General features: G+C 45.8%; 2 protein-coding genes and 1 pseudogene across 5 annotated transcripts; 2 read left to right on the plus strand and 1 right to left on the minus strand.

The window, feature by feature from the left end:
- Positions 1 to 982: 982 nt before the first annotated feature.
- On the minus strand, positions 983 to 1,540 carry LOC118900449 (chromobox protein homolog 1-like). The gene has a single exon (XM_036862803.1). The coding sequence runs from the start codon at positions 1,538 to 1,540 to the stop codon at positions 983 to 985; it is 558 nt and encodes a 185-aa protein (XP_036718698.1).
- Positions 1,541 to 2,353: 813 nt separating this feature from the next.
- RBM28 (RNA binding motif protein 28) lies at positions 2,354 to 32,682 on the plus strand. 4 transcript variants are annotated; one of them, XM_036863744.1, is made up of 20 exons: positions 2,374 to 2,600; positions 4,772 to 4,930; positions 5,231 to 5,325; positions 5,759 to 5,834; positions 6,264 to 6,356; positions 7,437 to 7,508; positions 8,146 to 8,332; positions 8,505 to 8,647; positions 12,346 to 12,415; positions 15,115 to 15,224; positions 18,179 to 18,252; positions 19,052 to 19,187; positions 20,169 to 20,233; positions 22,556 to 22,714; positions 24,598 to 24,747; positions 25,060 to 25,134; positions 28,016 to 28,275; positions 28,857 to 28,956; positions 31,424 to 31,575; positions 32,251 to 32,682. In XM_036863744.1, exons 1-19 carry the CDS (start codon positions 2,483 to 2,485, stop codon positions 31,556 to 31,558), a joined length of 2,277 nt encoding a protein of 758 aa, XP_036719639.1. In that variant the 5' UTR covers positions 2,374 to 2,482; the 3' UTR covers positions 31,559 to 31,575; positions 32,251 to 32,682. The 4 variants fall into 4 exon arrangements, with proteins under 4 accessions (XP_036719638.1, XP_036719639.1, XP_036719640.1 ...); XM_036863745.1 differs by having other exon boundaries at positions 32,433 to 32,682; XM_036863743.1 differs by having other exon boundaries at positions 2,354 to 2,600; positions 31,424 to 32,682.
- A 6,249-nt stretch (positions 32,683 to 38,931) lies between these two features.
- Positions 38,932 to 39,814, plus strand: LOC118901219 (annotated as a pseudogene).
- The last annotated feature ends 30,777 nt before the right edge of the window (positions 39,815 to 70,591 follow it).

The raw sequence follows: 70,591 nt of genomic DNA on the forward strand, positions 1-70,591 counted from the left end.
TCTGTCGCTGGACACTTAGGTTGCTTCCATGTCCTGGCTACTGTAAATAGAGCTGCAGTGAACATTGTGGTACATGACTCTTTTTGAATTATGGTTTTCTTAGGGTATATGCCCAGTAGTGGGATTGCTGGGTTGTATGGTAGCTCTATTTTTAGTTTTTTAAGGAACCTCCTACAGTTCTCCATAGTAGCTGTATCAATTTACATTCCCACCAACAGTGCAAGAGGGTTCCCTTTTCTCTACACCCTCTCCAGCATTTATTGTTTGTAGATTTTTTGATGATGGCCATTCTGACTGGTGTGAGGTGATACCTCATTGTAGTTTTGATTTGCATTTCTCTGATGATTAGCATTCACAGCTTTTAAACAGTCTCTCACGTCCTCATTTAGGTTGCCAATGACATTTTTTGGAAGGATGAAATATTCTGGACACAGAACCAAATCATCATTAGTTGTTCTTTCCTTTGTGTCACCATTTCCCCCATCAGGCCCCAAATTTTAACAAAAATAATCCTAACCCATCTCCCTTCATTCCCACCCCATCCCTCCCACCCCAAATAATACACCACTAATAGCCAAAAACTACATATATGCTACGCTGTAAAAATGCAGAGTTAACACTATTGGGAAGAAGGCTGTGGGTTGTGGGGATGCTCTTTGAAGATCTACAGTATCCTTTGCTCTCCCACATCCCATTCTGCAAGTTTTGTCCTTCATAGAAGGCCCTTTGCTTTTCTCAGCAAAGTTCAGAATGGGTTGCCTTGAAACACTGACCCTCCTTCCCCTCCACTGGGATGGGTGTGCAAACTATACAGCACGGAGTGACTTTAAAGCACTTGGGCTGCTGTAGGGTACAGAAACTATACTGGCTCTTCAAAAGACATCTTCTCAAGCCACCTCTATGCTGTCAAGACAAGTAGAACTCCTTCTTTCCCCACTTGAAACCCACAGTCATATGTGACAGGGGCTGGTACTCAGGAGAGTTAATTCTTGTCATCTTTTTTGTCATCATCCTCTGAGGGGTAGGAATGCCACGTCAGCCTTTCTTCATAAAAGGATATGACAACCTGTGGGCACTTGACATTGGCCCTCTTGGCAGGGACCAGGTCAACCTCATCAGAGTTTTTCCATTTCATCAGGAACATGAGTTCTCCACTGGAGCCTGTAGCTCCAATAATCCGCTGCGGTTCCAAACCCCGGGCAAAGCCTCGTGGCTTTTCTGACTCTTCTTTCTTCTTCTTCGGTTTGCTCTCCTCCCCCTTATCTTCCGAATCAGAATCAGCTTTGCGCTTGCCTCCCTCTGATTTATCTGTCTCGTGTGCTGTTCTCTGTGACTGCAGGAACTCAGCAATGAGGTCGGGGCAATCCAGGTTTTCTTCTGGCTCCCATGTGTTGTCCTCATCTGAGAACCCCTTCCACTTTAGGAGGTACTCCACTTTGCCCTTTACCACTCGACGGTCGAGAACTTTTCCCACCACATATTCTTCTTTCTCTTCTTCTAGCACCTCCTCCACTTTCTTCTTGTTTTGTTTTTTCCCCATAGTGCCCCCAGCTTTCTGGTATAAAGGGTGACGGGGCTCAGAGCAGCGCCCACGAGCCCGAGAGGAATCGGTGCTGCGCTACAGGCGCGTCTTGTCGGGCCGGCCGGGGGAGTGGCGACCAGTAAAGCAACAAGACAGTTGACCGCGGTTGAGCCCCTCACTGAAGCGGCGTACTGCAGGCCCCGGGCAACGGCCCTCCTTTTTTTTTTTTTTTTTTGATTAATGTCTGTCTACCCCCACGAGACCGTATACCCCATGAGGGTAGGCGCCCCGTCTTTTTTTAGCTCACCAATTTTATCCTTAGTGCCTGGCACATAGTAGGACCTCAGTAAATATTTTTTTGAAACAGTGTATGATCTGTGCCTATTTGTACTTTAGTAGCTATAATTTGTCTGCGAAGTGTTAAAGGCACAGTTGTAGTTATCTGTTATAGTGTGACAGATGTCTCATATTCTCTGAGAACATGAGAATTGTCCGAATGATGTATGTGACGTACTTGCGTTGATGTGCATTCTGGCTGTGTTTTATCTGGGAGTCTGGGGTGGCACTTCAGAAAATATTTATTAAACATCCATTATATGTTAGATCCTGGGTTAGGGCCAGAGTAAAACCAACTTCTCCGGCCTGCCCTGCTGAGTTTGGTATCGATCTCCAGGAGGTTACATCGTAAGCAGTGTAGGAAATAGCGAAGCCAAATTTCTCTACAGCGGCGGGGGCGGTACTTGGATTAGGGGTGGAACCCCGCTCAAGAAGCTCCGCCCCCGGGCGTCATGATTTTTTTTCCTTCCGGAATGTTTTTTCTCCTTTTACCACGTTTTCCTCCGGACTCTTTTGAGTGAAGAGCACTTCCGGAGTCTCCCGGCAACTTGGCGTGGTCTCCCTTACTAAAACCTGTTACTTGACTCGCGTGCGCGACGCCGCGTGCTTCTGTTTCTCGGCCTTATGGCCGGGCTGACCCTGTTTGTGGGCCGCTTGCCGCCCTCGGCCCGCAGCGAGCAGCTGGAGGAGCTGTTCAGTCAGGTGGGGCCGGTGAAGCAGTGCTTCGTGGTGACTGAGAAAGGTAGGGGGCGGGGCGGTCGAGGACAAATTTGGGGTTCCTGGGAGCCGGGTGGGGGCGAGGACACCCAAATTGAAGCGACCCGTATAGTCCTTTACCTGCCGCATAGTGAAAGGACTTGGAAGTTGAATTTCTTTTCTAAACGGACTCTGCTTTAGATGGATCCATACGGGCCGTTTCTGAAAGTCAAATCAGTCCCTTAAATTTATGTAGCGCTTTCCGTTTATTATGCGCGCTCACATATAAGATCTTATTTGGTAGTAAATAACTAACTTTTAATAAAACACCAGTAAGGCTTATTGAGAATCAGCTGATAGCCAGGTGCGGTGCTTGAGTTCCATGTGTTATCTCATTTAATTTCCCCATCAGTCTTGTTGGGTGGAGAGTTAACTCCATTTTACAGACGAGGAATCTAGGGCTTAGGGAAATTTAGTAATTTCAGCTTAAGTTCATACAGCTAGTAAGTAGTGAATTAAGAATTTGATCACCAGACCCGGAGCTCTTAACCAGTATGTTATTCATTCACCCAGTTAATTATTCCGTAAACATTAATTGAATGCCTATTTTGTGCCAGGCAACTATTGTAGGTCCTGGGGATACAGCAGTGCACAGAACCAAACCAAAAACCTTGCTCTTGTGTTCAAGATGGGGAAGACAGCCAATAAGCAAATAAGCAAAATATGTAGTGATAATGGTGATAAATGTTGAGGAGAAAAATAAGTCAGGGAAAAAGGATAGGGAGTCTCTGTAGATGTGTGTGTGTGGTGGTGGGGAAGCTGTAGAGGAGTGAGGAGTAACCAGGGAAAGCCTTTCTGATGTGAGAGAGGGAACATGTGTTTCTCAGTGGGAGGAGCAGCCTAGGCAGAGGAAGCTAAAGGATACTGAAGAAGAGTGTGTGTAGTATATTGGAGGACTAGTGAGGAAACCAGGGTGACTGGAATGCTGTGAGTGAAGGGAAGAGAATTAGCAGATGAGATCTGGTGCTACCAGATCATGTAGGACCTTATAGGCCATTGCAAGGACTCTGGCTTTTACTCTGAGATATGAAACCACTGGTTTTGAGCAGGGAGCAGTAAATATGATCTGGCTTGCATTTTGGAAGATTCTCTCAGGCTGCCGTGTTGAGAATAGGCTGCTAAGAATAGGACAGAAGCGGGGAGACCAGTTATTAGGCTCCTGTGGTAATCCAGGTGAGAGAGAGGTCATGGTGTTGGACCAGCTGTTGTAGCAGTGAAGGTGGTAAAAAGTGATTGCAATATGGATATTTTTGAGAGTAGAGCTGAAAGAATTTGCTGATGGATCAGATGTGGGGTATGAGAAAAAAGAGAGTGTCAAGGAGTCAAGTCTGACTTCAAGGGTTTTGGCTTGAGCCGCAGGAGATATTTACTGACTTGTGGAATACTTTGGGTAGTAAGCAGACTACTTGGTCTGTCCTTTCCTTTTTTGATGCAGTAAATTACTTAAAATTTTACTACACAAAAATATTAAACTGAAAAAAAAAATACCAAAAAGGGCAAAGGTGGGTTACAGTTGATATTTGCAACTGTTTGTCTTAAATGATTCGTTTGGAGAAAAGCGATGATGATATTGGCTTTTCCCTTCTTGGTGTGTTCTGACAAAATGAGGTAAGAGGTTTACAGCCGCTTTAGAAAGGTTTAATTTGATATTGATTTCTAGGGCTTGATAATAATGGTCATAGTGTCTGCAGGCTCCTGAAGCAATGTTTATTGTTTGAGGTTCTTTTTTCAGGGCCCCTGGCATTCATTGCTGATCTGTTCTGCGGAGAGGTGGCTGAATTATTTCTTTGTAATTTTTGAAGCTACCATACTTACCTTTCCTACCTTCTCTGGTGATGTTTTGTTCTGTTTGATGTTGAGTTCTTCTTCGGAGGTGTAATGCATATCATGGGTCCTCCATATTCTTGAAATTATCAGGAAAGAGGGAAGAAAGGGAGCTAACAGCAAAGACACCACATTAGAAGAGGAAGCCTAACAATTTCTGAGCAAAGAGGGGACGGGGGCCACTCATGCTAACCTTGTCTCTTTCTGTTTTGAGAATTTTGGCAGACTGGCTGGCCTGGCTGTATATTTGCTAGTTTAGGGCTGTGAGAATACTGGTTTAGGGATCTTGGCTTACTGTTAATCCCCCCTTCCCCCTTCCCCATACTGTTCCAGGAAGTAAGGCATGTCGAGGCTTTGGCTATGTCACTTTTTCTATGCTGGAAGATGTTCAGAGGGCCCTCAAGGAGATTACCACCTTCGAAGGCTGCAAGATCACCGTGACTGTTGCCAAGAAAAAACTGAGAAATAAGTCCAAGGAAAAGGGGAAAACTGGTGAGTTTCTAGTAGCGGAAGGGAGTTTTCCCCCAGGATTGAGGGGACAGTGGATTGGCTCTGGGAGTAGTGTCTAGGCCTAAAAGCTTCCTGAATTTCCTCTTGATGTCCAAAATCATCCAATGTATTTTGTTACTCATTTTAGTCTTTTGTTTACTTCTGAGTCTGGAAAACCTGGTGTTCCTGGGCATTGCCATACTTAACCTTGTGTTAAATGCCATCTGTTGCTAGTAGCTTCTTTCCTGTGATGTTCTGGGCCGAGGGGATCACAGATTTACTTCATTGCCATTTATTTTTTAGAAAATTCAGAGTCCCCAAAGAAGGAGCTGCAGCCTAAAAAAGCCAAAGTGGCAGATAAGAAAGCCAGATTAATTATTCGGAACCTGAGCTTTAAGGTAAGAGACAGAGAAAATTAACAGTGAGTGTTCTGAAGGCTGTTGGAGCCAAGGCATGCTCATTGGTCGAACTCCTCACCAGGATGGTATAATTGGGCTTAATTCCTTCTGGCAACGAACTTTAGCCTTGTTGAATTCAGAAAATGGGCCTGTATAAACGAGAACTTATTAAGGACAGAGACTGTGAAGATGCCTTGGGGAAACTACTGCTGAGAAAGGGAGGGGAGGAAAAGCTCTCTGCTATCTGTCCTTTTTGCCTGTATAGGTACAAAGCAAGATGTCGTCTATTTTGAAATGTTTGGTGTCCTAGTCTCAAAATTTAAGAAGGAATACAAATATTCAAGCTCTTCCTGGTGAACTAATTGAATAGTTGATGTTTTGTGTTTATTTGCTGTGATAATATCTCTTTTTCTTTCTTCACTTTTGGCTTCAGTGTTCAGAAGATGACTTGAAGACAGTATTTGCTCAGTTTGGAGCTGTCCTGGAAGTAAACATCCCTAGGAAACCAGGTACTGGCAAACCTTTATTTTGTGTGGATTAGATTAAGGTTATTTTACATAATGGTCTTTTTCTGTATCACCTTTGAACTAAGGAGAAATACAAGGTTCAGGTCATACTCTGTGAGCCCCAGATGATATGATATATGTAAAGTATCAGGCACAGTGCTTGACAAATAACAGTGTTTAGTCCCCTTACGGTATTGTTAGTTAGATCAGAACTACTTTTAGAAGGCAAATTACAGTTTGAGAAAATGCATTGCTCTCCCCAAGCCTGTGTCAGGGTAACCTCAGCAGGATATAGGCGTTTGCTTTGGGCAAGGGGCTGACTGGTTGATAGGATTTGGGTCTTCTTGCCAGTCCAGGTTGCTGTAACATCTTCTTAGTGTCTGTTGGCTCCCTACCTGCTACCTCTAACTTCTTTGTTGTGTTTGCACACAGATGGGAAGATGCGTGGTTTTGCTTTTGTTCAGTTCAAAAACCTCCTAGAAGCAGGAAAGGCTCTCAAAAGCATGAACATGAAAGAGATAAAAGGTAAGTTTTCTGTGCCCGTACCATTGACTCAGATATTTCTGGTGTTTAGGCAAATTAGCATAGTAACCCACGTTCTACATTTTCAAAAGGTGTTTGCCTTGTTGAGAGTCTCATTGCTAATATAGAAGCTGTTTTGGTGAAATAGTCCTAGTACTTGATCTTAGGGTTAAACTTGAAAGGACCTATGCTGTCCTTCTCTTTTCTTTTTTTGGTGATGAGTGTCCTTTTAAATCCCTAATGAAAAACTGTCCCTGACTGATAGAGGCAGGTTGCTGTCTAGAGGATGTGGGATTAGCAGGTTCCTCCCTCTTGGTTATGATCACTATTCAGCATCTGTGGGCTTTTTTTTTTTAATTATAAATTTATTTATTTATTATTTATTTATTTGGCTGCATTGGGTCTTCGTTGCGGCGAGTGGGGGCTACTCTTTGTTGTGGTGCATGGGCTCTAAGTGTGCAAGCTTCAGTAGTTGTGGCACGCGGGCTCAGTAGTTGTGGCTCACAGGCTCTAGAGCACAGGCTCAATGCTTGTGGTGCACGGGCTTAGCTGCTCCGTGGCATGTGGAATCTTCCCAGACCAGGGATCGAACCTGTGTCCCCTGCATTAGCAGGCGGATTCTTAACCACTGCGCCACCAGGGAAGTCCACCTGTGGGCTTTTAAACTGACCTTGACGTTACTCTGGGTATTGATTTACCAGGTACAGTGCCTAAAGAAGGGATTGGCTTGGAGACTTCCTAACTTCTGAGTAACGTGCAGTTATTCCAGAATGTCTATTTTCCCTCTTGCTAGTATAACTGGAAACTTGGTCTAACTGGAAGCACTGTTCTGATTATTACTCTGTCTTGTTCCAGGTGTAGTGGCTGTGTAGAAAGGCAAAACTTCTGTTCATTGATAAAATGGTTAAGGGTTAAAAGAGTAGACACCTACCAGGAGTTTTATTTTAGGACCAACAGTCTCTGAATCTGCAGTTTTTTTGTCTCCTTTGGTTCCATTACTATCTTTGACTAATAGGAAGTCATTTATAGGAAATAGGAATGTTAAAGAGAAGGCCTTTCTGATGCTACTTTTCTGTCTGACAGGGCGGACAGTGGCTGTGGATTGGGCTGTGGCAAAGGATAAATATAAAAATACACAGTCTGCCTCTGTCGCAGGTAAGATGCAGTGGTGTTGGGTAGGAGGGGTTTTATGTCCTAACTGTTTGTCAGTCTGTATTGTACTATCTGGTGATCTGGTCCCAAAACAGGATCTTTTGAATCTAAGCCCACTCCTTGATGTGGATGTGAAGAGTGGGGCCCAAGTTCATTGTCCCTACTACTTGCTGTCCTTTCCCAGCTTTCATAATAGGGAGTTATGGAACATTAAAAATAGGGAAACTTAAAACTTGAGTTTTATTTAGAAAACAATTGGCTTTTAAGCCACCAGGAGCTCAGAGAACAGAACTCACAGAGATTAAATTTCATGGCTGGGCTCCAGAGCATGCATCGTGCTGGCCATGGTGCACGATGACAGGCTGTTTGCGGAGGCTCAGTTGCTGAGCCAGGTTAACCGTAAGGCTTCTGATGAATGGGACAGCCTCCGAGGGAATCTCAGTGATGAGGGGTTTTTGTTGTTTGCTTTTTTGCTTTTTTTTTTCTCATACTTTTTCCTATTATGTACAGTAAGAAAAATATATGAGCTTCTGTAAAACCAAAGGAACTGGGAACTTGGGGTATTAGTTACTCTTGTTTAAATAACCTTGTTTTGGATACTAAATGAATTCCTAACTTTCTTTACCAACTATGTATGTAGGTGAGGAGAAGAGGCCTGAACCTAAATGTCAGGAATTAGGTCAACAGAATGGCAGGGAAGAAGAGGATGTGGAGGAGGAGGAGAATGATGGTGATTATGATGATGAGGAAGATGATGAAGAAGAAGATGAGGAGGAGGAGGAGAATAAAGAATCAAAGCTGACCAAGCCTGTGCACATTCAGAAGAGGTAAGTGGCTCAGTGTGTTCTGAGGCAACAGAAGAAGATTCAGGGTTGTCCCTGAGAGGAAAATGATATCTTTCCCTGCCCCCATCATTGCAGAATTGATATGTGTGGTGAAGTTGGATAGGCAGGCCCCTCTCTCATCCCAGAACCTTAGTTCTGATCTGTGCCATTGCAGAGCAGTCAAGAGGGCAGCACCTGCAGAAAGCAGTGAAGAGGAGCATTCCGATGACAACAGCGACCTGGAGGAAAGCGACAGTATTGATGGTGGAGAGGACCTGGCTCAGAGTGATACCAACACTGAAGAGCAAGAGGAGGAAGGTTTGCCTTAAATTTAAAATAAGTTACTGAGAAATGTGCATCAGTTCAGCTCAGTCCTCTTTTTAAATAGGAACCTAAGGTGTCCTGTCAAATTCATGTTTAAATGCTGAAAATGAAACCTTTATATTCCTTTCTTTTTTTTAAAAAAATAAATTTATTTATTTATTTATTTTTGGCTGCGTTGGGTCTTTGTTGCTGTGGGCGGGCTTTCTCTAGTTGCCATGAGCGGGGGCTACTCTTCGTTGCAGTGCACGGGCTTCTCATTGTGGTGGCTTCTCTTGTTGTGGAGCATGGGCTCTAGGCGCACAGGCTTCAGTAGTTGTGGCACGTGGGCTCAGGAGTTGTGGCTTGTGGGCTCTAGAGCTCAGGCTCAGTAGTTGAGGCGCACGGGCTTAGTTGCTCCGCGGCAGGTGGGATCTTCCCGGGTCAGGGCTCGAACCCGTGTCCCCTGCATTGGCAGGCGGATTCTTAACCACTGCGCCACCAGGGAAGCCCCTATATTCCTTTCTTTTAAAGATTATTTTTTTTTAATGAGTTTGGAATAGTGTTTGAGGATTAAGATTCTTAGGGAATTTAAAACCTAGCTTAATGCTGAGGCACTGCCTCTGTCTCTCTCAATTACCCAAATTGAATGAATAACTGGATAAACAGGATATTGCATCCTACCACTAAAATGGGTTCTATTCAATTAATTTAATTTAAATTTATTTACTTCTGTACTAAAATTACATTTTATTAAATGTAACAAACTCAGGAAGGGAAACACTTGTATTTTTCCATCCATGCTGTTGTCTGTAAACAACAGATTGTATGGAGTGGATTTGAAAGCCCAAAGATGGTGTTTTTTCCCCTCAGTGATTAGAGGTATTATTTTAAGTATGTCTGCAGTGTTAGCAAACCCCAGAACATCAGCTTAGTATATTCTACTCAGAATCAGAGGTACTTGAATCACTGGCACCTTCCAGGATGAAGACTGACAACAACAACAAAATAATCCATTATGATAGTAACACACTACTGAACTCAGAATTTCTTATCTGGAAAAGCTCAGTTCTTTTAAGCAGTCTTTCTTGCCTTTTATCATGGGCTTAGGAGTCAAATCATGTGGGTTCAAGTCCTGGCTTTTCCATTTCTAGTTGTCTGGTTCTGGTCGAGTCCTTGCCTCTAGTTTCCATATTACTTCATCTGTGATTGGATGTTAGAGGTCCCCATCTCCTGACATTGCGGAGAGGACCTTCCCAACAGTATTAGTTGCCTTTGTTGCTACTAATCTTATTTTTATGTGCCCCCCCACCCCGCGCCCGCCACCAACAATCTTCTAAAAAATGTGTGAGTCTCATTAAGTTAGATGTAAGATGGCTGCTGATAAAATCTTCTGCCTTTAGTGGTCACTGGGAGGGAGGCGGAGGCAGTCTGAGCATTCCACTACTCCATTCAGTTGAGCAAATCAAGTCTCCTTTCCTCATCATTTGCTTAAAAAGAAACATTTATTGAACACCTACTAATGTTAAACTTTGGGCTGAACAGAAAAAAAAATCCTGTTCTCTAGGAGCTTTTGATCTGGCTCCACTACTTTCAGTCACAAAGGATTGGCAAGAAGACAAGCAAAGACCAACAAAAACACTTCTGCACTTTCATCAGAGTTTTTTAAAACTGTAGATGAAACAATTTGGAACTGATGAATGAACACTTATGTGCACACCCTTCCCATGTTGTATGTAAATGCCCATGTGTTTGCTCTTTGGAAAGGTTGGAATAGATGCTTCATGTGACAGTGATTTTTAAACCTGTCATGAAAGAAAAATGTACTTTTTTTTTTTTTTACTATTACTACACCTTCGTTTATTCAGACAACAAATATTCAGAGTGCCTGCAGTGCTAGACACTGGGTGAACAGGAGTTAAAAGAAAATAAAACGCCACATTTCCTAGAGATCACAAGTATAGCTTGTTTGGCAGAGGGTTTCAAATCCTGTCTCTGCTCCTTTCTTAAGGTATGACTTTGGGGCAAGTTACTTAACCTCTTTATACCTCAGTTTCTTCATCTATAAAATGGAGATAATAACCGCATAGGGTTGTTGTGAAGATTAACTTATTTGTGTGACTAATGCCTTGTACTACTAGTATTGTCACTGTTACTGTTCTGTGGCAGTGGTGGAGTATAAACAACAATTTTGAACTGATATGGGGATAAGGGACTTCCTGGGGCATTTTGTAAAACTGTAACCAAACCACATTGCTACTTTTATCAAGAATGTTGGGTTTAAACTCAACTAGTTTATTGAGGGAGGCAGGTCATTACAGAATGAGGAGCGGTCAGTAAGTAGTCCTTTAGTTTGTCTGGGTGGAGGTTTTTATTCACTTATCAGGTCTCCCTTCTCCCTTTTCTGTAAGTCTGGCGTTGATTTGACCATATGAGAAATCTGAGGAAATAAGCTTTTTCTGTGAGGAGAGAATAGTAGACACCTTAGAAACAAAGAAGCTTTTATTCTGAAGGAGCTGAGAGACCCTGCATTCTACAACCAGATTCAGCTGTCTCTTACCATTCTTTCACTTGAAAAAATTATAAGACTGATGGATAGTAATGGGAGAAAATTAATTAAAAATACAGTACAAAAAATATAAATAGTGCAGAAGGGTGTAATATAGAAATTTATGTAAGATCTTAATTTATGTAAGATCTTTAAAAGTTCCTCACGGGCTTCGCTGGTGGCGCAGTGGTTAAGAATCTGCCTGCCACTGCAGGGGACATGGGTTCGAGCCCTGGTCCGGGAAGATCCCACATGCCGCGGAGCAACTAAGCCCGTGTGCCACAACTACTGAGCCTGCGCTCTAGACCCCGCGAGCCACAACTACCGAAGCCCGTGTGCCACAACTACTGAAGCCCGCACGCCTAGAGCCTGTGCTCTGCAACAAGAGAAGCCACCACAATGAGAAACCTGTGCCCCGCAACAAAGAGTAGCCCCCGCTCACTGCAACTAGAGAAAGCCCGCGTGCAGCAGTGAAGACCCAGTGCAGCCAAAAATTAAATAAATGAATAAATAAATAAATTTATAAAAAAAAAAAAAGTTCCTCACCAATCCTCCCAGTAGTCCCCCAAAATAATCTGTTATTTCTTTTGTATCCTTCCAGAAATTTTCTGTGTATATATAAGCATATATGTCTATTCTTAAAATCAATGAGTCTCCCTTAAACCCAAATCCGCAGCCACTTAGGGCCCCTCCCCAGAGACAACCAGTGTTTCTTGTGTATCTAAGGATAGTTAATGCTTTTATAAGCAAAAACATGAATGTATATGCACTTATGTAGAATATAATGTATATTTGTGTATGCGAATGTAGATATATTTTTTTTCTCCTCAAATTTTTACATTTTATATTTCCAGAAAGTTTACACTGTCACAACAGTATATGGGAATCTCTTCTTTTCCCCACACCCTGACCACAATGGATTTCATCTGTCTTTTTTGTTGTTTGCCAATCTGTTGGTGATAAATAGTATCTCATTTCTTGTGCTGTGTTTTTCTTTAATTATGAGTGCGTTTGAGCATCTTTGAATATTTAGTTGCATATCCTTTGTTCATTTTTAATTGGAGTTCTTAATTTATGTAAGATCTTTATATATTTAAAAGCCTTTGTTGTAAGGCTTGTACTAGTCTTTTTCAGTTTGTTGTTTTTCTTTTTACTTTGGATATACAAGTCTCGAAAAAGAAGAAGAAGAAGAGGAAATTACCCTCTGATGTGAATGAAGGGAAAACTGTCTTTATCAGGTATGACTTTCTATCTTGAGAACTGCTGTTTGTGTTGCCTTCATAGGTTTCTTTTCTTCCCTTCTTCCTCCCTCCCTTCTTTCCTTTCTTCGTCGTCTTCTTTTTGCACTAATTCTGTTAGTTAGGCCAAAAAGTTAGATGCATCTAAGACCATTAGCACATCTGCCTAGGAACATAGCACACAATGAGAAATGTGTAGGAGAATCAGAACTATACACAGAAGATAAATAGCAGGGGTCTTTATATCTTGTCCTCATTTAGATTTCATTCTTTGTAATTGGGGTGGGATCATTTGGAACAAATCAGTTTTTCAACTATTAGAACCATCTTGCTTCTGGCCTTTGTTTTAGGGTGAGTGCTGGGGAGGGGTGATACCACTTATCCCAAACGAATTCTCTCTTCATGCCTAACTTATCTTCTAAAGTCATGTCCAGAGTACAGTGAGGCATCCCATCTGTTTCCTGGAAAACTGAGGGAGGGAGATAGGTGTTGTATCATGTTGCCATTGCTGTTTTAGTCCTACTGACTGCAGTAGGTTGGTATTTTCAGGAGGTTGGGATATCTTCGGCATACCTCAAGCATGCCTTCTCATCCTTTCTTTTTTTTTTTTTTTTTTTTTTAAATTTATTTATTTATTCATTTATTTCATTTTTTTTTGGTTGCATTGGGTCTTTGCTGCTGCACGCGGGCTTTCTCTAGTTGCAGTGAGTGGGGGCTACTCTTTGTTGTGGGGCGCAGGCTTCTCATTGCGGTGGCTTCTCTTGTTGCGGAGCACGGGCTCTAGGCGCGCGGGCTTCAGTAGTTGCAGCACACGGGCTCAGTAGTTGTGGCTCGCGGGCTCTAGAGAGCAGTCTCAGTAGTTGTGGCGCACGGGCTTAGTTGCTCCGCGGCATGTGGGATCTTCCCGGGCCAGGGCTCGAACCCGTGTCCCCTGCATTGGCAGGCGGATTCTTAACCACTGCGCCACCAGGGAAGCCCTCATCCTTTCTTAAGTACCATTGTGCTAGGGCCATTTGGGTCTTATTTTAGAGATGTCTATTTTATTCTCCTGTATAGTCTTTTAAGATTGTTTTCATTATACAAGTAATTTATGTTTATTGTGGGAAATATAGGAAATGAATAAGCAAAAAGTTAACCTTAATCACTGCTTGGGGAACACCCACACACATATTCATAATATCATAAATATTTACAAAGATGATTTTAGCCTGTACATGCTGTGCTGTAGCCCATTTTCTTTCTTTTTTTTAATTTTTGAATTTAATTAATTTTTTTATACAGCAGGTTCTTATTAATTATCCATTTTATACATATTAGTGTACATATGTCCCATTTTCTTTCTTTATAGCATGTCTTTCCAGGTTTTTTTTTTACTGTGTTATTTGTAATTTCCATATAATTTTGTATTTGTAAAGGATTCTATGTAACAGGAAAGAAGGAATGTCACACTTAGAAGCCCACACTTAGAAGCCTGTGACCTCAATACCAAGGATACCATTCCTTATACATCTTTTAATTAAAAAAGAACTTAGGAAAGTAAAGGATGGAACAAAGAAAACTATGTCCACGATGAGGCAAATTAGAAGAAATAATGTAGCTAGCATATGTCTTATTCCAGAACATCTTTTTTATCTTGGTAACTCCATAAGATAGAACTGTTTATGGGGTTGTTAACTAGCATAAGAGAAGTAAAATTGTAGATATTTATTTGGGACTGTTTTTCTTACCCCTGGAAGGCTGTGCATAGCTGGGAAAAGAGGAATCTTTACACTGTGTTGAAATTTAGTAGAACAAAATCTTCTTCCAACATTTTTTAATCCCATCGAGAGAAATAGTAGTTTTTTTTTTTTTTTTGCACTTAGCTAGTAAACTTTACCATGTTTGGTTTTGAGTTATTATTTTGAAGGATTTTCTGACTTCTGTAAAATTTTAACTGAAACCTGGATTTCATAGGAGTACAGAGGAGACGTTGAGTGACATTTTACTTTTCATTAGCTGTCTGTGAGTCTTTTGGTTGTAGTAAGGGAAACTAATTTTGGCCAGTTTAAGTGAAAAGGCTGGTTTGTTGGACATTAGGGTGGCTCACAGAATAAAAGTTGTCAAAGAGCAGACCTCAAGAAGGGGATGAAGATCTGGGTGGTTCTGGGACCCTGGCTGCAGAAGGCTATGTGTTCTTTTCTCTGAAGACACCCATCCTTTTTTCTATCCCTTGTTAAGGTATAACATGTATTCTGTAAAGTGTGTTAATGTAAGTGTACAATCAGTGACATTTTTCATGTATATAACCATCTATATACATATACCTTTATACATGGATATATGTATATCCATGTAACCATCACTCTGATCAAGATATAGAACATTTTCAGCTCCCCATAAGTTTCCCTCAAGTGGGACACTGCTGTTTTGAAGTGAATCTATATCTACAACTTCTGGTCTTTGTATATGTCTGTTCAAGTTTTATATTCTTGGGAAGGAGAATTTGATTAACAGAGGAAGGTCAGTCGCTTACGGCCGATAGGCAGCGTCATGCACTGGAGGCCTGGCTAGTGGGAGCCACCCCCTGGTGCTGTCCCTGGGAAGGGCGGTTATGAGCAAGGGAACCACTCCAGTTGATGTCTAACTCACTCACCTTGTACTGGAATGCAGGATCTCACTTTTGTAACTGACCTTTCTTGTGACCTGATTGTCCTCCACAGAAACCTGTCCTTCGACTCAGAGGAAGAAGACCTTGGAGAGCTCCTCCAGCAGTTTGGAGATCTTAAATATGTCCGCATTGTCTTGCATCCAGACACAGAGCATTCTAAAGGTATTTGCTGTCAGCTGGTCAGGCCCAAAAGGGTTGAGACCACTGCCATGGGCACTGACTAGGTTACGTGAGAGCATAATGTGTGCCATTCTGAGGGGTCCGCCATTATCCAGGTTTCTGTGATCCATAGAAGCACCAAGGACATTCTGAGGTTGTCTTCCGTGATGTCAAACTCAGCATCTGTAATGGTGCTGCCAGCCATAATTTTGTCTCAGCTTTTTAAGCTCTTGCTTATTTACTTTAGGGTAATGAATTTCATTTGTTGTTCTTTGAATTTCAGATGTGATAGCATCTCACCGGTATTAATCATTCCACATTGCTTGAAATTGCTGGGATATTTTTCAGTTGCTTTTTTTTTTTTTTTAGAAATTCACGTTCTTTTATTTATTTATTTATGACTGTGTTGAGTCTTCGTTTCTGTGTGAGGGCTTTCTCTAGTTGCGGCAAGTGGGGACCACTCTTCATCGCGGTGCGCAGGCCTCTCACCATCGCGGCCTCTCTTGTTGCGGAGCACAGGCTCCAGACGCGCAGGCTCAGTAATTGTGGCTCACGGGCCCAGTTGCTCCGTGGCATGTGGGATCTTCCCAGACCAGGGCTCGAACCCGTGTCCCCTGCATTGGCAGGCAGATTCTCAACCACTGCGCCACCAGGGAAGCCCTTTTCAGTTGCTTTTGTTAGAGATGGAAACTGACAGAAACTTTGTTGCAGTGGCAACAGTCAGAAGGAAAACTATGTAGCAGGAGTGCTGCCTTAGTTTTTTCTTTTTCCCCCCCGCAAAAGCTATTTCTTTTGAGCTTAAAGGTTGACCACTCCTCATTCTAATATACTGTTGTTAGGTAAGCACCTTTTCAACCCGTTCATAATCTTTGATTTTATCAACTGCAGTCCTTCTACTAAAGCAGTGAATTCTTAATTCATTCTGGTTCTTGATTCCTTTGAGATCTAGCAAAAACTCTGAACCCTGTCCTCAGAAAAATGCCATTTCTGACTGTTTTGGGGCTCTTTGGAGCCTATCTATGGATTAATTGCCTCCATTCTGAACCTTCTTATTTTCCAGTTTGATGAAACTTGATGATTTTTGGTTTTTACTCAGCTATGAAGGATGTAAATGAGGTAGTATAATGGAAAGAAAACTGAACTGCTTCCTGGAGATTAGGGATCTAATCCCAGCTAAACCATAGACCGGCTGGGTGATTTTTGGCAATCATTTAACCACCGTGGGCTTCAGTTTCTTATCTGTAAAACGAGTGGGTTCAACTAATCACTTAACGTGCGTTCAGCTCTGATATTCAATTATGCTTCTTGGACCTTCTCCATTTCTAGTATATTTTTCTGAAAATGGGCAACTAGGATTGCATAAAATGTTACAAGTACTGTAGGATATTGCTTGACTTTGATGATCTCTTTTGTCTCTTTCTGGGTGCGGTAGTGTATTGGGTTGACATTTTCAGAATGGAGTCTGTAGTTGACTTGCTCAGTCTCTTTCTTGGTCTGTTAATGTTAGCTGAGAGTTAATGGTCTTAATAGGCATAGTTTCCATTATTTTTTTTTCATAATGCATTGTCTTTCCTGAGCTCATATTAAAATTTTCTGGCACTTTTTCTGCCTCCTCACACAACCTCCTCCTATACCTCATCCTTGTCAGCATGCTATTTCACTGCCTGGAAGGGCTAAGTATTGTCTGAAGACTTTTAGGAAGGTGGTAGGATTTAACCCAGTAGTTACCGTGGAAATTCCAATGGTAAAATTCTTACCCATTCAGAGAGAAGAACTCATCCTATTTTCTTCATATTGGACAAACAGGCTAATGTGCCTGTTAGAAACATTTTTTCCCCCATATTTCTTTCTATATTACTTGTTTCTTCCTATTGAGTATCTACTAATGCTGAACATTATGGTAGGTGCTACAAATGTAGAAACAGCCAAGAAACATGGCCCCTCTTCCAGAGACATTCAAGTCTTTTGGGGAAGATGCCACCTGACCAGTGCTGTAATAGAGATGAGAGTGGAGGACCGGCGGGGGGGTTGGGGGGGGCACTTGGCTCTGCCTGGAGGAAGCAGGGAAGACCTTACTAGATGGCGACCCTTGGGTTGGCCTGCCACAGGTGTCTTTTCGGTTAGTCTGCTGCCATTCATTCTTAGAGGGGCAAAAGATCAGTGCTCCAGTAGCTCCGGGAAATATGGCATTATTTTCATATATGAGGGAATAATTAAAGTTTAAAGGAATACTAACAAAATATTATGGAACTTAATTTTTTTTTTTTGAGTTTACTGTAAGGTGAACTTGTTTTTCTTACAAAAGCTGCTTTTCATCAAGAGCAGAAAATTAGGATGGGTTGATTGGCCCTGCCTCTAACCAGTGAAAGGTGTGGAAATTCTCCAGCATGAGTCGAGTTGAATTCATGAAAACAAAACAAAACAAAACAAAAAAGAGTTGAGCTCGCGGCTTTCTGGTTCACCACTATATTCATGGGATAGAGGCCAGGGACTTTTTCTTACTCCAAGAGCTAGATCTGTCCTTGTACAGTGCCTTCCAGTGACTGTGATGACAGTGAGCTCTGTAATTTAATTTCAGGCTTAAGTGGTTGTTTCTTTAGTCCTCTAATAGGCATGCAGAGAGTGAGGCTGAATTAAACGTTAGGCTGGAATTTCTTTGGATTTCTTGTGGATATTTCTTATTAAGGAGTGGGATGGTGAGACTAAAGTTTCTAAGAAGCCTTAGAAAAGATGAAGGAAGTAATGATAAAATTTCATTGTGAGCAGGTGTGCTATCTTACCTGTCTGAACCTCCAGCGCCTGACACAGTGCTTCTTAGTTAAGTCTCATAGCACTAAACAAAAGGATGCTACCACCCCTCCACTCTGTGTCAGGCTGCCACCATTTGTAGTGTTGTCTTTGGATTCCTGGTGGGCCATGGGTGTTTGGGATCTACTTAGTTTTGTCTCTCTGTGCAGGTTGTGCATTTGCGCAGTTCATGACTGAAGAAGCGGCTCAGAAATGCCTCGAAGCTGCCTCTCCAGATACCGAGGTAAGGAAGACATTTCTTTACTCTGTAACTTAGGCAGTAGTGGCTCCCAGGGGCGACATCTGATGTTTACACAAAGCTTTATTATTATTATTGTCAATGATATAATAATAATAAAGCTAACACTTGTTGAGCACGTAGTGTGTGTTAGGCACGGAGCTTTACATGCATTACTTTATTTAATCCTCACTTCAGCCCTGTAGGTGTATATAAAGTAAGTACAATCATTATTCTTACTTTACAGGTGAGGAAGCAGGTATAATAATCTATTTATGGTTCACTCTCTGTATGTCAGTCTCTATCCTAGGCTGATGACATGAAACACTGGGACAAGAAGGGATTAAGGCCATCTGTGAAGTGGAGTAAATGTTTGAGAGAGAAAGTGTGTAGGTGATGGAGAATTTTTCTGTGTATTCTATAACCAAGTACAAGTTGTTTTGAGATAAGTTACTCTGTATTGCCATTGTCTCTTAAATTCTCCTGAGTAGAGTTAATACTACCATTTCATTAGCTTTCTTTAGAGTACTAAAAATTTGCCAGTTTACAGATCATTTTCCTCAATTTGGGCCTACTTTGGGACTAATCAGCTCCCTTAAAACAAACGAACATGTGGCCTTTGCACAGCTGTGCTAAATACTGTTCGGCTCAGTGATCTACTTGCAACCAGCTGGGCTAAAACATCCTGGGGGTTGGGTTCCACAGCATAATTGGGGTTTGCTGTTTTCCCTTTCCTTGGTGTTCCTTGTCAGGTGCTTAGTTTCTACTCATCATGAATTTTAAGAGAGGTTGCAATCTGTTACAGAGTGGTGGGCTTAAACTGGATGGCCGGCAGCTTAAGGTTGACTTGGCAGTGACCCGTGATGAGGCTGCAAAGCTCCGGACAAAGAAGGTGAAGAAGCCGACTGGGACCCGGAACCTCTATCTGGCCCGAGAAGGCTGTGAGTGGTGGCAGGGAGATGGGAACCAGGCTTCTGAGTAGCTGGCCCCTTGCTGTGACAGTGACCTGGCAGTAGTATGTTTTGGGCATGTTTCAAATTAAAAACCCTACGTCCTCTTTAACAGTGATATATTGTTAATCCACTTTAGTAGATGTGGCTTTCTGTTAGGAAGGCTTCACCCAGTTCATGGATTAACGGAGTCCCGTTCTCCTTTCTGCCTGCTTGCCTTTAGACCTTTTTGTCAGAGGATTAGCAGGGCAAAGAGGGAGGAAAAACTCAAATTACCTTTGCCTTTTGTCATCATTCCTGATAGGTTTTCTGAAGAAGTTGAAAATTATGACTAAAATTACTCTTTTGGATTACTCATGGATTTTAAATATGCACTGAGTACCTTTCCCTTAATGTCAGAAAGATAATCAGGAATGAGCTTTAATTAAGACAAAAGAATCCTTTTCTGTAGGTCACACAATATTGCCACCTGCTGCACAGCTGCCCAGCCTGGACTAGCAAATGGGAGACCATTAGCCTTTGAGACTAGGCCCTGTGTTACGATGTAGCTGTTTTCTAGGTTGGCTTATCTCACTGCTTAGTAATGGCTCCCAAATACATGCGCAGTGAAATTCCGAGGACAGGTTATAGGTAGAGCATTTTTGCATTCTAGATGACTAAAATGTACTTATTTCCAGAACTTCCTCTAGGCCTTTCCATCTGACTTTGGGCATGTACATGAAACTCTTTGAGGGAAAGGAAGGAGAGGAACAAAATCACAAAATGTTCAGAGTTTTAGTCCTTGAGAGCAGCTCATAGACAAGAACTTAGCCCTGTAGCCTATTTCTGGACCTACCCAGATGCCACTATGTCCTGGCCAGCATAGTCCTCAGGGCCCTGTACAGAGAGCTTGCATCATTCAAATCACATTCCTCTTATTGCTCAGTGAAAATTCCCTTGCTGATGTCTTGGCCTTTTTCCCTCTTTCTGCAGTGATTCGTGCTGGGACGAAGGCTGCAGAGGGTGTGAGTGCTGCTGATATGGCCAAAAGAGAACGAGTGAGTAGATTAGGCACCAGTCTTCATGTTCTGCATGACTTAATAAAATCCATAAATAATAATAATTGAATGCTAGAGATGCTCATCAAAGAGCCAAGCAAGTATCGGTCACAGGTGCTGCTTACACTGTTGTTAGAAAACAAGCACACAGGTGAAACAGCAACTAACCCAGCATTAAACATAATATCATGTCAGCATTATATGCCATTATAAGAACTGGGTCTTATTCTTTATTTTCCTAATGCTCAGCAGTATTAGGCATAATACTCAACAGTATTAAGCATACTAATGCCAGATAGTATGCTTCTGGATCATGGAGTAGATACCTAGAGGCTCGGGCTGTATATAATTAGGTTAGGTGTCAGTATAAATGCAGAATAACATAAAGGAAGGTCAGGGTGGCTAGAGTTAGTAGGGAAGGAGGTATAGATGTGGGTCTTGGAAGGGAGAGTTAAGATGTCTGTTTTGATGGGGGTTGGGTGGTGTCTCCAGATTATAAAATCATTTTAGGAAAACTCTATGTTATGGGATTTCCACTGATAACTGATCCTATTGAGTTCCTTTGCTGCTCGGCGATATTTGTTCTGGTAATTTTTACTTTTGCCCGTATACGTTACTTTCAAAAAGCTAAGCCAGCCTAGAATGGTAAAGATGCATGATCATTAACAGAATTAACTATGGAACCTGAAAGTGCAGAAGATGATGGACAGAGATGAGAATATAGTGACAGCAAGAGGCAGCATGTCTTTTCTCTGTACAGTTTCTAGACTAGTGTTCTCAACTTTTTTGGGTAGTGAACATCTGGAAATCATGGTTATTTGGAGGGCAATGTATGCCCTTTTCTGATCACAGTGTGATAGTGACACATTTAATTCTCCCTTAGAGTGAATTTTTCTAGCAAAAAGCTCACTAGAGTATACACATTGTAATTCAGAGCAGGCACAGTTTTTCTAGGAGAAAAATTAGACTGTTGAATTTAAGCATGATAACCTCTTCAAATAGCCCTTTTAATATTCATTTCCAGGGTATTTGTTTATTTTATGATTTGTTAGTACCTTTACCAAACAAGAAGCAGCAGGAATGAAACTTGATAAAAGAAAAAATTTAATTTAAAACTTTTTTCTACTGAGCTAATTTTAACAAACAAATCAGGAGAAGAATGTCATCCTTTCTCTTTAGAGACAGGTCGCCCTGGGACCAGTGCTTTGTGCAGCATAGTTGAGGCTCTAGATGCAATTTGTTTCTATGGCCATTGACGTTTCTTTGCCTCAAGGTGGCAGAGTTGAGACGAGACAATATTCTATCAAGAATTCTTTAAATAAATTCCATTTCCTTTTGGAAGGAGTAAGTAATTAGTTTGAGTTGATGGGTAGGTAAGGGCTTGGCATAGATGTTAACTACAGTATTATTTTTTATTTGCTCTGGGCCAGGTTTGAGCTTGGGATTTCATGTGTATTACCTCATTGCAGCCTCACATCAGTACTGAAAGATTGATCTTATATTTTGATCTACAGTTCTACTCTGTAGGTGAAATTATTGAGGCTTAAACAATTTTATGTAGCTTCTCCAGTTAGAGATGGATTTCTAATTCAGTCTGACTCCAGAGCCCATGATCTTATCACCTCCCCACCATCATCTTGCTTCCTTGACCCTTTCTTTCCCTGTGCTGAGTATCATAAGGCTGCAGGGTGGGTGGTTTCCCTCCTTTTTTCTAGATGTGTGGTTATTGGATAGGGGTCATGATTCTTACCTGTTGGAGAATTATGAGCCTGTATTTTTTTTTTTCTGCATCTATTGAGATGATCATATGGTTTTTATTCTTCAATTTGTTAATATGGTGTATTACATTCATTGATTTGCATATATTGAAGAATCCTTGCATCCCTGGGATAAATCCCACTTGATCGTGGTGTATGATCCTTTTAATGTGTTGTTGGATTCTATTTGTTAGTATTTTGTTGAGGACTTTTTTTTTTTTAATTAATTAATTAATTTATTTATTTATGGCTGTGTTGGGTCTTAGTTTCTGTGCGAGGGCTTTCTCTAGTTGCGGCAAGCGGGGGCCACTCTTCATCGCGGTGCGCGGGCCTCTCACTGTCGCGGCCTCTCTTGTTGCGGAGCACAGGCTCCAGACGCGCAGGCTCAGTAGTTGTGGCTCACGGGCCCAGTTGCTCCGCGGCATGTGGGATCTTCCCAGACCAGGGCTCGAACCCGTGTCCCCTGCATTAGCAGGCAGATTCTTAACCACTGCGCCACCAGGGAAGCCCGAGCCTGTATTTTTAAAGGGTGGATTGTATTGTTAACAATTTGTTGTTCTTTCAGTTTGAGCTGCTGAAGCATCAGAAACTCAAGGACCAGAATATCTTTGTCTCCCGGACCAGGCTGTGCCTGCACAATCTCCCAAAGGCCGTGGATGACAAACGGCTCAGAAAGCTGCTGCTGAATGCCACTGGAGGGGAGAAGGGGGTGCGCATCAAGGAGGTGAGAGTTGGCCCTGCCCACTCAGAACTTAGGTACTCATCCTGGGTCAGATCGAGTATTTAGTTCAGGCTGTGGTGCTGGCAGATTGACAGATTTTCTTTTGGACACACTGTCAGCAGACAAGGCTGAGTTTGGTGATTTTTATGGTTTTTTGGGGTTGAAAATTTTTTTTTTTACCTCTTCTAAGAACTGCCTTTCACATCTGACCAAATTGCAGCAGAATGTGAGGAAGTCTCTGCCCTCATGAATTAATTTAGCAAGCATTTATTGAATACCTGCTGTGTTCTCAGCATTATACCAGGTGCTGTAAGGTTAATTTTCTTGCAGAGAAAATAATCTGTGTGCTTTGCTCTTTAGAAGGGCGTTTCACTACTGTATAGGCTCTTACCCTGTAGTAAGAGTCCTCAGTGCCCCGTGGTGAGCATAGGGAGCCACCGGGTCTTCAGCAGTTGTGTTAGACAAACTCTGGATTCACACCAAGACTTGGTTAGGCTCTGTGTGCATACAGAAAGCTCTCCTCTGCTCCCACAACACCCCTGCGTACCTCTGTCATAGTACTGACTGCTACATGTCCTGTGATGGTCTGCCGGTCATTGCTCCCCACCAGGCTGAGCTCTTGGAGAGCAGGCGTTATCTCATTGTTCCCAGTTCTTGGCATAATACCTGGCACATAGTCATCTCTTGATTAGTGTTTATTGAATAAGTAACCTAGCCAATATTATGAATCTGCTTTGCTCTGATTCATCACCGTAAACTATTTTCCTACTCCTGGAAATCCTCTTCAAAATGTAAGGTATTGGTATTCAGGGAATTCCAGGAGAGAATATGAACATGTCAGCACGTAGCCGACACCACTCTTGGTAAAACTTGGTAACTGTTCAGCTGTTACTGGCATAGGGGTGAGTTGTGTAATTTCTCATTAACATCCACAATACTTAGTAAGAGTCTGCACATTTAACACCTGCCATCATTTAGAGAAATGTATGTGTGTTTTACAATATTTGCATTATATTGAATTTTCTCTTTAATTCTTTCATATGTGTAAATATCGTGTCTCAGTAAGATAGTAAGCCTCTTGAGGATAGGAGCCTCATTTTATGCTTTCTTGATTATCCTACAGTACATGGCACAGTTCTAGGCACAGAGTAGATACCGGACACACACCAAATGCAGCATCCATGTGTACCCAATACCTAGACTTCTCCGTTACATGACAACTACAGCTTCCAGGAGTAAAAGCATGTAAACAATCAGTTACCCCAAAATATCCTACTGTTCCTCGGTGCCCCAGGATGCCTATTACAGCTTAAGGATTTAGGGAAAAATCACACCAGAGAGGATCTGAGCTCTGAGCAAAGACAGCTGAAGCTCCTTCCTGTATTTCTGAGGCTATATGTTGGGCAGGCTCTTCCCCATACCTGAATTGTCTTTCTTATCTACAGCCATCAGGCCCTTATCCTTCCCTTCTTCAGGAATTTCCTTTCTGAGTGGTGTCTTCAGTGAGGAGATCCACAGACGGCTTTTTAGCCTCAGTGCTAACTTATACAACCTCAAGTACCATGTACCTCTCAGCTTGTGTGTATTGTTGTGTCAACAGTTAGCTATTATAATTTTTCTTTGGGAGGTTTATTTTATTTACATGCTTATTTGTGGGTCTGTGTTGATGTCTGTAAGCTCTTAGAAAGCAAGAAAATATCTGTTTAACTCGTTTTGTGCTCTCCGTAGGTGTATTCTAATAAAACAGACATTCATAAGTGCTATTCCAGTAAAACTGTTGTGATGGTGACATATATGAAAACTGTTCCAATAACCTGATTTCTTGTTGAAGCTGTTAAGGATCTTTATCCTCTAATTACTGATTCTTTTTCTTGTTCTACTCGTAGTGTCGGGTAATGCGAGGCCTTAAAGGAGCTCATGGGAAAATTAACGGTCAGTCCTTGGGCTATGCCTTTGCAGAGTTCCAGGAGCACGAGCATGCCCTGGCAGCCCTACGCCACATCAACAACAATCCAGAAATCTTTGGGCCTCAGAAGGTGAGCCTCATCCTGTGGGGGGGAACATGTTCCTCTGAGGGCCATTTGCGGAGAACCCTCTGACGTTTGTATGGTGGGTAAGAGTGGCAAGGCGTTGGAGGAGTGATCAGTGATTCAGGTGATAAGATGATTAGAAGGAACACTAAACTGGATAGACTGCTTGCAGAACTGGCCCCTTGCCTTTAAGTAGAGTGAAGTGAGCAGCATCCTCTGACTTGCAAGAAAGACGGTAGTGGTGGGACGATAGCTCAGTTCATTGCATGCAGAGATTAAGAAATCTAATGAATGACTTTCTGTCCCCTTCTGCCACAGAGACCAATAGTGGAGTTCTCTTTGGAAGATCGAAGGAAACTTAAAATAAAGGAACTGAGGATCCAGCGCAGCCTGGTACAGAACTGAAATGTTTTTTCTGTTTTTGTTTTTTAAATGGTAGTAGTATATACATAAACTTTACTATTTTTAAGTGTACAGTTCAGTTAAAACAATTTTTTTTTCAGGCCATATTTAAACTCCTGTTTTGTTCAGTTTGTGGTTCTGCCCCCTTAAAGTAGGTCTCTTCCTCGTTAGGTTCTTTGTTACCCTTTACTCTTAGTTCCCTAGAACTCTGCAGGCCATCTCTCTTCTGCTGGCCTGGCTTGTGATAGCTCCACAGAATGGGGAGGAAGGAGAGAGGAGAATCAGACTGATGTTATTACCAATCAGCAGTGCTTGTACTGCAGTGTTTGGTGATGGTACGTGTCAAAATTAATAGCCAAGGTTAAGTTTTACATTACCTGTAGATTTCAGCTATCTCTTCCATAATTCTGTTTTCTTCTTAGATGGCTCCAGAAGTTTGATGCCTGATAGTTTTAGTACTTTTTTTAATCTAGTGTAGTATAGAGGAAAGAACAGGGACTTTGGGAACAAGAATATTCATGTTCAAACTCAGGCTCTGCCCCTTTCTGAGTTCCTTGGCAAGTTATTACCTCTCTCAGCTTCAGTTTCTAGTTTGTAAAAATAGGATTAACATCATCCATGTTATATGGTTGATGAGGATTAAATGAGGTAACGTGTGTTAAGTTGTCTCGCATACTACACGGTCAGCACACAGTCAGTACTCATTCTCTTACCCATCTTGCCACAGGACATAGAAGGCCAGGTTATTCTTGACACCATAACTCTTACAGATCTCATTGATATTATACCTTAACTTGCGTATATACCAAACATTTGCAGTGTTTTGGTGTCTTTATGGTGTATATCATGAGCATGACTTTTATAAATTTATTTATTTATTTTTGCTGCGTTGGGTCTTCGTTGCTGCACACGGGTTTTCTCTAGTTGCGCCGAGCAGGGGCTACTCTTTGTTGCAGTGCGCGGGCTTCTCATTGCGGTGGCTTCTTATATTGCGGAGCACAGGCTCTAGGTGCGCGGGCTTCAGTAGTTGTGGTACGTGGTCTCAGTGGTTGTGGCTCGCGGGCTCTAGAGTGCAGGCTCAGTAGTTAGTTGTGGCGCACGGGCTTAGTTGGTCCACGGCATGTGGGATCTTCCCGGACCAGGGCTCGAACCCATGTCCCCTGCATTGGCAGGCGGATTCTTAACCACTGCTCCACCAGGGAAGCCCTGAGCATGACTTTTAGAGGAGCAATATCAGTGGTTAATACAATGGCCCTGGGTTGGAAAAACCTGAGTTCTGGTTATTATTCAAGGCAGCTTTATTATTGTAGTTATAGAATTATTTACTGCCTAAGTCAGAGGTGATTCTGTAGCAACTGGCTTAAAAAAAAATTCAGGTTGCCTTATTTGTTGCCTACGCTTATGTACATACTGATCTTTCTGTGTAAAAGTGTTCCTCTCCCCTGACTCAAGGATACTTCTACTCAGTTTCCATACTCATATTCCACAAGTAGCATTTCCCCATCTCTCTCAAAAGAGATAAGACTTTATTACTTGTACTACATGAAGTTCCTTAAACTTTTTTTTAGTTTTTTACTTTGTGGATGTCTCTTTTCTCCACTGGGCTGTGAGTGCTAAAAGGTAGACACTTCATTCTGTCCATCTGTACCCTTACCACTTAGAGACTGGCACATAAGAGGCATATAATAGATCTTTGTTGTGTCAGTGTGCCTATCTAGATTTCTGAGGTGAAAAGGACAAAATAACATTATTATTACTACATTAATTTCACATGAATCTTCTTTTTCTTCCCCCACTTCAGTGCAAAATAAATCTGTAACATACTTTATGTCTTCCTTCTCATGTCATCTTTTCCTTATCTTCATTTCATTTATCTTTTCTCTAATGTTTTTCCTTTCTCTGTGTGGATTCGAGTTTCTGACCTGTCATTTCCCCTCCCTTAATACATTCATTTAGTATTTCTTGCAAGGCAGGTCTACCAGTGATAAATTTCTTTAAAGTTTTTTTTTTTGGCCTCACTGTGTGTACTGTGGGATCCTAGTTCCCCAATGACTCGAACCCGGGCCCCTGGCAGTGAGAGCACTGAGTCCTAACCATGGACTGCCAGGGAATTCCCAGATTTCTTTAATTTTTGTTTGTCTGAGAAAGTTTTTGTTTTTCTTTCACTTTTGAAGGATAATTACACGGGTAAAGAATTCTAAGTTGGTGATTTTTTTCCCCCAAACTTTAAATATTTCATTCGATTCTCTTCTTGCTTATTATATGGTTTCTGAAGGGAAATCCAATGTAATCTTTTTTTTTTAATCCAATGTAATCTTAACTTTGTTCCTCTGTAGGTAATGTATTTTCCCTACCTCTGGCTTCTTTTAAGATTTTCTCCTTGATTTTCTGCTGTTTGATATGATATGCCTAGATGTACTTTTTTCTTTTTCTTTTTTTTAAATATCCTGTTTGGTTTTTGGCTGAGCTTCCTGGATCTGTGGTTTAGTGTCTGTCCTTAAGTTTGGAAATCTTTAGCTCTTATTACTTCAAATATTTCTCTTCTTTCTTCTCATTCCCATTATACATTTGTTACACCTTTGGTAATTGTCCCATGCTATTGGCCTATTTTCTACTGGCTTTTGCGTTTTGGACGTACCTGTACTTTTCCCTATTTCTGTATGTGGAAAGGGAAATAGTTGTTTTGTGTCCCCCACCCAGTAACCATCTGTTACTATTTCAGGGCCTGTGAACTACTTGCATTCACTTTCCTATAGTCTCTAACTATTTGGGGGAAGAATTCCCCTTCTCTCACCAGCTCATTCCTCTTCTGAGTATTTCCAGCAAATAAACCTCACCCAGTAACTAAATGGCATTCTCTTGTCTTATACAGCAAAAAGTGAAACCCAGGTCGGCAACTGGTGAGCAGCCCCAGCAAGAACAACCAGAGCTTGGAAAAAAACAGCAACAGAAAACAGCTCAGAACCACATGCATCAACAAAGCAAGGCCCCCACGGAGCAGGAGGAGAAGGCAGGATCTGTCTCGTGGACAGGCTTCCAGACCAAGGCCGAAGTGGAGCACGTGGAGCTGTCTGATGGGAAGAAGAGAAGAAAGGTCCTGGTGCTCCCCTCACACCGAGGCCCCAAAATTAGGTGAGAAGCAGGATGGCGGCTCAGAGGGTTTGTTTTGCTTTGCCCTTTTTCCTCTTTGTGGCTTTGTTTGGATGAAAGGGAAGCTTAGTGTGCGCCAGTCCCACATGAAGTATCTCTACACCCGCACAGTCACTCTTGGACCAAATGGAGGCCAGAACAGGACCGGCAGAGGGGGCCTCAGAGGAGCCTTCCAGTGCGGGCTTTCACGCAATTTTTCTCCTCTTCTGAAGAGCTTCCTTCTGTCCTGATGGCGGTCTCTGTCAGCTGAGGCCCATCTACTTGAGGTTTCTGTTTGGGACAACAGATTAGTGCTGTCAACAGAAGTCGATCTTGACAAAATTTTTGTTCAGTATATGAGGGTTTTTGAGATCCCCTTGAGGTTTTAAGCCAAAACAAAAAGACAAGTATACAGATGTTGAGCCATAGGACATTCTGTTGCAGTATCCCTTTTTAGCATGATTTCTCGTGGGCTTAGAAAGAGCCAGTGTAAGAAAAGGCATTTGATCTTTTGGGCTGAGAAAAATCTCAGGGGTCCCAATTAGAGGAGGAACTCAGGGTGACACTTGACCATATTGTTTCAGGTTACGGGACAAAGGCAAAATGAAGCCTCTCCCTCCCAAGAAGCCAAACCCCCAGATAAACCACTGGAAGCAAGAGAAGCAGAAATTATCTTCCAAGCAGGTAAGTTCTGTAGGCCCTGAGGCTTTGGCATGGCACAGCTCTGCTGGGGTCGGCAGCCGCTTGTGCCGTGATTAGTTGTGCAAAAGGAAAGGGCTTCTAGATTGCAGTTATGTACAGGATTGCAGCTTTTTAGAGGATGTGGAGGTACACGGTCCTAAAAGTGGGGAGAAAAATAAAACGAACCCCATGTATTGGTTACTCTGCTTCAACAATTATCTTGTTTTACCTACCCCCCCACCCCACCCCACCCTGTGAATATATTAAAGCGAATTCTACTTCACTTGTAAATGTGCCTCATGTGGAAATGAGGTGTATTGCTCAGAAAAATATCTCTGAATTCATCTCGAGCTGATCAGGCCTTAAACACACATATACACAAACACATATTATGCCATCATCACATCTAATGAAATTAATAAGAAGCTCTTAATAGCTAATATGTAACCCATATTAAAACGTTCCCAGTTGCCTCAAAAATACATTTTTTAAAAAAATTTATTTATTTTTGGCTGCGTTGCGTCTTCGTTGCTGTGCACGGGCTTTCTCTAGTTGCTGCGAGCGGGGGCTACTCTTCCTTGTGGTGCGCGGGCTTCTCATTGCCGTGGCTTCTCTTGTTGCGGAGCACGGGCTCTAGGCATGTGGGCTTCAGTAGTTGTGGCACGTGGGCTTCAGTAGTTGTGGCACATGGGCTCAGTAGTTTTGGCTCACGGGCTCTAGAGCGCAGGCTCAGTAGTCGTGGCGCACTGGCTTAGTTGCTCCGCGGCATGTGGGATCTTCCCGGACCAGGGCTCGGACCTGTGTCCCCTGCATTGGCAGGCAGATTCTTAACCACTGTGCCACCAGGGAAGCCCAAAAATACATTTTTTAAGTTGGTTAGTATGAATCAGGTCCCAAACAAAGTCCACATGTTACACTCGGAATTTTTTTTTGGCCATGCCCCACACACAGCTTGTGGGATCTTAGTTCCCCGACCAGGTTTTGAACCTGGGCCACGGCAGTGAAAGCGCAGGATCCTAACCACTGGACCGCCAGGGAATTCCTTATACTTCATTTTTAAATCTCTTAAATCTTTTTTTTTCCCCTGTAATATCCAGTCTTCCTTACATCCACCCCGATTTTTTCCATGCAGTTAATTTGTTGGATAAGCCAGGTCCTTAGCTTTAGAATGTATTACATTTTGAATTTAGTTGCTTTCTTCCTTGTGCTGTCATTTAACTTGTTCCTCTAACACCCCATGTTGCCTACAAACTGGTTGTTAGATCTAGAGGCTTGATTAGATTCAAGTTCAGTTTTCTTGGCGAGAGTATTTCATAGGTGGTGCTGTGTGCTTTCTGTTGCATTGCACCATAAGGTGCATAGTGTCTGGTTGCCCCATTTTTAGTGATGCTGTGATTCATCAGTAAGTTTAGGAATTGTCTACCTTATCCCTCCATTTGTAAAGTCCCCCATCAGCCTCCCACCTAAGGGTCGTAGCACCCACTGATGATTGCTATCTAGATCCATATTTCAATACGAGTTGCAGCATGGTAATTTTCTAATTTTATCAACGCTTTTGTGTTTTTTAAGAAGAATTCTAGAAAAAAGAATCTTCCCTCGTCAACTGTTTGGTTCCCATGAAATATCATTTGTGTAGGAAAGGCAGGGTAAATGCTTGATTTTGTTTTTTTCCTTTTATCAGTTTCCAGAGTAATGAGTTGTTGCCCTACCAACCTCCTCTGATGACCAGTAAGATTTTTTTTAGTATTGTGAATTCCTGAGTTTTTATGTACTTGATGTGTTTCAGTCAGATGCAGTCATTATTCTTGTCCCATCTGAGGCCAGCAGAAGCCCCTTCGGGTTGACTCCTGAGTCCTTCTGACATGACCCTGTCTTTGATAGTGTCCTTACTTTCTAGTACAACCGGATGTCCCAACTTACCTATTTCTTCGTCAATCCTGGCATTAGCTTCCAAGGAGCCCTAGTTCTTAATAGAAAGTGGTGGTCCTGCATTCTTGATCATTTGAAGTCAAATTTTCTTTTTTTCCTTGCCTAGTTCCTTTCTTTGAAGGGTACAAAAGCATTAGCTTCTCATCCTACTCAAGAAATCTGTGTCTCTGGGAAGCCTCTGACCCATCAGACTATCTTATAGAGCTCTCTTTGAAACCCTGTAATTCTTGGTGAGGGAAAGGGCAACAAGCAAGACCATCCAGACTTGGGGCTGACTCATCTTGGAGGAGATTCGTGTGAACATTTGGGAATTGAAGGGGGAGAGGCCTTTGAAACACGGTATTTTAGTGGGGCCCTTCTCTTAGGCACTCCTGGTCTGATTTCTTACCAATGGATGATTCTTGCGGGGTCACTGTCTGGAAGTCCCTCTTGTGGTGGACAAGATCTCTGAACCTACTTTCTCCCTTGGCTGGCCTAAGAGTAAGGTAATACTTAATACTTGAAACTGATTATCTTATGTTTCCTTACCTTTCATTTGTAGGTACCTAGGAAGAAAGCTAAGGGAAACAAGACAGAAATTCGCTTCAACCAGCTGGTCGAACAATATAAGCAGAAGTTATTGGGACCTTCTAAAGGAGCTCCTCTTGCAAAGAGGAGCAAATGGTTTGACAGTTGATGATGGTAGTAGACTGGGTAAGAAGCTGGATTGTGTGCTTCTTGGTAAAGCCTCCCCGTCTCCCCCATGTCATTACTGAGGGAAGGAAACTCCTTGAGTGCACTGCCACTTTGGGGCACTGCGACTGGGGCACATCTAAACTTTGGTGCCTCCCTGGTGTGTGGTTAGATAACCACAAAGAGGAATCTCAGAAAAACATGGTGATGCTTCTTGCATATTTTGTGTGAAGTTGTGTTTATAATTCTTATCCATTTTAATTCTTTGTTGCTCAAATGGGAACAATTATAAAAAGCATTCTTGACTGCTGAATTTTTAAGATGTATATTTTGTTAAGTGTCTTCTCTAAATGAGATATTTTGTGGCTTTTTGAATAACAGACTCTCCTTTCTAATATATGGGAATCCTTTATTATTTATAAATGTTTTTGATATTCCTAACTCTAATTCAGGCATGTAGTCCTACATACTGCAGGAATCGATTAAGAAAGAGCAGAGAAACATGATTTCCAACCTAATCTTTGAGGGTGGGAGAAACTTGGAAAGTAATTGAGGGCATGGGGCCTGGCCAGGAGCAACACCTGATAATTGTTTGCCAAATGAGTGGGTAATTGTTGGTAGTTAACTAGAAATCAGTTGGCAGTGGCCCATAGACACTAGCCTGGGTGGTGCTAACCTGCATTTCCTCTCTTCCAGCACCTCCTCCTGAGGACTCAAGACAGGTGGTGGGTGGTGGAGAGAGCAGTGAGCATGGCCAGAGAAAGATTGTTGGAAATACAGCATAAAGCTCTTAATTCCCCAGTCCAGTCTGGTGCCATAATAAGTGATGCTTTCTTCAGAACCATTGCTGACCTAGGGATATGGCTATTTCACTGCAGTATCTTGGGAAACCAGTGAATGCTCAGAAATGCCCTTAATTGGTTTAAAGATGGGTAAAAGAGAGACCATGAAAATACTGAAACCTTTTGGAGAGAACTAAAGGACAGAGGCTGTATCTCCAGAGTTACCTTGAGACAGTGCGACTTGGGCAGTTCGAAATATTCTGGCAGCAGCTTGGCAACCCATCAACCCTAGGATGACCTGTACTCTGTGAGGGAGTCAGACACTTTATTAAAGGTGTAAATAGAAGATCCACAGCCTGCCTGGCCTCTGATCTGTTTTCCCTCGGCCAGCTGTCTGCTCACCAGACACTTTCTCCCATAGTGTACAAATATCTATAAATTAACATTTAAAAATAATCTTAACATTTAGGATAAGATAAAAATTGGGGTTCATTTCAGATAGCTTTGCCAGATTTTCTTAGATCCAGATTTTTCTCCTGACAGGTTTAGCAGCCCAGTATGTTTAAAACATCATTCAACTGCTGGAAAAGTTACTGCACAGTTCTTTTCTTTTTTTTTTTGCCTTTATTTTATTTTATTAAATGATGTTTGAATCACTAAATTAAAAAAATATATATTGCTGAACATTTACAATGACAATTTTGCATTTCTCCATATACTTTATCATATAATGATATCATATGTTTTCTAAATTTCTTAAATCTATATTTAAGATACAACTATATAATAAGAATCCCAAGGAAAACAAAACTTAAACCTCAAAATTATTGTTCATCCCATTACTATTTAAGCTGCTAATTTTTGCCCATTAAAACTCCTTTTTTTATGCATATTTAAAAATCCACATACTAGTATCATTTTCATTTAAAAAGTCACTCTTTAATATATAACTTTCAGCATATGGTTATTTGTGAATATAATTTTGCAAAAAATTATCTTATGTCTGATAGTTTACTTTTGAAATTATTTAGAAAGCTTAAAGATGCAAAAGAAAAATAGCAAATCGGATTATATAATCTGCATACATAAAAGATTTGCATTGAACTAAATCACAGAGGCAGTTTTGGTGAATTCGTATTCAATATTGTCTTCACTTTATTACTCAAGAATATTTCTGAGCTGGATAGTGTGCCAGAACCCCTATCAGTTTTGTCAGTGAAAAGAGACAAGAGAAAATGTAATTCTGCAGGCAATGTAATAAATAAATACATACTTTTAAAGAAAAAGGACAAAGAAAATGTAAATTTGGTCTGTCTTCTTACCTATAAAGAAGGTAGGCACAGGAGTAAATTATTTTTTATGTAACATTTATTTCTAAAGGTTTACAAGATATGATTTTTAAATGGGTATATTTTATGGTTTTTATGTTAATTGATACAAACATAGCCAAATACCTATGTGTATAAATTATTTGGCCAGTATCCGCTCACTTCATACCTTTAAGAAAGAGAATATAAGGTCATTTGCAATAATAATAATTAACTAGTTAATAACATAAAACAAGCTAAAATAATGTTTAAAGAATGTTGACCTGAAAAAGTGTAATGATTCTCAGTGTAGGCGTTCCTATGTGGAACAAATTAATGTGTGATTTACAATACAGTTTAAAAGTACACACACTGCACAGTTCTTTAAAAAAGTAATAAGATGAATCATCCACTTTCTCAACAACCAGATTGCTTGTATGGTGTCCTCCTCTGGGACACCTCACCATGGGTTATCTGGGCATCTTCTTAACGCTTGCCTCGGGAGTATTAATGCAAGGAGAATCATGCTCATTTCTTCACTTCAGAGCCTGATGTTTCATGAAATGGAGTTTTCTGAATTAAACGTGAAAGTGGAGTTACAGATCGCTTGGTTAAAAAACAACAACAATAGCAAACATTTCATTAACATACAAGACTGAAGGCCATTGATCAAAACTGTCAAGTTTCAGTAGATTTTCCTGCTTGGTTATACAGCAGCCTGACTCAGAGATACTTATTTTAAATAAAGAGTCTTAAGATTGTGTGCTGGCTGTTTCTTTGCTTTTTTGGTGGGGGGGGTGTGTGGAGGGGGATAGATGGGAGACTTGGTAGTTTTGAAGACTCTGCTTTGATCCAGGGTGTATAGTCCCTTGCTCTAGACTTCGCCTGCAGCAAGGATTCTGCTTCAGCTGTCTTGAAGTGAGATCTGCAGCTTCCTCTGTTACAAAGTTAGTGCATGTGAATTCGTTCTTCGAAATACTTCCAAATGTCCTTTGCTATGTATTTGCCTTGAAGAGGTTTTCCAGCTAAAAATTCAGAGTGCAGAACCTCAAGGTTCCAGAGATCCCCTTCTCACCATGTATTTAATCTTCAGTCATCTGAGGAAGCAGGAGGTCAAATATGCCTCTGTGAGTGCCGGCCACCCAGAATCTTCAGTCATAGGCCCTCTGGCTGATCCATGTAGCTAGTTCTTTGCTTAATATTCCTCCCACTCACTTTTTGAGAAGTGACTGACAGGAATCTGCCAATTCTGTCATATAAGTGGCAACTCTGCCCACCCAACTTGGAAAGTTCCTGAAACTTCTCCATGGACTGCTCCATCATGGTAGTAGCCACATCATCAGACTGAGGATGCCCAAGATAAGTTTGTATTTCAGTTTGTCTCAGATGATGCTCAACTGTGCTTTCTCTCACTCAGTCCTAACTGGCGCTTAAAGGGCCAGGATGAGGTTGCTTTGTTTCTCTCAGGCAGAGTGAAAATTTCCAGACCTCCCTTTGCCCAAGGTTGACTGATTTAGAAGTTACTTGCATGCATTGTCTTATTTTGGTTCTTTCCTTCTTGTCCTGATGTCTCGTCCTTTCCAGGATTAATTGCAGAGTCTGAGACTGCTCATTGATTGGGGTGTTATTCAGTGGTCTAGACATGGATGAGTTATAGGTACATCTGCAGTTACTTTAGCTTTTGATTCTGAACTGGTGTTTGGCTGCGGACAGGCTTCTGTGCTTATGAAGTAATATAGTGGGAAGAATGTGAAGGACACAGACTGATTGAGCCTGGTAACCAATTCTGAGGAGGAAACTGCAGAGTCACCAGAATACCTTTTGGACAACCCCCAAATGGAGCATCTTGATAGATGGCAAATCCAGTTTTCCTTAGGCTCGTCCACGCTGCCCAGAGCCTGCTGCCTTTTGTCAGACGAATACTTCACTGCTGCAGAGTCACCCCGGAATCTCCTTCCCTGGCCGTTTGATGGAAGGAAAATCCTTTCTGTCCTTGAGGGCAGGGGCTATATTTTACACTTTTCTGTGTACCCTGCAATACTTAACAATGATTTACACATAGTAGGAGTTCGTTTAATTCCACTGAACTCACTGGAACAGAAGGCCATCTGGTCCAGGGAGCTGCGTTTGTGAAGGACAACAGAGTCATTCCCTGAGGTGATGTATGTGAAAGGGCCCCAAAATACAAAGTGATAGAAAAAGAATAATAAACTGCTGGTCACAATCCCTTGAGCACACCACCTGTGTTCTTTTTGCTGTGCCTTGTCCACACCAATTTGTCCCTCTCCACTCACGTGCTATCCAGCATTTCTCCCTGGGAACCTCATCCAACCCAGGGCATTGTGGTCCCTCCCTTGGTCCCTGACACTTTCTGGTTGACGTCTACTCAGTTGACAGCATATGCAACTGTGGCTTACTTGTCATTTCTTTAGATCTTACTTCCCCAAGTAGATGGAGCCCCGTGATGGCAATCCCAGCCCCAGGGCGTGGCCGATGGTGTCCTTAGTGATTGGCTGTTGAGGATGATGAAGATGAGGCATGTAGCAGACAGTCACCTGCTGCAGTGAACTCTCCCCAGCCTACCATTTAATGTATTTTCTTTTTTCTTTCTAGTTCAGCCTCGTTCCTCATAGTAGGTGCTCAGTTAATGTCAGTTCCTGTCACTCCTTTTCTTTTCATCTTCCCTGCACTACTGTCTGGGCCTCAGTCTACCACCAACTCCCCTCAGATATTGCTTAATCTGCCTTGTGGCCAGAACCCATCGCATTCCTGTCCCCCTCTGCCCAAGGGACTCCCAGCCCTTATGCACAGGGCTGGACGTTAAAGGCTGTATGTGCAAAAACCCTAGTAAGCAGCTGATTCTCAAGTGTTGCCTTCTCACTTTCAACTTCTCTCCATTTTTCCCTCTCCTCTCTCCTGGGTCTGACACTCCATTGTCTGCATGCACTTTTCAACCAAAAGATACTCAAATACTGGGCTTTTGATGAGGTTTTCCCTCTGGAAGCTACTGCAGGAAAGATGCTTTGTATTCTAGCCTGCACTGGGGAAGACCCTATCATGGCAGTTGGCACCTCAGATGGAGGAAGAAGTCCAGAACATTGTTCCTATACTACTTGCAATGAAAGGACGGGATTTAGATGCACCCTTCTTATAAGATAATGTAATATTGTGATTTACAATAAGAAATATATATATATGGTCTTTGTCCCTGTTCCTGGAACAGAGCTCCTAAAGCCCTTGGAATTTCCTGTGCAGAGAGTAATAGAGGTCTCTTTTGTTATGTTAAATAAGGTGATTTTTGGAAAGTCCCTAAGGATGCCAGTGGAGCCAACCCAGTGATTGGAGAGTTGGAACTTATGGCCCTCCTGGCCCCCCACCCCATCTCCCATGCAGGGAAAGGGGCTAGAGATTGAGTTCAGTCATCAGTGGCCAATGATTTAATCAATCACACCTATTTGAGGAAGCCTCCACAAAAACCTGAAAGAACAGGGTTCCGAGAGCTTCCGGGTCGGTGAGCACGTGGAAGGAGATCTGGGGAGAGTAACTCACTTGGCGAGAACATGGAAGCTCCCTGCCCTTTCTCCATACTTTGCCCTGTGCACCTCTTCCATCTGGCTGTTCCTGAGTTATATCCTTTCATAGTTAACTGGTAATCTAGGAAGTAAAATGTTCCTCTGGGTTCTGTGGGCTGCTCTAGCAAATTAGGAGGGTGTCACTGGAACCTCTGATTGGTCAGAAGCACAGATAACAACCTGAACTTGTGGTTGGCTTCTGAATTTGGGGGGTGGGGGTCAGTCATGGGGGACCCAGCCCTTAACCTGTGGAATCTGACACTATCTCCAAGTAGGTACTGTCAGCATTGAGTTGGAATGCAGGACACCCAGTTGGAGAATTGCTTAGTGTGGGGAAAAACACACACATTGGGGTTGGATGCAAAATTGTAATTGGTGTCAGAATTATAGATAATATTCTTTTAAAAGCACCCCAACAAACATGCTTCCTCCAGTAGTGTGGTGGCCATCAGTTGCCAGAGTATGTGAATTTGTCCAGCCCTCATGGCGCTGCCACCAGCTCCGCCGCGGGGCCCTCGGGAGCAAAGTAGGCCTGTGTTACTTCAGGGGTGGGTAACGCCACGAATGAAAGGAGCAGCAACTTAGAGGCAGAGTGGTCTGGCTCCTTCCAAGCCAGCGGGGTCCGCTGGAAGTCCGAAAGCAACCTCCCTCGTCAGATCAGACCCCAGACCCACCTTATGTGTTACGCAGGTCAGAGACCACGATCTCTTTCAGAGACATGGCAAATTGAGGCCCAGACAAGGAAGATGGCACGGGATGAGGCTGGGATACAAGCCCAGGTCTTTTGACACCTGGGCCAGTGCTCTGTCCTCATCTGATCTCCGCTGCCACCTGGCCTGCCCCCCTCAGGGCCTCTGTTTCCCCCTTTGCACAAAAAACAGTTCCCTGAAGGAGTGTGGGCTTCCTTTGCCCTGCCTGTCACCAGCTCCCCGATGTTGTGGCCTAGAAGAACCCATGGCTGTCGAGAGGGGCAGAGCCACAGCCATGGCCTCTGGATCAAAATAGTGGAGTGTGGGCAAAGGCAGGGCTGAGGGGCTGCCAATCAACTTCAGCCTGGGATTCCTGGGGCCGTCCACCCCATGGGAAAGGGGAGCCAAGACCCATGGGGGTGAGTAGGGGGGAGGGATGGTGGGCTCCTGCATCCCCTCCTGGCTTGAAGCTTTTCTCAGGATGGGAGAGACAGAATGAAGAAAAACATCTCTCCCTTTCTCATTTCCCTTCCTGATCCTTCCCAGGCAGGGTGGCGACAGCCTGGTCATTTGAGAAGTGGATGGAGCTTACCTGAGGGAAGGTGGTCTGGCTGTGACAGGTTTTCAATCCAGTTTTGCAGCATTGTGATCATGGTGTCCCCTTGGGGGCCGCTGGGTTTGGACATCGCTCCTTTCTCATGAAGCCTGGCTGGGCAGGGCTTTCCTATCATCTCAGGTGATCTTCACAACAATCCTGGCTTAGATCATTGAGGGGCAATTGTTCCCACCCTAGTCTCACAGCTGATGGAAACAGGATGACACTCCTAGGATCCCTTGGCCACTGAGCTAGGACCAGGGCAGGGATCCGACCTGGCCCAGGGCTCTATCTCTGGGGCCTTTTACGGAACTTTTATTTGAAACCACTTTTTTGCCAGGTACACCAAGTGTTTTTAGGGTAAAGAAAGGTTTCTCTTTTTCACATTACATAAGAAAAGGAAGGACATTTTCATCCTCACGTGGTCTCTGGATGGCAGTGAAACATTTTAAAATGTCTCGTAGAGCGAAACCAGCAGCTGCCTCTGAGCAGCAGCTGCGCTGCGGCCGCCCAGGGCTTCTCTGGCCAGTGTCGCTCCCACGAGTCTACAGCGTGGGGCGTATCTTTGCAAACCTCTTCAAGGGCCTTTTTAGCAAAAAAGAAATGAGCGTTCCCATGGTGGGCCTAGATGCTGCGGGAAAGACCACCACCCTGTACAAACTGAAGCTGGGTGAAATCGTGACCACCGTTCCCACTACAGGCTTCAACGTGGAGACTGTGGAATACAAGCACATCAGCTTCACTGTGTGGGCGGCCAGGACACGATCCGGCCTCCGTGGCGCCACTACTTCCAGAGCACACAAGCTCTCATCTTCGTGGTTGACAGCAAGGACAGAGAGCGTGTGAATGAGGCCCGAGAGGAGCTTATGAGGGTGCTGGCAGGAGACGAGCTCAGGGACGCCCTTCTGCTCGTGTGTGCTAACAAACAGGACCTCCCCAATGCCGTGAATGCAGCCGACATCACGGACAAGCTGGGGCTGCACTCCCTGCGCCACAGGAACTGGTACGTTCAGGCCACCTGTGCCACCAGCGGGGACGGGCTGTCCAATCAGCCCCGGAACCAGAAGTGAGCTGTACTCCTCTCTCCTCCCCTCTCACTCCCTCCTTCTACCCTCGCTTTACTCTCATGTGGCAAACGTGCCCCTGGGGTGTGAGTGCCAGAAGCTGTCTCCATGGTCGGTCACAGTGTGTTCACCATGCTGTAAATGTGCAGACGCAGACTGCAACTGGGTTTTTATCTAATGTAAATAGTTTTTGTTTCCAATGAGGCAGTTTCTGGTACTCCTATGCAATATTACTCAGCTTTTTTTATTGTCAAAAGAAAATCGACCCACTGTTTAGTACTGAGAAGGGATTTTAGGCACACGGGTCATCCAGGAGTCACTGTGTCAGACAAGCCCGATGCTCCTCCCCTGGGCTTTAGATCTGTGTTGAGATCCATTTTGGTGGTTGGTTTTTAACCCAAACTCAGTGCATTTTAAAAAATAGTTACAAATACAAGATAAGGAGAACACTTGAACACACAGAAGGGAGAAATGTGCCTAGCGTAGGTTCTGCAGTAATGGCCTGAGTCCGGTCCACCAGTGATCTGTTTCCTGTTGGGAACGTGAAACGGGATAGAACCAGCCATGATCCATTCTGCATGGTCACAATAGGGTCCCTGTGATTTGCTGTCTTGAGTCATCCCACACCCCATAGCGTCTGTGTTTGTTTCTGTGCTAACATGGCCGCCCAGGAGATGGCCTGGAGGCTGCAGCCGCCGCTCTCAGACCCCTTGGAGGAACCCCAGCCTTTTCTGGGGTCAGCATGGGCACTTTGGTTGGGATTCTCTGGTTTGAGCGGGAGCCCTGCAGTCTCCTTGCTTGCCTGCTCCGGGCTCTCTGGGGTCTCACCAGCGGGCGCGCGGGTGGTCATCCTTGAGCCCCAGCCCCTCGGAGCCCTTGTCTACATGTGCTTTCACTCCCTCAGCCTACAAGGGTCAGATTTGCCATCGAAAAATGATAAGCTCTACTGTTTTCTTTTGTATTTTGATAAACACTGAAGAAGCTGGAGCTGTTAAACTTTATCTTGGGGAAAACCTCAGAACTGGTTTATCTGGTGTCGTGGAACCTCTTACTGCTTTCAATACACAATTAGTAATCAACTCTTTTGTATACTTGTTTTCAGTTTTCATTTCGACAAACAAGCACTGTAATTATAGCTATTAGAATAAAATCTCAACTATTTAAAAAAAAACTTCTTGTAATCAATAATGCCAAGTTTTTATGATAAAGTATTAACTTAAAAATTAAGTCCTGGGCTTCCCTGGTGGCGCAGTGGTTGAGAATCTGCCTGCCAATGCAGGGGACACGGGTTCGAGCCCTGGTCTGGGAAGATCCCACATGCCACGGAGCAACTGGGCCCGTGAGCCACAATTACTGAGCCTGCGCGTCGGGAGCCTGTGCTCCGCAACAAGAGAGGCCGCGATGGTGAGAGGCCCGCGCACCGCGGTGAAGAGTGGTCCCCACTTGCCGCAACTAGAGAAAGTCCTCGCACAGAAACGAAGACTCAACACAGTCATAAATAAATAAATAAAAGAACGTGAATTTCTTTAAAAAAAAAAAAAAAAAAAAGCAAACTGGGGTATTCATTTCAGTAACAGTCAAGTGGTCTTAGTTTGCATTCAATTTCCAATCAGTTTCTCAATCTATTTCATCTAAAAAAAAGAAAAAAAAAAAAATTAAGTCCTTTGCTTGACCAGCTCCTTTCTCCCCTACGCCAGGGCAAAAGACACCAGTCTTCACATATTTTTGTAGTTATTTTCCTCCCTCCCTCTCTCTCTCTCTCTCTCTCTGTTTCCTTGGCTACCAGAAGCCAGATGTACTCATGCACATCAAAATAAGTGAAGAAAGACTTTGAGTGGTGACTACATTTATTTTGTGATTTCTTTGGCAGTAGCCAGGACTCCATACCTTAGTTTTGCATTGGGGTTTGCAAATATCGAAAGGGTGGATTTGCTCTACTCGGTTTTATAACTGCCTTTCCTGGAATTCTGCAGACATCTCCATTCCCCTGGAGGTCAGATAATGGCTATTTATTTTCCATAGTCATGAAAGCCTCTGGGGAGAGCCATGGCAATTTGACAAGGACTATTGAAGGAACATCAGGATTGAAGTGACTGCTCAGGAAATCACATACCCTTGCTCCTATCTGCGGGGACAGCTGCCAGCCGGGCTCTCCTGTCTACAGCCAGCTGTGCACGGGTGCAGCTGGCGAAGGGGAAGAACCCTTTGCCTCCCTTTCTCTCTGCAAGAGGATGGGTGCACTAAACTCAAATAGAATAGTTCATAACAGCAGCTGACAATTGCTGAGCACTTACTCTGTGTGACAGGCATACGCTAAGGATTATCCCACTGAGTAAAATGCATATCCCATCCCTATCCCCACGGCCAGAGGCCAGATGAAGAGGACAGAAGGGACTTAAGTCTCTCTGTAAGAAGGCTAGAGGTCCCTTTCCCTCTGCTTGCAGACCTTCTGGGACAGGAAGCTCACCACCTGCCCCAAGCACGCCATACATTTTCACACAGCTTGAAACACATGTCCACACTTGGCTAATTAATGGAGCACCCAGAGCGCCTATGAATCCTTCAGTGGTGCCCTTGAAAGTCTATTACTGGGTGTGCCCTCCCTGCTAGGGTGTGAGCTGCAGGAGGGTGAGTGGGACGGGGTGTCTTTCCTTCCGTCTGCCCAGCCCCTAGCCATGCTTTGTAGCAAGCCGGTGCTTAAGAGAATGCATTGAGGGTGATCTCCAGAGGTGGCCCCCAGCAGGACCCCAGTCTTTCCAGGAAGCATGAATGTTCTGGGGCTGGGGTGAGGGTTCTGGGGAGGGTCCACATAGCTCCCAGGGACCTGCTGCTGGGCCTCTGGGTTTTGAGCTCCTTGGTGAGATTTAGGCAATTTAGGGTCTTAACAAGGGACCCATGTTCTTCTTTCCCAGGGAAGCAGTGAAGGATCTGAGCTGCTCCAGGTGGGCGAGGGACAAAAGGGGAAAAGCAAAAGGCCAGGGCTCCTCCCAAGAGAATCCAAGTTCTGGAGGACAGGAGGCATGAGGAAACTCACCCTCTGCCCACCTTCACAGCCCAGTTCCCCAGGATAACGGCAAAGAGACAAGGGGGTGACCTTGGACAAATCACTCAGACCCTCCAGTCTTCTCTTTCCTCATCTGTAAAGCAGAGGCGATAAAGCAACTTTGCAGAGTTATCAGCACTAAATGAAAGAGCCGCTGGAGGGGAGTGTGGAAGTTGATGGTGGGGCCCACAGCATCTGGGACATGGGGGAAGAAGGGTCTCTGGGCTGCCTTTTGCCCTCAATGACCTGAGTGAATTCACAGGAAAGAGGAGAAAGGATGATTGTCCTAGAAAGGTTTTGCCCACCTCCAGATGACTGGCTAATTTCCACCTCTCTCCTGCCTGGGTTTAGGGAGCTCATCCTGTCCTCAAGGGAGCAGTGACCCCACCTCGGCCTCTGCAGGGAGATCCAGACACGTGGGCGAGGCTCTGCTCCCAGGGCAATCTGCCCTCCTCGGAGACTGTCCTCCCCGCCAAACTGCAGGGAGAATAAGTCTGTCTCATCTTGACGTTTTACCTCTGTAAGGAGCTGGCTAATGCCATTTGAGGAGGTCCTTGGGGTTGAGTGCTGTGAGGAGACAGCAAAGAAGGGGCACCCAGGCCACACTACTTCCTCCTTTGCCTGTGGCAATCACTGCTAACTCATCACTTCCCTCCTACCATCCAGCCCAGCCTTGACCTCAGCATCTTTTTCAACAAAAAAGTACAGGCAACCATACAGACAATTGGAGTTGGCATGTGAGGTGAAACCTACTTGCCAATTTTGCTGTAAGGGAGCATCCTTCTTTGCCAGAAAGTAACCCAATATTAATAACTGTCTCTTATTGAGCTCTTGTTTCATTCCAGGCATCATGTCGTATTTCATGGGCATGAGTATCTTCAGTCCTCACAAGGTCAGGAGGTAGATGCTGTTAGCGTGCTTATTTAATGATCTAATGAGGCATGAGGGAGGTTGCACCTTCATTCACTCAGAAAGTATTAATTGATCACCTCCAGGCATGGCAGAGGGCACTGAATTGAATTGAGTTCCTGCCACCTTGGAGCTCACATTCTATCGACCAAGCCCCAATTTAAAAGATACTGTTTGTGCTTTGTGACCACCTAGAGGGGTGGGATAGGGAGGGTGGGAGGGAGACGCAAGAGGGAGGAGATATGGGGATATATGTATATGTATAGCTGATTCACTCTGTTATAAAGCAGAAACTAACACACCATTGTAAAGCAATTATACTCCAATAAAGATGTTAAAAAAATAATTAAAAAAATAAAAGGCAGTTTTACAAAAAAATAAAATAAAAGATACTGTTCCTCTGTCTCTCCTAACCTAGGTCCTCAGACACTGAGTTCCCTTCCCTGGAGGCACCATGTTAGGGTTTCTTTTTTTTGTGTGGCTACACCACTCGGCTTGCACTCCGACCAGGGATTGAACCTGGGCCCTTGGCAGTGAAAGTGCTGTGTCTTAACCACTGGACCACCAGGGATGTCCCATGTTAGGGTTTCTTGTGGGTCCTTCTAGAGAGACGCTGCACTTACAGGCACCTAGGTATGTACAGTGGAGAATATTGCACTAGGTGTTTTGCACCAGGGGTTTTCCTTTTTATGACATCTCTTGGAGATATTCCATTCTTTTTCATGGCTGCATAGCATTTTATTATTTTGGAGCGAAATTCCTTTTCATTCCTCTTCAAGTTTTTTCTTAGCTACTCTTGCATATGTATTTCTTCTGAGTAAACATTAGTACAACTGTGGCATGTTTAACAAGAAAATGACAAACCTCTTTGGACTTTTGATTGGACTGTGTTTAATCTATAGTTTAACCCTACAGTACATTCGCTTTTCCCTCTTAGGAATATGCCATGCCTTTCCATCTAATTAATTATTTCATGTGTGTTAGAAAAGTTTGTACATTTTTAAGATCTAGTTTTCCTGTTTCCCACACTTGTTGCTAAAATCAGTCCTGGGTATTTTTGTTACTGTTAATTGTTTTTTGACTATGTTCTCCACCCCCCCATCCATCCACCCTCATTGTATTTTCTAATTGGTTATTGCTAGTTGATGAGGAAGCTATTGAATTTTGCATGCAGCCACTTTATTAAATTCGCCTGTTAGTTCTAATAGCATTTCAATTTTTTCTTGTAGGCTCTCTGGAGCCTTTTGCACAGACCAATTCAGATGAATAATTAACTCTCCAGCTGAGTCAATGACCTTCCCTAAATCAGGTCTCTTATAAATTTAGGAGTTTGGCTGAAGGAGAATGCTGTGTAAATGCAGTGTGAATAGGGGTCTTGGCAAGTTCTGGTAGCCTCCAAAAAACTTATAGTCTTTCATTCATAATTTCACTGCTCAAAATCTGTCCTAAAAAAGTGATCAGAACTGTGAACAAAAGAACTTAGGAATCAAGACATGTATTGCAATGCTTGTTATTTATAACAGTGAACATTGGAGACAGCCTAAATGATTAACATTAGCGGATTGGTTAGGTCAATGTTTACTCTGTTTTCACCAGTCTCCTGATCCTCTCATTCTACCCACTCCACCCCAGGCCTCGACTTCTCCCTCAGACCGCAGCCTCACAAGTCCCACTGGCTGCAGAAGGCTCTGATCTTATTTCAGAGTCTGTCTACATGGCTACTTGCCCCAGTCAGAGCTCAGCCTCCTCTTCCTCTGACCAGGTCAGGTTGGTGGGAAACACTCTGAGGCAGAGATCTGTGTCTGGTTATTAGGGAGGACTTTGAGAGCAGCATCCGGCAGGGAGTGAGGGAAGAAGATTGGGCAGGAGGAGAGTTGAACTGCGATATAGCCACGACAGAGTCACCAGCTGATCCCATGAGGAGATCTAAAGCTGGGATGGCCCTTCAGAGTTGTCCCAAATAGAGGTAAGGGGGCTGGGCTCTGGAATCCCTCACATTGACCAGTCACTGGGAGGGAGCTGTGCTTTGAGGGGGGTGGAACTTTGGGAGAGGACAGTTTCTGGGGAGACACCCAGCTGTGAGCAGCCAACACTGCCAGCAGGGAAACAAATGCCTTCATCTGGAAGGAGGCGCTGGGTGACCGTGATGCTTCATTTTATGTGTCAACCTGACTCAGTTGCGGGGTGCCCAGATATTTATTTGTTTATCTGTTATTCTGGGTGTGTCTGTGAGGGTGTTTCTGGATGAGATTAACATTTGAATCCAAGTAGACTGAGTAAAGCAGATTTCCCTCCCCAGTGTGGGTGGACCTCATCCAATCTGTTGAAAGTGGGAATAAAATAAAAGGTTGAGTAGAAAAGGATTCTTTCTCTCTGCCTGACTGTCTTTGAGCTGGGGCATCAGACTTCTCCTGCCTTCGGACTCAGACCAGGACTGGAACTTACACCACTGCGTCTCCAGCTTGCTAACTTCAGATCTTGGACTTCTCACCCCCATAATTGTATGAGCCAATTCCTTATAGTAATTGTAAATGAGATATATAACTGTATTTGTATCTATATCTGTATCTGTATCTCCTATTGGTTCTGTTTCTCTGGTGAACCCAGTGGCGCACCATAGCATTCATACACCTGTTGTGGTGGATTAAAGGTGGTTGCAAATTCTTTGCTAATCCATCCACTGAGAGGTGGAATGTATTTCTCCTTTCTTATATATGAGGTGGCTCAGTGACAGCTTTTGTATTAGTCAGGGTTCTCCAGAGGAGAGATGGATCTATCTATCTATCTATCTATCATCTATCATCAAGATATATTATGGAGAATTGGCTCATGTGATTATGGAGGCTGAGAAGCCCCACAATCTGTAGTCTGCAAGGTGGAGACCCAGGAAAGCTAGTGGTGTAACTTAGTCCAAGTCCGAAGGCCTGAGACCCAGGGGAGCCATTGGTGTAAATCCCAGTCTGAGGGCAGGAGAAGATGAAATGAGATGTTCCAGCTCAAGTAGTAAGGCAGAAAAAAGGGTCAAACTCCTCTTTCTTCCACTTTTTGTTCTATTCATGCCCTTTACTGAGTCCACTGATTCGAATGCTAATCTCATCCAGAAACACCCTCACAGACACACACAGACATAACGTTTAATCTGGGCACCCACAGCCAGTCAAGCTGACACATGAAAGTAAAGGAACCGTCGCAGCTGGCCTTTAAAATAACATTACGAAATGTTTAATGTCATCGAGAATGGCTTATCACCTACTGTTGAGAGAAACAAGCACTGCACAAAATTAAGAGTACAGTATGAGCTCAACCATGTGAAGGAAAAGAAACAGCACAGAAGATTGGAAGACGATATGCTGACGTTTTACTAGTGGTTGCTTCCAAGGTAATGGACCCTTAGTAATCGTTTTTCAACATCTTTATAGTTTTCTGCATTTTTCATATTTTCTACAATGAGCATGTGTCATTGTGATAAGGAAAAGACTTGAGAAAGCACATCGTGAGGGCTCAGACAGTACTGGAATCTCTTGGCTCCCCAGAAAGGTCAGTGTAGGGCGCCTGGGCGCCTCAAGCCGCAATCACCGGCTTGAACCTCAGCTGGGCCAGCGGCCGCCTTCCCCTCCTCAATGTGGAGCAGCCCCTGCAAACGGGAGAGTCAAACTGCTGCGGGGCCAGACTGGGGTGCTGGGGACTCCTATAGCGTCCCCCACCGTAGGAGCACTGGGCGAGACGAAAAGGAGGCAGCGGGGGAAAGGACAGGCACACGAGAACGGGCCTTGGCTACCTCTGTGCCACCTCCCCTTGGCCCTCCGTCTCTCCACACAGCCGAGGCGGGCGCTGGGAGCTGCCGGGTCCCTTCTGTGAGCGCACCTGGGGACACGGCCCCATCCTGTGCTCCTGTGCAAGCTGGGGGAGAAGCAGAGAGAGGCACGGAGGCTGGGGTGTGTGGACGAGGCTGACTCCGCAGGGGAACCCGTGCAGCAGGGAAGGCCCTTGCCTGGGGTGGGTTCCTGTGGCCGCCACGTCAAGGCCAGGCTTCCTCTGCCTCCTGCAGCCCCTCTGATGGCCAAGGGGAGCTGCCGGGGAAAACCACAGGCCACAGGACTCCCTGGCTGCCCAGGAGCAAGGCCACAGGTAAAACCCAAATAAAATAGAACCCCATACCCACTCCTTTCTAAATCCCCAAACTCAGTTAAAAAGCAAACACGTCTTGGCGACAAACATCCACCTCAACGAAAATAATGCATGGAGTTACCTGGTCCCCAGTCCCAGACGAGTGAGTAAGCAAGCGTAGAGATGGCTTTGTGTGCCAAAGGGACAGCCAAATGGGAAAGAAATATCACTTCCTCCCAGGAAAGAGAGGGAGGCTTCTGGACTCATGTACAAATGAATGAATACCTTCCCCCCTTCCCCTCCCTCCAGCCCCGAACTGCCATCAGGCTGTTGTCATTCTACTCTGGCTCCCCAGACAATGGGGCCAACAGGTGGATTCAGGAGCCCCCAGACTGTTATTCTTTTTTTTTTTTTAACATCTTTATTGGATTATAATTGCTTTACAGTGGTGTGTTAGTTTCTGCTATATAACAAAGTGAATCAGCTATACATATACATACATCCCCATATCTCCTCCCTCTTGCGCCTCCCTCCCACCCTCCCCATCCCACCCCTCTAGGTGGTCACAAAGCACCGAGCTGATCTCCCTGTGCTATGCGGCTGCTTCCCACTAGCTAGCTATTTTACGTTTGGTAGTGTATATATGTCCATGCCGCTCTTTCACTGCCTTCCCGGCAATTCCTCTGTCTGCCCTGTCAGGTCAAACTGCTCCCTAGGCCGCTGCCCTCTGCTCATAAGCAATTTTTCAGTCCTTTAGCACAGCTTCGTTAAAAAATCTACTTCTCTGCAGCACCCGAGAAATTTTTCTGCCATTTTTGCAAGTTCAGCTCTTTTTGAGTCATTTCCTATACTTCTCTCCTCCTTCCACCCCTCCCTTGCCCCCAGATTGAAGCACTTTTGGCAGTGGAATCCAGATTTTTCCATCTCCTCTACCTGTAGAACAAGAACGTGATTTGGCACAAGTTTTGGGACAAGATGGGGCAGGTGTTTGTCCAAAGGGGTCACAGGGAGCGAGCTCTGAGTCAGTGAGAAGAGGGCCACTTGCTGTGACTTCAGTCTCAGGGTCCATGGGGGGGGCAGGTGTGTGTGTGGGGGGGCAGGTGTGGGGTGATGGGTTCAGGCTTTGAGGGCAGAAGGTGGATTGGTGTCCCAGGCCCACCCCTGGCCAGTGGCATCATCCAGGGGCCTCTCTGAACCTGAAGGTCCTGATAGATACAGTGGACATAACAGCATCCCTCCCTCCAAGGGCTGTGGTGAGGTTGAGACGAGCTTGGGTCCTTGGAAAGTGCTCGTTCAGTGCCCTGCACACCTAGCTGCGAGGTTAACTGAGAGGTGACACAAGCACGGCTCGCTGAACTGACCGGTGCCCCTTGGGGTAATTCGAGAAGAAAGGAAAGGCTCTTCCCACCTTTTCTCCACCAACAAGAAAACCTTTCACGGAGAGCCGGAAGTCCACTAGTGAAGAGTTAGTTATGCTAATATCTCCTTCCCTTTCCCATCTTAAATTTAAAATCTGTCTGGAAGGGAAACACATCACATCCCCAATCCAACGATTGAAACTCTCTCTTTTTAAATAAAATTTGCTTAATTCTATAAACACGGACTGAGCACCTGCTGACATACTATATGCAAGACACTGGGCCAGGCACTATAAACATAAGTAAGAAAGATATGGTTTCTGCAACTTGACAGAACTTCCCACCATGCTTTCACCCCTGGAGCTTGAGCGGAGCTTTTCCTGGGTCCCCACTGGGGTCCTTGGAGAAGTCAGACTTGTCTAGTTGAGATCTGGCCCCAGCTCCCGCCTTCTGGTTGATGCCCCTTTTGAAGCCTCCTCCCTCAGACTAGCCCAGCGAGCAGACACTCATGTCTGGGAGCTGTGGTCAGCTGCTGGCAGGGCTGGTCCCAGGGCAATAGGAGGATAGTCCCGGCCACTCTTCATTTTCTTGGTTACCCTTTGTCCTGTAATTTGGGATGCACTCTGAAGCATCTGATAATTTCAGACTTTTATGACAATTTAAGAAGTGCAAAGGCAGGAATTTAGCTTGGTCCCTAGGGTAATTTAGATTCTCAATCAAGCCTTTTAGCCTTTTTGATGAAAATAGAGACATTTAATATCATTAAATGATGCCCCCAAACATCCTCCAGCTTTACACATTAGTCTCCCTTTCTTGCCTCCCTGAAGAATAGGTTTTTTTCTCTTGGGTCCTTTTCTCCCTCCCTCCCTCTGCATTTTCACTTTTCCCTCTTCTGACGTTTCCTCTGCTCCAAGCCCTGCCATAATCCCTGGAGACACCAGCCTCCATGGAGATGACCTGTCCAACTCCTAGCCTCTCACATCCTTGGCGTCTCATCCTCAGGGCCCTCTCCTCCGTTCCAGCCCATGCTGTGGGCTCTGCACAACTTGTATCTCTTGCCTCTCCAGGCTCTCAGAATTTCCTCTCCCCGCCACCCTGCCTCACACTCTCCCCCTGCATCGCTTCTCCCCTTCACAAACTTGTACCAAGAATCACTTTCCGCTTCTTCCTCCTCAGTCTACTCTAGTCTCCAGGTTGTGGTGCCCACCCTGACCTTCTCGGGGTCACCAGTGACTGACCTCTCCCTGAACCCTGTGGATACATGGGTATCCCCACCGGCTGGGCCCCCAGTGGCGTTCACATGGCTGATCACACCCTTTTCTCAAGACACCCCCTCCCTTAGACACCCCCACCCCCAGCCACGTGCCCCTCACGTCTAGTTGGCTCCTGGTTTCTCCTTCTCAGGCTCCTGGAGGGGCCTCTTCCTCATCTTGTGCTCAGGTGCCGGGGTTCCCAAGGGCTCCGCCTGACCTCTCCCACTCTCTCCTGGGGTGGCTCCCTCACTCCCAAGGCCTCAGCGACCTCACACGCTGCTGCCTTCTGGGTCTTTCTGCCTGCCCAGGCTGTCTCCTGAGCACTGTCCCCTAGAGCCGGCCACCTCCTCCGCAGTCTAAGATACTCTCCTCCGAGTGTCCTGCAGGTGCTTCAAACTCCACCTGCCCCAGGTGGACGGAACGGCGCTCCTCCGCCTCTCCTCCCCCAGGCTTCCCCTTCCCAATAAATGACCCCAGTCTCACTTGCCCTGGCACCTCACCCTTAGTGACATCTGCCTCATCACCCTCAAATCATTCCTCTTCTCAGTTCTCCCTTTACAATCCCCGTGCTCCGTCAGTTCTGCCTCCGGTCTCTCCCTTGAATCCTGCTTTTCTCCTTCCCCGCTACTCCTGGGTCAGGTCCTCATCTGGACCATGGCAGCAACCTCCTAACTGGTCCTCCTGGCCCCCGTTCAATGCACCCTCCACACTGCAGCCAGAGCCATCTTCCTAAAGTGCCAACCTGATCATGTCACTCTCTAGCTTCAAACCTTCCGCTGGTTTCCACAGCCCTCTGATCAAATCCATCTGAAGGTGGTCCTGCAGGATCTGGTCTGGCTCAACCCTCACTTTCGTCCCATGTGAGCTGAACGTCGTTCAGTTGCTCAGTGGGCCTCAGGATGTCTCCCCTTTAAAAAATTGAGATGTAATCATTCACATACCATAGAATTCACCATTTTAAAGTGTAAAATTCAGCGGCTTTTAGTAATTAAGTATCTCCTGCTTTTTGAAAATTTGCTCTAAGTCACTTTACCTTTATGAAAGAGCTACATTAGTACCTGTTTTCACTAATGGAAAGCAATCCCAAGTGGACGAAAAGAGGTGAAAAACAAAAACAGGATTCAGCGTTTGTTTTGCAGCAGGTGGTTATAGAGGCAGCGCGCACCCTGAGCAGTGAGAGTGGCCCCGCCAAGCTCCTTCCCTGGGAACTGCACTCAGCATCGAGCCGCCATAGCTTTACATGGTGTCTGTGAGCATCTGTGCTTTATCTTGATGTATTTTGTGCATCCGTTAGCTGGATGTGTCCTAAGGCAATTGCATCTTTGCTTTACGCCATTTGGCTAACAAAATGTTTCATAGGAACACTTTACTTTTGGATGTTGGGGGAAACCTGTATTCACAAGGGTGTGCAATCATCCTCACTATTTAATTCTTCAACATTTTTTTCTTATTTATTTATTTACCTATCTCTGTATGTATCTATCTATTTATTTATTTATTTATGTCTGCGTTGGTTCTTAGTTGCTACTCGTGGGCTTTCTCTAGTTGCGGTGAGTGGGGGCTACTCTTCGTTGCAGTGCGCAGGCTTCTCATTGTGGTGGCTTCTCTTGTTGAGGAGCACGGGCTCTAGGCGCGCGGGCTTCAGTAGTTGTGGCACACGGGCTCAGTAGTTGTGGCTAGCGGGCTCTAGAGCACCGGCTCAGTAGTTGTGGTGCATGGGCTTAGTTGCTCCATGGCATGTGGCATCTTCCCAGACCAGGGCTCGAACCCGTGTCCCCTGCATTGGCAGGAGGATTCTTAACCACTGCGCCACCAGGGAAGTTCCCTAATTTTGCAACATTTTTATCGCCCCGGAAAGAAACGTGAATCCGTTAGCAGTCTCTTTATAACCCCCTCACCCCCAACCACGAATATACCTTCTTTCCCCATGGATTTGTCAATTCTGAACATTTTATATAAATGGAATCATACAAGCATAACATTTCCAAGGTTCCAGAGCCTCTCTCTTGCCCTGGGAATTTCAAAAACACTGTTACTCTGTCTCCTTCTCTACCTGGAGAGCCCCTGCTCAGCCTTCAGGTCTCACTCTCCTCTTCTTTGGGGAGCCCTTTTTTGACCCAGACCCCTGACCCCTAGGTTTGGCTGAGACCCTTGCTTTATGCCACAGCAATTTCACTTCTCTCAGCCTAACCCTCATCACACTGTTATTATTTATCTCATTGTTATGACCTATATTGTTATTATTACCTAATTTATTATTAGATTGTTATGACTTATCTAATTCGTTCTCCTGCTAGACCATAAGCTCCATCAGGGCAAGGACCCGTTGTCCTGTTTATGCCTGTATCCCTAGGGCTCAGCACATAAAAGCCTGCAATAGACATATGCTACATGTAAAAAGTCAATCCAGGTCTCCTGGGCCTTTGTCAGAGTCCGCTGGTAAGTCAGCCTCACTGTGCAGCCGCTTATTCTTTCCCTGTCTCTCTCCTCTCTGACAGCTGGATGGAATTAGGGGTGTGCAGGGAAGGGCTTTGGACAAGACCCTGTATCTCAGAGAACCTGGCACATTAGGAGGGAAAGCTGCCAGCCCAGAGCTGTGGTGGAAGTTTTGTGGAGAGACTTTCAGGAGAGACAAAGCATGAGGGACCAGGCTCTAAGCTCCTGTGTTTGTCTTTGCCTCCCCATCCGCAGTGCTGGGGGAGAAGGAAGTGGCCAAAATGTGTCTGCTGAATGAGTTAATGGAGACAGACAGGTCTCAGCTTTGGGGTTTGCAGCTCAGAGCACCCCGACTTCCGCTGTGTTTCTGCAGAGCCAGGATGAGGGTCTCCCCAGAGCCTGGCATATCGCACAGTTTCTGCCCTTCCTGTCCATGCTGGCACCGTGGGGCCTCATGGCTGTGCCCCAGGAGGGGGCTGTGCCCCATGAGGGAGCTCTGCCCCAAGAGCCGTGCTGGGGCCCAAGGAGGAGAGGATGGAATCCTAGAGGCTGTGCTAAGGACTCCCCGGTCCTCTGCCAAAAAGGCAGCTGTCACCTTGGGGAGGTTTGCAGGATGCGTCAACGCCAAGAGCTCCCCTACAGGCTGGGCATCTGTCCTCCGAGTCAGCAATAGGTCAGAAAGCAAAGCTGGGGACCTGGGGGCTTCCCTGGTGGCGCAGTGGTTAAGAATCGCATGCCAACGCAGGGGACATGGGTTTGAACCCTGGTCTGGGAAGATCCCACATGTCGCGGAGCAACTAAGCCCGTGCACCACAACTACTGAGCCTGCGCTCTAGAGCACGCGAGCCACAACGACTGAAGCCCCGCGTGCCTAGAGCCTGTGCTCCACAACAAGAGAAGCCACCGCAGTGAGAACCCCGGGCACTGCAACAAAGAGTAGGCCCCGCTCGCCACAACTAGAGAAAGCCTGTGCGCAGCAACGAAGACCAAACACAGCCAAAAAAAAAGTGCTGGGGGCCTTGTTTCCAGAAGTTTCAGTTCTGTGGCCCATTTGGACCTTGATCACTGTCATTTAGGGCTCTGTCAAATAATCACTGGGGGATATTTCTTAAAAAGGTGTAAATGCTGGGACTTCCCTGGTGGCACAGTGGTTAAGAATCCGCCTGCCAATGCAGGGCACACAGCTTCAAGCCCTGGTCTGGGAAGATCTCACATGCTGCGGAGCAACTAACCCCTTGTGCCACAACTATTGAGCCCAAGTGCCACAACTACTGAAACCTGCACACCTAGAGCCTGTGCTCCGCAACAAGAGAAGCCACCATAATGAGAAGCCCGTGCACCCCAACAAAGAGTAGCCCCTGCTCTCCGCAACTAGAGGAAGGCCACGCGAAGCAATGAAGACCCAAAAATAAATTAAAAAAAAAAAAGGTTTAAATGCTGCCCAAGCAGTGCCTGAATTGGAGGGTGGGAGTGAGGGAGCAGGAATGTTGAAGATCTGCACGTTTGGTCCATTATTCATTCTTTTTTTTTTTTTTTGTAACAATAGAAGCTGTTAGCTTTTTAAATATTAGCTTAAGTATTAGCTAATACTCTACCAGTTTTTTTGTTTTTTTTTTGTTTTTTTTTAAAGAAACATGTTGGCTCTTTAAATTTATTTAATTAATTAATTTATTTGGCTGTGTTGGGTCTTCGTTTCTGTGCGAGGGCTTTCTCTAGTTGCAGCGAGCGGGGGCCACTCTTCATTGCGGTGCGCGGGCCTCTCAGCGGGCCTCTCATTGTCGTGGCCTCTCTTGTTGCGGAGCACAGGCTCCAGATGCGCAGGCTCAGTAATTGTGGCTCACGGGCCCAGTTGCTCCGCGGCATGTGGGATCCTCCCAGACCAGGGCTCGAACCCGTGTCCCCTGCATTGGCAGGCAGATTCTCAACCACTGCGCCACCAGGGAAGCCCCCATTATTCATTCTTGAGGCTTTTACATCCTCTCACTCTCACTCCAGTGGGGTGAGCTAGGTATTATTAGCCCTGTTGCAGACAAGGCAATGGAGGCTCCAAATGTCTGGTGTTGTCTGAGAACTCTGGGAGCAGTATTCAGCTGGGGCGGAATCAAAGTCTCTAGACTCCAAGTCCTTTTCACTGCTCTCTAGCATCCCCACCCAATGTTGCTATGAGGTGGGGGCGGACCCCCTTGTCTCTGGCAGGGGCCTTTGGAAGAAGCCCGGGCTGCGTAAGTCCCAGCTGGCGGGATTGGCTTACTCAGCAGAGCCCCCTACCCCTGGCCTTTGCAGCATCCTGGATTGCCTGCTGGGGGGCAAGTTGCTCACCTGGGCACGGGTAGGCTGGGGTTTTGTGAGCCTAGGAAGAGGCTGCAGCATTGGAGGAGGAGGAAGAAGCGATCCTGGGTGAGCGCACTCAGTAAAATGGGGGAGAAACAAAGGCCACCTGGTGGGGGGGGTCCCCCACAGCTAGGGGTTTTGTGGTTGTGCCTGGAGTGGGGATTTCTTGGTAGGTGAAGTCCTTCTACAGCATCAGTTCAGGGCCCATGGGGCTAGGATTATATACCAAATATAGCAAATAAAAAACCAGGGCACCCAGTTAAATTTGAATTTCAGATAAACAGTGGATCATTTTTTAGTATAAGTATACCCCAGATAAACAACAGATACATTTTTAGTATGAATATGTCCCAAATATTGCATGGGGCATACTTATACTAAATACATTTACTGATAGACTTTTAGCCCTGAGTGTAGGGTAATATTGGGCTGGCCAAAAAGTTCATTCGGGTTTTGGGACGCAGTTACAGAGCAAACCCGAACGAACTTTTTTGGCCAACCCAATATTTTTGTGAGGGATCCTTTCAAATGTCCCTTCAGATCTTAAAGCTCAGATGAAAAATTACTGGTTTGCTATACTCCCATTATGATTATATTACTATTGCTCAGTTTGGCTGCTGACAGGAACAGTGTGGGATAATAGGACTTAGAGTTTCACTGAGAACAAAGTGCATTAAATATAAAGCATTGTGTTAAAGGGTCCGAAGTCATCCAAGTCTAAAGAACTGGGAAAGAGCTTCAGAGAAGGGAGCTGCAGAGCAGGCAGGCCGGCAGGCGGGGCACCCACGAGACCACAGGTGACCGGCGCCTTCCCTCCCCGGCCAGTGCCCTTGCACCAGCCCCGGGCGGCGGGGCAGAGTTCAGTTGTGTGAGCGGAAAAACGGGACAGAAGCGCGGGTCGCCGCAGCGCCAGGCTGGCCTGGGGCACGCGGCAAAGGGACCTGGGGGCGCCCCGGGCCCGTCGCTTCCTCTTTGCCCCATCTGCGTCGCTGGGCTAAGCATTGCTGACTCAAGGGAAGAAGGAAAAAGAGAAACTGGGGGAAAGCCAGTAGACAAAACCAGCAATAAAAGGAAATTTGCTGATCGAGTGGAATTCTCTCCCGAGACCCAGCAAGTTGCGCACGCGGATGGGCGCCAGCGGGGCCACCAGCGGCAGCGCGTTTTGCGCCCCTGCCCGGGGTGCGCAGTAAACCTGGCCGTTCCCGTGCCTCCCAAGGCCGGGGGCAGGAATCTAGGAGGAAGACCCCTACCGCAGGCAAGCCTGAGACCCTCCGGGACCGGGTCGGAGGAGGGGCGACTGAGACCCGGCTCCCCGCTTCGGCCCGAGAAAGGGGCACAGGGTGGGCTCCCTGAAGAGCAGGGGGCGGGGTCACAAAGGCGTTTCTGGAAATAAATCCCGTCCAGGACAAAAGGGAAAGGAAAGGAACAACTCAAAGGTTTCATGAGGATTTGGGGGTGGGCTGTCTCCTCCGACTCCACTCTCACACTGTGGGATTCCTAATCGCCCTCTGAGAGAAAAGGCGCCCCTGATCAGCCGGAAATGAGCCCTGGGAAGAGGGGAAAAAGATAATGTGGCCGGTAAAGCACCCCTGTGCTGTCAGGCTCCCCCGACCCTTCCACGCCCACCACAGGCAGCCCTGGCTCTTCCTAGCGGAGCGTTGATGATGCACCAGACCCCGCGCGAGCAGTTTTACATGCATTATCTCATTCATCATCACAACCAACCCGGGAGGCAGGCACATTACCATCCCCTGGGCTGGGAGAGACTGAGTAACTTGCCCAAATCACACAACTGGTAAAGGTGGCTGCCTTTTAACCCTGAACCATCCTGTTTCCTGTTGGACCCAGATAAGGCTTCAGATTCCTTCTCAACACAGAACTCCGGCTGGCCACTACCCGCAGACCGAAGTTGGCACAAGGAATAAAACTGTTTTCCAAACGTGTTATATTGGTGTGTTGGCTCAGATGCAAATTATTGTGGCTGCTGGATGATTTGGCTGGGGCTGTAGAAGGGCCTCACCTCCCACCTGATACGTTTATGGGTGGAATCATAGAATAATTAATCTAGAACAGACCTAAAAAATGGAGTCCAGCATGTGGGTTTTTCAGATGAGGAAGCTGAGGCCCAGAGAAGTGAACACGCTTGCCCAGGGCCACCCAGCATCAGGATGAGAATCCAGCATCTGGCATCCCAGTTGGGGGGGGGGCCCTTGTTAACCCTCCCCATGGCTGCACTGCTCTCTGGGAGCGCAGACCTCGCTTCCGGCCTGCCCCTTTCAGCGGAGTTCGGGAGTCCACAGGCAGAGCTGGAACCCACGGCCTCTGTCCCGCGGCGGAGCGGTTTCTGGGCGGGGCACAGGCAGGCGGCAGAGGCGGTGGAGAAGTTCGCGATCCCAAGACCTGGGCGTGCAGGACCAGACCTGGCCTCCCTGGCCAAACGCCGCCTGGCGGTGGAAGCCGGGAGAGGGCGCGAGGCCTTGCCGGGACCCAGCATGGCATGTCTGGGAGAGGAGGGTGGGCCAGCGTTTGCTGGGCAGCCACTAGGTGCTGGGCAAAAATCAGGGTTAAATCAGCTTAAAGGATTGGCAACCACGGCGTCCCCAGCCCAGGTCCAGGGCAATCTGGTTCCCGTCTAGCCAGTGTTAGATAGCCCTGAAGCTGCCTTTTTAGACGCTCGACACAGGATTATAAAATGTGGCTGTCACAGACATCCCCCCTCCACACACACTTCAGCATAAAGGCCCTTTCTCTGCTGTTTACCCTCATTGAATATTGGATTATTTCAACAACTATTTACATATAAAGAAACATGAACAGTAATCCGCATAAAACTCAGCAGCACACACACACCTGGCTATGTGAGGACGGGGTGCATCACCGCTATGGGGTGAGGGCAGGAAGTCCACAGGTGGAACTCGCCGGTGGTGCCCCAGGTTCTGTGCTTTCCTCTTTCTTTCATCTAAACAGCACAGAAAACCAGAGAGGCAGGCTGGAGAGCTGCTGTGACTTGCCCCAGCTCACCCAGCTAAAGTGACAGGGCGCCACGAACCAGACCCCAAATATCCTGACTCAGGCCATCATGTGGTTTATTGAGGGCCACCCCCAAATTCCTCCCCTCCCCAGATCTGTCAAGATTCCTAAAACTTTGCTGTTATAGGCCCCTAACTCTATTTACTGCTGGAGGGTTTGGGGGTTTTGAGAATTTCCTCTCTAAACAAATCACGCTGGAAAGAACACTTCATTGGTCACTATTACTTGTAAAAGGATTCTGGCACCTGCAGAAGTGAGGGAGTGGGGGAGGTATGGCAGGGACACCGGGACCCCAAAGATCACCTTCGTGTGTTTCTCACAACTTTGGCAGCCTCTTCTGTCCTCTGTGAAGCTGTCTGCCCAGCTGGAGTACGAGCTCCTCTATTTGCTATTATTTGCTCTTGTTTCTCCTGAGCCTGTACAGTGCGTGACACATAGTAGGCACTCAGGAAATCTTTGCCAAACAACTTTCTGTACCCCAGCTTCTCACTTGCCATAATTTAATTGGCCTGACCCAGAACCTGCCAGGATTGGCCAAAGGGCTGCCCTTCACGCTTCTCCCCCAACCCTCCCACCCCCTGGCAGCCCAAGGATGAGCATAGTGGCAAAAGAGGCCATAGGATTCCTCTAGAAATGTTTTTCATAAGCTAGGCTCCAGCGAGGGATTTGGGAATTCCTTAAACAGCCGGTGTGCATTTGGGCATAAACGCTTGGCCTGTCAGCTCCCCAACATGTCTATTAAAGGCATCCATCAAGCAGTCCTCCTGGCCAGGCAGGGCTGGGCAGGGAGCTCCAGACCTCCAGGATGCTGCACAGAACCCCTTGGGGCCACCCGTTCTGGGCCAGCGCCGCCCTCTCCCTGGGCCCGCCTGTGGGCCGCAGCTGGGCCCTGAGACAGCAGCTGCTCGTCCTCCCTCCTGGGCTGGGGACACATCTGCATTTGACAGTGCCCAGATTGATCCCTATTACCCGCCCTGCTGACTGTGCAGGAGCAGAGCATTTTCTCCAGCCTCCACCCCCGTCCCCTGGGAAAACAAAGCTGGATATTCCCGCAGCCAGTGTCCTCACTAACCAAGGAGATTATGGCCGTGTCCGGTTCTAGGAAGAGCGAGGCCAGAGTGTGTTCTTAGGAGGGCAGGAAGTCACCAAGGAATCTCGAAGCTCCCCAAATGGGGCAAGTGGAGCGAGGCTGTGAGACCAAGTGATGCAACATGAACAAGAGGAAAATTAGAGAGAGAAAGGGGTAGGGGAGGAGGAGGAAAGTCTCTTGCAGATTTTTTTTTTTTGTAATAAATTTATTTTTTATTTGTTTATTTTTGGCTGCGTTGGGTCTTCGTTGCTGTGCGCAGGCTTTCTCTAGTTGGGGCGAGCAGGGGCTACTCTTTGTTGCGGTGCGTGGACGTCTCATTGCGGTGGCTTCTCTTGCTGCGGAGCATGGGCTCTAGGCACGCAGGCTTCAGTAGTTGTGGCACACAGGCTCAGTAGTTGTGGCACACGAGCTTAGTTGCTCTGCAGCGTGTGGGATCTTCCTGGACCAGGGCTCAAACCTGTGTCTCCTGCATTGGCAGGCGGATTCTTCACCACTGTGCCACCAGGGAAGTCCCCTGTTGCAGTTTTTATTTATTTCTATTATCTTTGAAGTTAGACTTCAAATGGAATCAGGAGTGCAAAAGCAACAAAGAAGCAGGGAAGGGAAAAGTTGAGAGATCAGATAGCTGATGTGTGCTTTGGGGACCAATAGGGGGGCTTGCTCCATGCCCAACCCCATGCCAAAGGCAGAGTGCCAGGAATCACCCCACCCTTAGGGATACACACAGGTGCCTGTGACAGAGGGGCTTCCTGTGACAGCATTTGATAGGAGACAGTAACATCCTGGAGGGCAGGGACCATGTCTCTCTGGCTCATTTCTGTATCTACAATGCCTAGTACAGAGCCTGGCATACAGTAGTTGCTCAGTAAATAATAGCTGTGTGCTAGGAGCTACGAAAAGCCTTTTGCACATGTAAATTCACCTTATCCTTTCACAAGGTTATGAGATGGCTACTGTTATCCTCATTTTACAGAAGAGAAGATGGAAGCACAGAGAGGTTTAGTTACTTGCTCAAGGTCACACAGTTAAAAAGCCACAGAGTTGGGATTCAGAGCCAAGCAGACTGATTTGAAAGACTGCTCATACTCACCATGCTCTACACTCTTAAAAGAAGAGCAAAAAGAAAGAAAAGTATCTTAGGGAATTGAAAGAGATCCTGGATATCATTTAAACCAAGCTCTTTGTTTTATCAATTAAGGATTAGAAAGCGGAAGAGACTTGCACTAGCCACCTATTGGCAGAGCCAGGATTAGAACCCAGATCTCCTGACTGGAGCTTTCTACTCCATCAGCTTGTCTTGGAAGAGAACAACTAGTACCCTCCAGGATTTGTAAACTAGATTTTTTTAAAAAAATTAATTAATTAATTTATTTATTTATTTATTTTTGGCTGTGTTGGGTCTTCGTTTCTGTGCGAGGGCTTTCTCTAGTTGTGGCAAGCGGGGGCCACTCTTCATCGCGGTGCACGGGCCTCTCATTATCGCGGCTTCTCTTGTTGCGGAGCACAGGCTCCAGACGCGCAGGCTCAGTAGTTGTGGCTCATGGGCCTAGTTGCTCCGCGGCATGTGGGATCCTCCCAGACCAGGGCTCGAACCCGTGTCCCCTGCATTGGCAGGCAGATTCTCAACCACTGCGCCTCCAGGGAAGCCCCTGTAAACTAGATTTTTAATAGCATCAGTGTCCACTAGGCTTGGGAAAACAGTGGAAACTGGACATTTTCTCTCTCTCCCCAGCCTTCCCTCACCACCTTGCTCTGGCCAGGCTGGCTCTCTAGGGTTCTTCAGGCCATGGCATCCCAGCCCAGCTGGAAGACATTGAGGCTGCAGGTCTCTGGGAGGTGGGCGGGAGGTGTCCCTGAGGGAAGCTGCCCAGGCCGGCCCTTGGGAACCAGGGCTCTGTCTGAGGCACCCAGTCTTCCAGGGCCCAGCCCAGGACATGAGGGTGTCCCGAGTGGACTTTCCATGCTTGGACTGTAGCATAAATTCCCAGTTCTTCGGCAACCTGACTACTTGCAATTTTCAGGGTAATTTTTCTCCCAGGGCGTTTGTTCTGGATCACTAATGTCTGGTGTATAAGATATTACTTTTGATTCAACGTATTTAAAACTCATTTTTCCCCTAGACAAGACAAATTGAATTTGTCTTCCCATATGGGGCCTTTCAAAAGGATTGGTGCTGGGATGCACTGGGTTCCCAGAGTGATGTCATTTGATTAATCCTGACATTCTTTTCCCACTTATGGGGGGGGAGGTAATTGCAGATATTCCAACTGGGAGAAGGTGTGACTGGATTTTTCTCCTATGGGGGAAACCAAATCCTTTCACATGGATGAGTTTCTGGCATCCACTGTTTTTCTCTGACACTTGGCGAACCTTCTAGAATAGAAGCCTCCCAGCAGCATGCAGCTTGATGGCCCAGGGAAACCTTCGCTCAAGCCGGGGAGGGCAGGGTGAGCTGACTGGATCCTTTCTCTTCTGGCCCGCACAGACTTTGAAAAGCCCTGTCCTGTTCACCTCAAACAACACTGGGAAAGCTCTCTGATCTACTAAGCCCCACTGTGAGGTCCGGGGCCAACACAGAGTGGGTTTCCCGGATGCTTCTGAGGCCAGGTCACTTCCTCTCCTGCCAGCCGGCCCAGGACTTTGACAATGAGTCCCAGGGACAGGGCTGGAAGGGTGGGGTCAGGGCCCACTTCTGCAGGGGGCGCCATTTACCTCAGCCACCTGTGCTTTGCTCAGGACGCAGGCAGAGGGCCTGGGTGAGAGGATCCCTGGAGGTTTCTAGGGGTAGGACAAAAGAATGGGGGGGGGTCCCCAGTTCCCCAGAGGCTCTTCCTCCCATGACAGGAGGCACTGTGTCCTCTGGCCACCCTGCCCCCTTCCTTTCTTTGGTGATGAGCAGAATCTGTGAGTTGTGGGGAGGCCAAGGAGGGCCGCCAGCTGTCTCTCTGATGGGGCTTGTCAGCGAGGAGGAGGGGCACTGGGGAAAAGGCAGCGAGGTGGGTGCGGGAGAAGAGAGGTCTTGGATTGGAAGTCTCCAGCATATCAGGCTGGAGTTTCCACTCAACCTGAGACTTCCCCAGCACTCCAGGCCTGGCTAGACTTGTCCCCTCCCTCTCTGTGACCAAAGCCCCAGTCCCATCCCTGGACCAGCTACCAGCCCCTGTGAGGAGAGAAGGAGCTGGATAGGCGAGGAGGAGTTCCATAGCAGGGCTGAACCTGCTTGTGGGTGACCCCCAAGTGCCGACATGCTGGGCAGGACTCTAGTCATTGCTGCTGGGGGCATCATGGCCCAGTGTTTGTACTTTGGTCCTTCTGAGCTCCTGCAGTTTGCGTACTGCAAACTAATTCCACTGGGGAGTTAGCTCTGATTAACTCTGCAGCAATAAAGTCTAATCTTGTTAAATAAATGAACCCTTGAATGAAGGCCTGCTTATTCCTGCCCATATTTTCCTGCTGCCCAAGGCAACGTAGCTCTGTGACCTTCAGCCAGTCACTTAACCTCTCTGAGTCTATTTCTGTATCTAAAGAAAATGAGTGTAATACTATACCCCTTTGCCCTGGTTATTGTGGGGATCAAATGTAATAATGGGTGTGAAAGTCTTTTCTAGATGTCAAGGTGCTATTCTCCTGTAAGGGGTCATTAAGATCATCATGCTTATGGTAACGTGCCCAGAACCACCATGCCTTACAATATAAAGTGTCAGCAGCAGGTATTCCATTATAAGGGAGGGAAAAAGGAAGCAATTTCCCCAGTGGAAAAGCATGACCCCAGACAAAGCAGAGAGACCAATAAAATAACCCAAATAAGAGCAATGACAACTTGGATGACTTCATGTCAAGGCCCAGTCCAGTATAACCAATAACAAAATGTCCCCCATTCTTATCAGGAGAAGTTCTTAGCACCCAGGACAATCATTCCACCCTTTTCTAAGTCCAGGGTCAAAGGCTATTTTTTAATTTGATGCTGTGTAGTTGAAGTTAAGAGGCAGTCGGAGCTGGTTTTAAATCTTTGTACAAAAAAGTAAGGGGTCAAAGTGAGTTTCTTCTCTTCCCTTTCTCAGAAAGAAACCCTAACTGGAATAATGCTCTGGAAGGCTGTCAGGAATCAGAGGAGCCAGGACAGAGCTGCTCAGAGCATTCCTGGAGGAGATCAGCTATTCTTTCTGTCTTCCTAAAGTCCATTCCTGTCTCTCTTTTTGGTACTAGAACCCTCTTTTTTGGGGGGAGACTACCCCTTCCCCATTCTCATTCCAAGTAGGATTGCCTTCTTCCCCAGTTTCTGGAATGATTCAAATTTGACCAATCAGAATACTGCATCCTCCTGGACACAGTGATTAGCTCAGCAATAGGCATGTGAGCCAAGCCAGGTCCCAGGAGAGTCAGTCCTGGGACTTTTGTTAGAACAATTAGGAAGGAGATGTTCTCTTTCCTGAGTGGTTGCCAAGCTGGAAGGTAGAAGCCTGGAGTTTTTGTGGTCGCCTTTGCTACCATCTAAGAATGATGCCAATGTTGAAGAAAGTAGAGCTGGGAGATAGAGAATGATTCCTGTCGACATGGTTTGAGCACTGGTTTTAGCCGCACAGGAAAGGCAAGGCAAGGCAGGGTGAGGGGAATACGTTCCACAGCCCACAGGAACCACAGATGGTACAGGACCCTGTATACACTATGCTTTTTCCTGTACATACATACCTATGGCAAAATTTAATTTGTAAATTAGGCACAGTAATAGATTAACAACAATGATTATAAGAAAATAAAACAATTTTAACAATATAGTGTAATAAAAGTTATGTGAATGTGGTCTCTCTCACCATCAAAATATCTTATTGTACAAATTTAATGTCTTTTCCATCTTATCTAAGCGGTGACCACTCACTGTGGCCGTAACTTTTGCAGTTTGAGGTATGCCAGCAAAACTATAACAAGTTTCTTTTTCCTTCTTCACGATTTCATGGGTAGAAGATTCGTTCTTCCTGTGGATCTTAGCAACCTCAGCGTACGATTTTTTTCTTTTCCTTATTAAGTCGAGAACTTTCACCTTTTCACCTGAAGGCACCGTATGGCTTCTCTTTGGCATATCTGAATTACCAGCATCACTACTCTTGTGATTTGGGGCCATTATTAAGTAAAACAAGGGTTACTTGAACACAAGCACGGCGATACTGAGACAGTGGATCTGATAACTGAGATGGCTACTAAGTAATCGGTGGGATACACTGGACAGAGGGGATGATTCACATCCTGGGCGAGAGATTTCATCCCGCTACTCAGAATGGTGAGCAATTTGAAACTCATGAATTGTTTATTTCTGGAATTTTCCATGTAGTATTTTCAGACCCCAGTTGACTGAAAGTAACTGAAACCTCGGGAAACTGCGGCTAAGGGGGGAATGCTGTATGTATATCCAGCCTGGGTGTTGCAAGTCTGAAGGCCCAGGTTCTAATCCTCAGATGGGAGCCTTTGGGCAAGTCTTGTGAGACCTCTAAGCCTTGGTTGCATCATCCAATACATGGGATAAATAATGAACACCCTGCCACGCGCCCCCAAGGGTAGGAAGGTCATCGATCCCTCCTTCCTCAAGTATGGAGGGGGTTTCCTGGGCTGTGTCCATGATCTCCAAATAATTACCGGGTTGTGAAGACCAGTTCCAGGTTTTGTGTCAGACGCCAGGTCCGAGCCCATGTGAGGAAGGGAGGGGGGTTCCCTTTTCGTGACTCTCTCCCGACTGGGGGTGGGGAGGCTCTGCTTCCTATGACCGGTGCTGCACCTGCTGGTTCTCCCTCAGATAAACACACGCATTTTATGAACAGAAAAGGTGAAGCTGTGAGGGTTGGCATTTCCTCAGGACTTATGGCCAAGAAAGGGTGGGGTAGTCAAGGCAACTTCAGGCTTGGTTTTCTGACCTGTGATGTTTCTGGGGGACATCTGCCCGGGATGAAATGCTGGCCTGAGACAGGAAGGCCCTGTCCGAGGTTCAGCAGCACTCAGTGCCCAGGGCCTGGCTTCGGCCCAATGGGGGAAGGAAGCCTCATGTACCTTCCAAACAGGGCTCTCAGCCTGCCCAGTTCTGCACTCCTTGAACCTCCTGAAGCTCATATGGAGGGTGTGGGTATGTGGGATGTGCTGGGGTGAAGAGTGCCCCTGCACAGGGAGGGGGTTGAAGGAAAAGGGATGAGCCTGGCCCTGGCTGTGGCCTGATCTGGAGTCCCAGGGACAGGGTTTTGAAGGTAGGCATGAAGTATCTTTTTTCTTTAAACGATAACTTAAGTGGGAAAAAGAGACAAGAATCCCATTTTCCTTCACAAATGGGCTGAGGGCTTCTCTCTATATACCGTATGTTTAATATGGAGGAGAAACTGCATGGAGGGAGCACCTCGATTTCCCTTGGGAAGGGGAAGGGAAGGTCCATGGCTTCCACGGGTCACCCTGGGGCCCAGCAGGAATGAGGCAGAGCTCTCGGCCCTGATTTCCGCTCTTTTGCTTTTTTTTTTTTTTTTTTACCAGCATCAGGACTTGCCTTCCCAGCATCTTCAGCTGGCTCTTACCACTTTCTCCTTGTTTGATTTGCGAAATGTCTGTTTTAGTTCGGTGTTTGACACCCACTCTGACAGTCTACCGCCCCCCTCCCAGACCCTGGGACATCTGCCAGGCAGTGACATCAAATGTGAAGTTAAATGCAGCTCGGCTCCACATCGCATCCTGACTCTCCGTCCTCCCTCCACCACCTCCTTCCTTCCAAGAATGCAGATGCCCAGACAGTGGAGGGGCTGAGCTGAGTGACCCTTCCCCCAAAATATTTATTCTGGAAATTTTATCTCAAAGTAGAGGGCCTGGTATAGTGAACGCTTAGGTACTCACCACCCAGCTTTAACAATGGTCAACATTTTGCTGATCTTTTTAATTTAACTTCATATATATATATATATATATATATATGCACACATATATATATGTATACGTACATATAATATATAAAAGAATATATTTCTTCCTGAAGTATTTTAAAATAAATCCCAGATATCATTGTATTTCACCCTAAACTACTTCAGTTTGACTCCCTAATGAATAAGAAAGCTTTTAAAAATAATCACCATGCCATAATCAAAGCTAAGAAAATTAACAGTAATTCCTTGTCATAATCTAAAACAGAAGCCATATTCAAATTTCTGTCATTGCTTCAAGGCTGTCTTTCACAGTTGGTTTGGATCTATATCTTTGAACTCAAAAAGAAGTTTGCTGAGCAAATTAAGCGTGAGCAGGATTCTGATAAGAAGTTTAACCTTTAACGGCCAGGACTGTTTTCAGGTGTTTTGCAGAATTGGTTTACATGTAAGTAGTGGACTTGTTATACAAGAGTCTCAATTCCTTTGGTCACCAAGTAAGAACGGAGGGCCTGCATCGTGCCAGACACTATAGCCAGGCAACGAGCGGGGTGACCTGCCCGCAGAGGCTCACGGCCCAGAGCAGGAGGGATGTGGCAGTGAAACCTGTGCGAAAATGATTCCCTGTGAGCTAGTGCACAGGAGCAAACAGAGGCTGTGGGGGTTCAGTGAAAGGAAGAAATGCCAACATTAGGTCCCATTTTTGTAAAAAGACTTTTTATGCAGAAAATATTCAATAATTCAGATTCCTTTGATTTGGCCTCAACTTTCCTCCACTCAGTTATCGTAAGATGATGCCATAGATTGGATGTTTGTGTTCCCCCCAAATTCATATGTTAAATCCTAACAACCAATGTGATGGTGTTAAAAGCTGGGGCCTTTGGCAGGTGATTAGGTCATGACGGTGGAGCCCTCATAAATGGGATCAGTGTCCTTATAAAAGAGACCCCAGAGAACCCCCTAGCCCCTTCTGCCATGTGAGGACACAGTGAAAGATAAGGTCTATGAACCAGAAAGTGGGTCCTCACCAAACAAACAAATTTTGTCCACAACAACAAAATCTGTTGGCACCTTGATCTTGGACTTCCAGCCTCCAGAACTGTGAGAAATAAATTTCTGTTATTTTGAAGCCACCCAGACTATGGTATTTAGTTATAGTATCCCAGGCTCACTAAGACAGGTGATGTTTAACCTTATATATATTTCTCCTCTTTTTTTTTTTTGGCCACCCAGCTCGGCATGTGGAATCTTAGTTCCCCGACTAGGGATCGAACCCATGCCCCCTCTGGTGGAAGCACAGAGCCCTAACCACTGGACCTCCAGGGAATTCCTTATTTCTCCTCTTTTCATTCATCTCCTTTTTCCTTCCTGCCCCCTTTCCCCTCTCTGCCTCCCTCCCTCATTCTTTTCCTTCCTTCCTTCCATCTTTCCTTCCTTCCTTCCCTCCCTCTCCCCTTCTTTCTTTCCTGTCTTGTAATTCTTCCATCTTAGTAGAATCCCCTTCCTGTCCTTGCCCTCTTTCCCAAGTCAAGCTTTCCTGAAGTGGATTCTTCCTGAGGACCCCTCTCTTAGCCTTGTCCCCCAGGATGGCCCAGGGTTCTCTGAGTGTGGATGTGTGGTTCCTGCACCTCTCTGGAACCTTGCTTCACAGTTCTCCCAGCATCCAAATCCACTCTATTTGCTCTGCAGTTGTCTTCCTTGGAGTTCCTCCAAAAGCAGGACCTGAGACAAGGGTTCTGGTGCAGGAGGTAGATTTGGGGGGTGACCTGGGGAGGCAAGAATGAGGAGCGGGGAGAGTGAGACGCGGAAGGAGGAAAAGCCACCGAGCGCGCTTTAGTGATGTGGTGACTGGTGTGGGCACCTGGGGCTCAATCTGGGTAGAAGACACCTCAGAACTGCCTCTGTGGAGGGTGGGAGGCTGGCCCCCACCTCCACTGGTTGGGACTTGCTTCTCTGGGGTCTTCTGTCTCCCTCACTTTTGGGCTGACCCGTGTGGGCTGAGAGCGCTCCCTAAGGCTTCAGCGTGGAGGGATGCGGGAGTGTTGTGTAGGGCTCAGCTGCACTGAACTCAGAGGCGGGCCGAAGGCATCAAACACGTCTGCTACATCAGTCCTCATTCCTTTTGCTTCTCTGACTCATTAATACTAATAACGACAACATAATTTATCGAGTGCTTTTTGTGTATCAGTCACTGGTTTATAGCTTCCCAACCATTTTACCACCTAATCTTCTAAAAAAACCTATGCGGACAGTGCTATTATACTCTCATTGTACAGCTAATTAACTGAGGCTAAGAGAGGTTAAGTTGCTTAATCTTAACCTTAACCTTAATGGTTAAGCACCCCACTGGTGAACTTAACCCAGGTGGATTTGTGTGGTCAGGCATCACCAGACTCAGATCCTGCTGTTAAAAGCCTGCAATTAATTGCTCTAAATTCCTTTTGGAAAAATAGGGTGTAATATTTTGGTTGTGTGCTGTCGTGCAGAAAGCTGCTGGGATGCGGTCTTCAGGAACATCCTCCTGGGTTGATCTGAGGTTTTTCTCACTAGACTCAGCCGAAGTCTTGTCTTTGGAGGTTGAACATGACCAGATGCTGCCCCAAGACTCTGCCAGCTGCTTGGCAGATGTGAGCTGCTGCCTCAGGGGAGTATGACAGAATGCCTGAGGAGGGAAAAGGATCTGGAAGTACAGCTTGAAAAACACACCCTTCCACTCTGACCCTGGGAGTCACCTCACAGAGGAGCGAATGGCATCTCTGCCCGAGACCCTGCTACTGGGGGCTGCTTTCCCGAGCCGGCAGGTGGAGGTGGGCGGGGGCTTCTCAGGCTGTGTCTGCTCAGAGATGAGAGGGCTCAGACAGTCCCAGCCCCTGTTCCGCACCTCAGGCGGGCAGGGACTGGGGTGGATCATGGCACCAGCACCTTCCAGGTCCCTGGGGACGACTGAGAGGAAAGTGTTGTAAGAGATGGACCGTGGCCTGGACTTCTCAGAATCATGGGCCAAAAAATTCTCTCTTTTCTATTTAAGTTGGTTTGCCTTGGGTTTCTGGCCTGAAGAGGCCAGACACTTCCCCCCAAAGCTGCCAAGTGACCCAATTAGGCTGCTCCAGTCACATCTGACTGCCCCCCTTCTGCAGTCTACCCTCTGTCAGGAGCTTGATCTCCCTGCCCCTCCCCACCCAGGAAAGGCTGGGCAGCTGTCCTCTTCACTGGAGATGAATTTGCACCTGCTTGCTCCCTGGTCCCAGATCACTGACATTTAAAGCCTGCTGCTAATTGTGATGTGACAAGAAGGAGATTCACTTAAATCTACTCTAAGCCAGACACTGCTAGGTCATTATCTCATTAAACTCTCCAGAGCCATGAGCAATTTTGGGGGAGGGGGAAGGGGGCCCTTGAAATCACCCATGGAAGTGACTGCCCTGGGTCCTCTCTGGGGCTTGGGTTGAAACTCTCGGGTCCAAACTGCCCCACAGAGGTGAGTGGTTGTGCTCTGTGCCCTCGACCAGAAAAGTCCTGTCTTTGTGAGTCTGTGCACCTGGTCTGTTATTGGGTTGCATGTTTTTTGTTTGTGGTTTTGTTGTGGTTGTTCTTTTTTAGTTTTTGTTTTTTAAATAATGTGGTGCTTGGTTTTTCTCAAGGCTGATTTGTAGACTCTGGTGCAGAATGTGCTCTGAGTTTTTGGGGAATCCTTTAGCCTGAATAACTGGCGGCTGGCTATGGCCAAGCCGGGGCAGAGCTGACCCCAGGCATGGACGGGGCCAGCCAGGCGGTGCCCTGTCACACACAAGCAGCCCTTCCGAAGCCCCTCCAAGACAGGCGACAGCAAACAAAGACCGAGGGGCCAAGGAAATTTATTTGGACTTTTTGGAACAAAAAAATTGTTTTATGTTACAGAAAAACACAATCATTTACATTTTGGAAACTTCACACTCTGGGAATGAGCCCTAGTGCCAGGTTTTGTGAGCAAAAGGCTTAAAACATCCCAGCCTGACTGGGTGGCTGTGATTATCAGGACTTATTTTCCAGAGCAGGTCTGACTCTGTCCGTCACATGAGTCTCACTCTAGAACTTTTGACTCTTTCAATAGCAAACATCTTTGCCCCTGAAGCCCTCTTCAACATGACCCTTTCCCTCCCATCTTCCCATTCTCTGCCTTACTTTATAACTGGCTACTTATCCCATCACCTTGGTGTCTCAGCGCCAAAGCTTCAACAAAACAGCCTCCTTCCTCCAGGCAATTCACTTCCCTCGCCTCCCGCAAAATCGGCCTCGGAACTCCTCTCTTCCAGCAAGCACTCCAGTTCTCCCTGCCCAACCCTGTTCGTATCTCCAGAGACCGTTACCTGGATCAAGGGACACTCTCGGGGGTCAGGGGACCTGGGTTCTAGTCCTGGTCCTGCCACCTGTCTGCTGTTATGGTCTTAGGTATTTTCTTACTTTTAAATTCTCAGCTATCCCGCTTCAAAGGGATGTGGCATCACAGTAATAGATGCTGACGTGCCCTGAAAAGTAAAAAGGCTACCGAGTGCAAACAGGATTAGCCTGTGGGTCCCAGGCACTGCCCTCCTCAGCTCAGCATTTCCCACC

Source organism: Balaenoptera musculus, chromosome 9, assembly GCF_009873245.2.
Source record: "Balaenoptera musculus isolate JJ_BM4_2016_0621 chromosome 9, mBalMus1.pri.v3, whole genome shotgun sequence".
NCBI classification, from domain to species: Eukaryota; Metazoa; Chordata; class Mammalia; order Artiodactyla; family Balaenopteridae; genus Balaenoptera; species Balaenoptera musculus.

What these genes read in the sequence shown, in the direction of transcription:
- LOC118900449 (XM_036862803.1), bottom strand. Translation starts at nt 1,540, where the DNA reads ATGGGGAAAAAACAAAACAAGAAGAAAGTGGAGGAGGTGCTAGAAGAA.
- RBM28 (XM_036863743.1), top strand. Translation starts at nt 2,483, where the DNA reads ATGGCCGGGCTGACCCTGTTTGTGGGCCGCTTGCCGCCCTCGGCCCGC. An exon ending in CTTCGTGGTGACTGAGAAAG is followed by an intron (nt 2,601 to 4,771) that starts GTAGGGGGCGGG and finishes ATACTGTTCCAG; the next exon opens with GAAGTAAGGCATGTCGAGGC. An exon ending in TGAAGAGCAAGAGGAGGAAG is followed by an intron (nt 8,648 to 12,345) that starts GTTTGCCTTAAA and finishes TGGATATACAAG; the next exon opens with TCTCGAAAAAGAAGAAGAAG.